This window comes from Triticum aestivum, chromosome 6B (assembly GCF_018294505.1).
Source record: "Triticum aestivum cultivar Chinese Spring chromosome 6B, IWGSC CS RefSeq v2.1, whole genome shotgun sequence".
Lineage (NCBI taxonomy): Eukaryota > Viridiplantae > Streptophyta > Magnoliopsida > Poales > Poaceae > Triticum > Triticum aestivum.
Genome location: NC_057810.1, coordinates 643318199 through 643390287, shown reverse-complemented (window position 1 = coordinate 643390287; position 72089 = coordinate 643318199). Strand labels below are relative to the sequence as shown.

The 72089-nt window shown below is 46.1% G+C and overlaps 2 protein-coding genes across 3 annotated transcripts; one reads left to right on the top strand and one right to left on the bottom strand.

Moving 5' to 3' along the window:
• Positions 1-53671: 53671 nt before the first annotated feature.
• Positions 53672-55026, top strand: LOC123138455 (uncharacterized). Its single transcript, XM_044558434.1, has 2 exons — positions 53672-54310; positions 54489-55026. Exons 1-2 carry the CDS (start codon positions 53854-53856, stop codon positions 54566-54568), a joined length of 537 nt encoding a protein of 178 aa, XP_044414369.1. The 5' UTR covers positions 53672-53853; the 3' UTR covers positions 54569-55026.
• Positions 55027-57432: 2406 nt separating this feature from the next.
• LOC123138454 (bZIP transcription factor 23) lies at positions 57433-62508 on the bottom strand. 2 transcript variants are annotated; one of them, XM_044558433.1, is made up of 5 exons: positions 61042-62508; positions 60524-60595; positions 59847-59876; positions 58125-58201; positions 57433-57685 (listed from the first exon to the last, which is right to left on the bottom strand). In XM_044558433.1, coding segments are annotated over exons 1-5 (1056 nt in total). In that variant the 5' UTR covers positions 61918-62508; the 3' UTR covers positions 57433-57684. The 2 variants fall into 2 exon arrangements, with proteins under 2 accessions (XP_044414368.1, XP_044414367.1); XM_044558432.1 differs by lacking the exon at positions 57433-57685 and having other exon boundaries at positions 57714-58201; positions 61042-62493.
• Positions 62509-72089: the final 9581 nt, after the last annotated feature.

Here is a 72089-nt window from a genome sequence, read left to right as displayed (position 1 = left end):
TCTTCTTCCTCCTCATCATCTTCTTCCTCCTCACTCCCGCTGGAGTCGCTGGAGGACACATTCACCATGGCAACGGCGTCAGATCCCGGGGAGCCACTGCGGGCACCAGCCCCTCACCGTTAAAGGTGGGCATGGCGTTCACCACCTACTCCCAGTCGCCGCGAAGAAACAGGGGGACAGGAGCACCGTCCGGCCTCGCCACGTCTCCCCCGACCAAGGAGTGGAGGGCCGCGACCAGATCTTCGTCGGGCAGGGCTACAGAGCTCAAGCAAAGGGCAGCGTCCGCTTCCCCAAGCTTCCACAATGGGAGCGAGTGCTCCCGGAGTGGAGCCACCCGGTTCTCCAGGAACTCCCTTAGGAGCGTGGCCCGGTCAGCTTTGCCGCCCCAGGTTGCCTGGCCTCAGGTCCGCATCCATCCTCTCTAGCACCGCCCTCGCGCAGGGTCGACAAGCTCCGCGTGAGACCACACATCGATGGCCTTGGGCTGCCCGTGGGTAGCACCAGTCGGGGGTGGAGGCGCCCTGCATCCACCACGACCCACTTGCTCCGGAAGCCTTCGATCCTCTTCCTGGGCTTCGAGATGGCGTTGGAGCCAGAGTATGCGATAAAACTCGCGCATGCGGAGATGGGGCCACAAGAAACCCGGAGGTAAAAGTAATGGCGCGGCAAGGCCACTGAGGGCTTTATCCCAACGTGAGCCTCACAATAGTAGGCGAAAATCGCCAAGAGAAGAACAGAGTTGGGGTGGAGGTGCAGAGCTTGCAAGTTGTATAGGCGAAGGACAGCAAGGAAGAACTCGGAAAGAGGAGGCACCAGACCGGCGATGATGGCGCTCACAAAGAGCAGGTAGAAGGTGCTCCCCTTGCCTTCAGGCTGGTCGGAGCCAGCCTTGAACACGGTCGCTCCCACTTTGCCCTGCGCCACCGTCCTCAGGCGCATGAGGGCGAGATTCCTCTCCGACATATTCGGGGGATCCAGAGCCGGCGAGTACCAGGCCTCTGTCGGGGTCTTGCGGGGCGCCATGGCTTGCCGGATGGGAAGGATTGAGGCAAATCTAGAGTCAGAAGCAGGAAGGAGAAGGGCGAGAAAGGGGATCTGGAGCAAGGCAAGCGAGAACAAAGCAGGTAAGTCTGGCTCGAGCACCTCTTTTTGTCAGATGGGCGGTTGCTGAGGCATCATGGGGAAGCGGAGACGCCCGCGTCCAATCAATCGCCACGCGGCGCCCAAGGCCGCAGGCTGTTGGGGCCCGCGGCGCTTCGCACTTGCCCCTTCGCTTCTCTACTAAGCCAAGTCCGGGCGCGCCTTGGGCCCGGGGGCTACTGTTGGCGTTCTGGGAACGGGGGTCCCCAGACTTTCCTGCCTGCGGCCTGCGGCGTGGCTCAAGCGGGGGCCCAACGCAACCCAGCTTCACCAGCTCAAGCTCAAGATCCTCGCGAGGGGCCAAGCCTCGCGGGGCGGACGACAGGAAGCTTGCTCAGGAGCAGCCTCCTCAGGCAGGCTCGCGAGAAGGCAGAGAGATCAAGGCAGGGTACCTCCCGAGGAGCCCCTGATGCAAGCCATGACGATCGAAGACCATGCGGGCGCCAGGCGGGCGCCGGCCTGCGCAGTGTCCTTGTTTCCCCTTCGGTGCAAAGGGGGCAAGCACATGCCGAGGCATCAGGCAAAGGTTGCCGTTTCGGTGCAACAAGACCAAGACCAGCAGAACGGCAGGATGGAGGTCATCGTGGAGCCCAGGACGACGTCATCGTCAGAGCCTTTGGCAGCCGAAGACCAACTTTAGTCAGGATAAGTGTACTAGATGTTCCCCTTCAAAATGGCCAATTGTTGGCGCCCTTCCCGCTCATTATTTGGGAAGAGGCCCAGGGCCTCCCTCTATAAATAGGACTAGCCACCACAGAGTAGAGGCATGAAGCATCTATCTCAAGGAGACGCATATACTAGAGAAAGGCGACTGAACTCACCCTAGCAGTTCATCGCACCAGCTCAAGAACAGCCCCTCGCGAGGTTGTTCTCCCCTTTGTGTTGTTCATCACCAGCCCCTGAGGCAATCCAACACACCACACAGTAGAGTAGGGTATTACACCACAATGGTGGTCTGAACCAGTATAAATCTCATGTCCCTTGTGTGTTCATCTTTCTTGCTTAGATCCTTGCGAGACTTTGAAGCATGAGCTGGTAGGGGAAAGATCTTCGTGTGCACCCCAGTGTTCGAACCTCAAGGGTCTGCCAGAACCCGAAATCCGACATTCACTATTCTACTGGCGTATCCTCTACCATGCAAGAATTTTTGTCTTGGACAAGATAGGTTTCAGTCCTAACAAAACTATGGAGGTAAAGAGAGTTTACTTGAAGACCGAGCATGGTTATACCTTCAATGTCAAATTATACAATCAACAAACCTACACCCATTTTGAATGCAAAACTTGGCAAGCACTATGCAAGGCTTATGCCTTTGAGCCTGATATGTTTATCACCTTTTATATTCGTCCTGAAGATGATATTGAAGGTAATAGAGACATTTGGGTCGATGTGCAGACGCCTCCAGTTCTACCATTATGTGAGTTTCTCAACCATATTTATGTTCGATATTGTTTTTTCAAAAATATGACAACTTATTTCCATTCAAGCAAACATGTCCAGCGCTTGGTAGACAGGACCGTCCACTGTCCCGGGGCTGAACTAAACTGCGAGGAGATAAGTCAATATGTTTCATGGCTTGAGGATCTTAATGCTGTCAAGAGAAATTATTTTCCTAGACTTGCAAATCTTAGTACTCAAAACGTGCGACCAATAGTGTTCGTATTGAACTACGGTCACATGTATTTAGGAAAGATGGTAAGATTTTTACTATTTATCCTCAGTGCATCTTTTGCATACATTATTTTTTAAGCTAAACTTCATTGCTAAGTATGATACTATACGATGTTCTCTTCAACAGGGACTCTCGATGATAGTTGTGCCTCAGTGGATCTCGACTAACGGTCGCATGTCAATTGTTAGCTTACGGACAAGACATCCTACATTGCACACAAGTGCATTCAGGATTTCTAGAACCGAGGAATGCTTAATAGTGAAAGACTGGAGCAAAATTGTGAATGATCGCAGAGAAGTACTAGGAGGCAACAATCAGAAGCGCAACCCACGATTAGGAGATAGGTTCATCTGCATGCTCCAATATGATGAATCAGGAGAGCTACACATGTTCTATGCCATTTTACCTGAGAGAGAGCAGCAGGAGTGATTAGCATGCTCTTAGTACGTGTCCTCTCATGTCCATGTTCGTCCTGAACTTAATCTCAAAGAGTGATCATGTTGAACTCAATGATATCTTTCCTTCTGGTACAAGTGAATGTTTCTTCTTTAAGCTGGTATTGGTTGTGATTAGATAGCGATAATGACTATGATGATTAAATAGTGGTAATGATGACTATAATGATTTTTAGCTAGCTAGTATACTGTTAACTTGTTGGTGATGATATATATGATGCAATAGTTTTTATAGTAATATGATGATGATGATGAGTTATTATATCATCTATGAAAGAAACCGCAGATTAGTTTCAACTAGATGGATCCTAGCTAGCTAAGTGATCAAGTATATATATGTTGGAAATATGCCCTAGAGGCAATAATAAAAGGATTATTATTATATTTCCTTATTCATGATAATTGTCTTTTATTCATGCTATAACTGTATTGTCCGGAAATCGTAATACACGTGTGAATACATAGACCATAACATGTCCCTAGTGAGCCTCTAGTTGACTAGCTCGTTGGTCAACAGATAGTCATGGTTTCCTGTCTATGGACATTAGATGTCATTGACAACGGGATCACATCATTAGGAGAATGATGTGATGGACAAGACCCAATCCTAAGCATAGCACAAGATCGTGTAGGTCGTTTTGCTAGAGCTTTTTCAATGTCAAGTATCTCTTCCTTAGACCATGAGATCGTGTAACTCCCGGATACCGTAAGAGTGCTTTGGGTGTACCAAACGTCACAACGTAACTGGGTGACTATAAAGGTGCACTACAGGTATCTCCGAAAGTGTCTGTTGGGTTGACACAGATCGAGACTGGGATTTGTCACTCTGTATGACGGAGAGGTATCTCTGGGCCCACTCGGTAATGCATCATCATAATGAGCTCAAAGTGACCAAGTGTTTGGTCACGGGATCATGCATTACGGTACGAGTAAAGTGACTTGCCGGTAACGGGACTGAACGAGGTATTGGGATACCGATGATCGAGTCTCGGGCAAGTAACGTACCGATTGACAAAGGGAATTGTATACGGGGTTGTTCGAATCCTCGAGATCGTGGTTCATCCGATGAGATCATTGAGGAGCATGTGGGAACCAACATGGGTATCCAGATCCCGCTGTTGGTTATTGCTCGAGAGCCGTCTCGGTCATGTCTACGTGTCTTCCGAACCCGTAGGGTCTACATACTTAAGGTTCGGTGACGCTAGGGTTGTATGAATATAAGTATGCAGCATATAGAATGTTGTTCGGAGTCCCGGATGAGATCCCGGACGTCACGAGGAGTTCCGGAATGGTCCGGAGGTAAAGAAAACTATATAGGAAGTGGTATTTCGGCCATCGGGAAAGTTTCGGGGTCACCCGGTATTGTACCGGGACCACCGGAAGGGTCCCGGGGGTCCACCGGGTGGGGCCACCCATCTCGGAGGGCCCTAAAGGCCGAAGTGGGGAGGGGAACCAGCCCTTAGTGGGCTGGTGCGCCCCCCTAGGCCCACCCCCTATGCCTAGGGTTGAAACCCTAGGGTAGGGGGGCGCCCCACTTGCCTTGGGGGGTACTCCACCCCCCTTGGCTGCCGCCCCCTTGGGAGATTAGATCTCCCAGGGCCGGCGCCCCTCTGGGGGCCTATATAAAGGGAGGGGGGAAGGGGGCAGCGGCACCCTGAAGTCCTGGCGCCCCCTCCCCCTGCTACACCTCTTCCTCCTCCGTCACGTGCTTGGTGAAGCCCTGCCGGAGTGCTGCTGTTCCACCACCACCACGCCGTCGTGCTGCTGCTGGAGCCATCATCATCAACCTCTCCTTTCCCCTTGCTGGATCAAGACGGAGGAGACGTTACGCTGACCGTACGTGTGTTGAACGCGGAGGTGCCGTCCGTTCGGCGCTAGGATCTCCGGTGATAGGATCACGACGAGAACGACTACTTCAACCCCGTTCTTTTGAACGCTTCCGCGCGATCTACAAAGTGGTATGTAGATGCAATCTCTCTCCCATGACTCATTGCTTAGATGAACTCATAGATGGATCTTGGTGAAACCATAGGAAATTTTTTAATTTTCTGCAACGTTCCCCAACAGTGGCATCATGAGCTAGGTCTATGCGTAGTTCTCTATTGCACGAGTAGAACACAATTTTGTTGTGGGCGTAGATCTTATCAACTTGCTTGCCGCTACTAGTCTTATCTTGCTTCAGCGGTATTGTGGGATGAAGCGGCCCGGACCAACCTTACACGTACGCTTACGTGAGACCGGTTCCACCGACTGACATGCACTAGTTGCATAAGGTGGCTGGCGGGTGTCTGTCTCTCCCACTTTAGTTGGAGCGGATTCGATGAAAAGGGTCCTTATGAAGGGTAAATAGAAGTTGACAAGATCATGTTGTGGTTATTCGTAGGTAAGAAAACGTTCTTGCTAGAACCCAATTGCAGCCACGTAAAAGATGCAACAACAATTAGAGGACGTCTAACTTGTTTTTGCAGCAATTGTCATGTGATGTGATATGGCCAGAAGTTGTGATGAATGATGAATGATATATTGTGATGTATGAGATCATGTTCTTGTAATAGGAATCACAACTTACATGTCAATGAGTATGACAACCAGCAGGAGCCATAGGAGTTGTCTTTATTTTTGTATGACCTGCGTGTCATTGAAGAACGCCATGTAAATTACTTTACTTTATTGCTAAACGCGTTAGCCATAGAAGTAGGAGTAGTCGTTGGCGTGACAACTTCATGAAGACAAAATGATGGAGATCATGATGATGGAGATCATGGTGTCATGCCGGTGACGAACATGATCATGGAGCCCCGAAGATGGAGATCGAAGGAGCTATATGATATTGGCCATATCATGTCACTACTATATAATTGCATGTGATGTTTATTATGTTTTATGCATCTTGTTTACTTAGAACGACGGTAGTAAATAAGATGATCCATTATAATAATTTCAAGAATGTGTTCCCCCTAACTGTGCACCGTTGCTAAAGTTCGTCGTTTCGAAGCACCACGTGATGATCGGGTGTGATAGATCCTTACGTTCACATACAACGGGTGTAAGACAGATTTACACATGCAGAACACTTAGGGTTAACTTGACGAGCCTAGCATGTACAGACATGGCCTCGGAACACAAGAGACCAAAAGGTCGAACATGAGTCGTATAGAAGATACAATCAACATGGAGATGTTCACCGATGATGACTAGTCCGTCTCACGTGATGATCGGACACGGCCTAGTCGACTCGGATCGTGTAACACTTAGATGACTAGAGGGATGTCTGATCTGAGTGGGAGTTCATTAAATAATTTGATTAGATGAACTTAATTATCATGAACTTAGTCTAAAACTTTTGCAAAATATGTCTTGTAGATCAAATGGCCAACGCTCATGTCAACATGAACTTCAACGCATTCCTAGAGAAAACCAAGCTGAAAGATGATGGCAGCAACTATTCAGACTGGGTCCGGAACCTGAGGATCATCCTCATAGCAGCCAGGAAACAATATGTCCTAGAAGGACCGCTAGGTGATGCACCCGTCCCAGAGAACCAAGACATTATGAATGCTTGGCAGTCTCGCGCTGATGATTACTCCCTCGTTTAGTGCGGCATGCTTTACAGCTTAGAACCGGAGCTCCAAAAGCGTTTTGAGCAACACGGAGCATATGAGATGTTTGAGGAGCTGAAACTAGTTTTCCAAGCTCATGCCCGGGTCGAGATATATGAAGTCTCCGACAAGTTCTATAGTTGTAAGATGGAGGAAAATAGTTCTGTCAGTGAGCACATACTCAAAATGTCTGGGTTGCACAACCGCCTGTCCCAGCTGGACATTAACCTCCCGGATGAGGCGGTCATTGACAGAATCCTTCAGTCGCTCCCACCAAGCTACAAGAGCTTTGTGATGAACTACAATATGCAGGGGATGGTAAAGACCATTCCTGAAGTATTTTCAATGCTGAAGTCAGCAGAGGTTGAAATCAAGAAAGAACATCAAGTGTTGATGGTCAATAAGACCACTAAGTTCAAGAAGGGCAAGGGTAAGAAGAACTTCAAGAAGGACGGCAAAGATGTTGCCGCGCCCGGTAAGCCAGTTACCGGGAAGAAGTCAAAGAATGGACCCAAGCCTGAAACTGAGTGCTTTTATTGCAAGGGGAAGGGTCACTGGAAGCGGAACTGCCCCAAATACTTAGCGGATAAGAAGGCCGGCAACACTAAAGGTATATTTGATATACATGTAATTGATGTGTACCTCACCAGTACTCGTAGTAACTCCTGGGTATTTGATACCGGTGCCGTTGCTCACATTTGTAACTCACAACAGGAGCTGCGGAATAAGCAGAGACTGGCGAAGGACGAGGTGACGATGCGCGTCGGGAATGGTTCCAAGGTCGATGTGATCGCCGTCGGCACGCTACCTCTACATTTACCTACGGGATTAGTTTTAAACCTCAATAATTGTTATTTAGTGCCAAGTTTGAGCATGAACATTGTATCTGGATCTCGTTTAATACGAGATGGCTACTCATTTAAATCCGAGAATAATGGTTGTTCTATTTATATGAGAGATATGTTTTATGGTCATGCCCCAATGGTCAATGGTTTATTCTTAATGAATCTCAAACGTAATGTTGCACATATTCATAGCGTGAATACCAAAAGATGTAAAGTTGATAACGATAGTCCCACATACTTGTGGCACTGCCGCCTTGGTCACATTGGTGTCAAGCGCATGAAGAAGCTCCATGCTGATGGACTTTTAGAGTCCCTCGATTATGAATCATTTGACACATGCGAACCATGCCCCATGGGCAAAATGACCAAGACCCCGTTCTCCAGAACAATGGAGCGAGCAACCAACTTGTTGGAAATCATACATACCAATGTGTGCGGTCCAATGAGCGTTGAGGCTCGCGGAGGATATCGTTATGTTCTCACTCTCACTGATGACTTGAGTAGATATGGGTATGTCTACTTGATGAAACACAAGTCTGAGACCTTTGAAAAGTTCAAGGAATTTCAGAATGAAGTAGAGAATCAACGTGACCGAAAGATAAAATTCTTATGATCGGATCGTGGAGGAGAATATTTAAGTCACGAATTTGGTACACACTTAAGAAAATGTGGAATCGTTTCACAACTCACGCCGCCTGGAACACCTCAGCGTAACGGTGTGTCCGAACGTCGTAATCGCACTCTATTGGATATGGTGCGATCTATGATGTCTCTTACCGATTTACCGCTATCATTTTGGGGATACGCTCTAGAGACAGCTACATTCACTTTAAATAGGGCACCGTCTAAATCCGTTGAGACGACACCGTATGAATTATGGTTTGGGAAGAAACCTAAGCTGTCGTTTCTAAAAGTTTGGGGATGCGATGCTTATGTCAAGAAACTTCAACCTAAAAAGCTCGAACCCAAGTCGGAAAAATGCGTCTTCATAGGATACCCTAAAGAAACCATTGGGTATACCTTCTACTTAAGATCCGAAGGAAAGATCTTTGTTGCCAAGAACGAATCCTTTCTGGAAAAAGAGTTTCTCTCGAAAGAAGTAAGTGGGAGGAAAGTAGAACTCGATGAAGTACTACCTCTTGAACGGGATAGTAGTGCAGCTCAGGAAAATGTTCCTGTGATGCCTACACCAACTAAAGAGGAAAACAATGATGATGATCAAGGTACTTCGGATCTAGTTGCTACTGAACTTCGTAGGTCCACAAGGAGACGTTACGCACCAGAGTGGTACGGTAACCCTGTCCTGGAAATCATGTTGTTGGACAACGGTGAACCTTTGAACTATGAAGAAGCAATGGCGGGCCCAGATTCCAACAAATGGCTAGAATCCATGAAGTCCGAGATAGAATCCATGTACGAAAAGAAAGTATGGACTTTGACTGACTTGCCCGATGATCGGCGAGCGATAGAAAACAAATGGATCTTTAAGAAGAAGATGGACGCGGATGGTAATGTCACCATCTATAAAGCTCGACTTGTCGCTAAGGGTTATCGGCAAGTTCAAGGGATTGACTACGATGAGACTTTCTCTCCCGTAGAAAAGCTTAAGTCCGTCCGAATCATGTTAGCAATTGCCGCATACTATGATTATGAGATATGGCAGATGGACGTCAAAACGGCATTCCTTAACGGGCATCTTAAGGAAGAACTATATATGATGCAGCCAGAGGGTTTTGTCGATCCTAAGAATGCTAACAAAGTATGCAAGCTCCAGAGATCCATTTATGGGCTGGTGCAAGCATCTCGGAGTTGGAACATTCGCTTTGATGAGATGATCAAAGCGTTTGGGTTTACGCAGACTTATGGAGAAGCCTGCGTTTACAAGAAAGTGAGTGGGAGCTCTGTAGCATTTCTCATATTATATGTAGATGACATACTTTTGATGGGAAATGATATAGAATTCTTGGACAGCATTAAGGCCTACTTGAATAAGTGTTTTTCAATGAAGGACCTTGGAGAAGTTGCTTATATATTAGGCATCAAGATCTATAGGGATAGATCGAGACGCCTCATAGGTCTTTCACAAAGCACATACCTTGATAAGATTTTGAAGAAGTTCAAAATGGATCAGTCCAAGAAAGGGTTCTTGCCTGTACTGCAAGGTGTGAGATTGAGCTCGGCTCAATGCCCAACCACGGCAAAAGATAAAGAAGAGATGAGCGTCATCCCCTATGCCTCAGCCATAGGATCTATTATGTATGCCATGCGATGTACCAGACCTGATGTAAACCTTGCCGTAAGTTTGGTAGGAAGGTACCAAAGTAATCCCGGCAAGGAACACTGGACAACAGTCAAGAATATCCTAAAGTACCTGAAAAGGACGAAGGACATGTTTCTCGTTTATGGAGGTGACGAAGAGCTCGTCGTAAAGGGTTACGTCAACGCTAGCTTCGACACAGATCTGGATGACTCTAAGTCACAAACCGGATACGTGTATATGTTGAATGGTGGAGTAGTAAGCTGGTGCAGCTGCAAGCAGAGCGTCGTGGCGGGATCTACATGTGAAGCGGAGTACATGGCGGCCTCGGAGGCAGCGCGTGAAGCAATATGGGTGAAGGAGTTCATCACCGACCTAGGAGTCATACCCAATGCGTTGAGGCCGATCAAACTCTTCTGTGACAACACTGGAGCTATTGCCCTTGCCAAGGAGCCCAGGTTTCACAAGAAGACCAGGCACATCAAGCGTCGCTTCAACTCCATCCGTGAAAATGTTCAAGATGGAGACATAGATATTTGCAAAGTACATACGGATCTGAATGTCGCAGATCCGTTGACTAAACCTCTCTCGCGAGCAAAACATGATCAACACCAGAATTCTATGGGTGTTCGATTCATCACAATGTAACTAGATTATTGACTCTAGTGCAAGTGGGAGACTGTTGGAAATATTCCCTAGAGGCAATAATAAAAGGATTATTATTATATTTCCTTATTCATGATAATTGTCTTTTATTCATGCTATAACTGTATTGTCCGGAAATTGTAATACACGTGTGAATACATAGACCATAACATGTCCCTAGTGAGCCTCTAGTTGACTAGCTCGTTGGTCAACAGATAGTCATGGTTTCCTGACTATGGACATTAGATGTCATTGACAACGGGATCACATCATTAGGAGAATGATGTGATGGACAAGACCCAATCCTAAGCATAGCACAAGATCGTGTAGTTCGTTTTGCTAAAGCTTTTTCAATGTCAAGTATCTCTTCCTTAGACCATGAGATCGTGTAACTCCCGGATACCGTAAGAGTGCTTTGGGTGTACCAAACGTCACAATGTAACTGGGTGACTATAAAGGTGCACTACAGGTATCTCCGAAAGTGTCTGTTGGGTTGACACGGATCGAGACTGGGATTTGTCACTCCGTATGACGGAGAGGTATCTCTGGGCCCACTCGGTAATGCATCATCATAATGAGCTCAAAGTGACCAAGTGTTTGGTCACGGGATCATGCATTACTGTCGGGGATATACCCCGCGGTGTACACCGCCGGATGTATGACCCGGCTAGAGTTTGGCGATTCACCGGCAACCCATTTGGACCTGGCGGTTTAAGATTTATTGGTAATCCGGCAGGCGGGTCAGAGGGGCGACAAGACCCGGTGGCCCAACGGGCGGTTTATGGAAGGCCGGATCACGCTATGGTGGGCCGGTTTATGAGGAAAGCATAAAGACTATTCTCCTACAAAGGAAGCAAGACTAGTACTCCACTTGTAATAGAGTAATCCTAATCCAACTAGGACTAGTCATGTAAACCGCCCCTTCAACATATATAAGGAGGGGCAGGGCTCCCCAGAGGGGGACAAGTTACAAGCAACAAGAAACAAACTCTAGGTCTAGACACAACTAGAGGAGAGCCGGTTTACGACGACTCCCTCGTGATGATAATGAGATCTAGCCTCAAACAGCATGTAGGGTTTTTACCGGATGATGTTTCCCGGGGCCCGAAGCTGTCTAAATCATCGTCTTGTGTGATGATTCGCCTTGTGTCTCTCGTCCCCCTCAATCCCTCTCAAGCTACCACATAGATGTGTTGGCCTTGTGACTAAGTCCTCACACCAAGGACATCTGACGTGTTAATTCCACGACAGTTGGCGCCCACCGTGGGGCCTGCGCACGGTGGTGTTGAGTTCTTGGAGGGATCTCGCCTAGGGATCGAAAGCTCGCGATGTGATCAGATATAGAAGAGCCGACATGGAACAATCTTACAGAGCAACCCGGCGTAATACAGTTTTTAGGCCAAAGCCGGCAAGTTCGACGTTCATCTACTACAAGCCACAAACAAGTAGAAATTTTTTATTCACAGAATTCAAGATCAAGAAGGATTGTGTGTGCTGCCGCGCGCGTGCCAGCGCCCGCTTCAAGTCCCAGGCCCGCAAGAGAAGGCCACGACCCGGAACCGGATTGGAACACGTGCTTGGTCTCTGCTATCAAACCGCCCACGCCTCCGCCTCATTGATGGATCGCTGCTGAGCTGCCGATTTCGCCTGGAAGTCTCCGCTGTCACGAATAACCGCCTCGATTGGCCTATCTTGCCGGACTCCCCTCGCGGCGATTCATCTCCGCGTGCTTGCGACGCCAGCTGGTTCCGTGGGATCGAGGGGTTCGTGATTTTTGGATCAAAAAGTGACGGTTCAGAAGGATCTAGGTCAATTCCGTGTGATCAGTCACAATTGAAAGTTTAAAATCAGAGTTAAAAGTATGCCGCTGGTCGCTGAAAAGATGTTGAGTTGACGAGACCGAGAGATAAACCAAGTTAGATCAATTTTGGAGCATTGGCAGTTTTCAATAGTGGAAATCGGATCAGGAAAAGGAAAGGATGACCACGACCAAGAAGTGGATACGGCCATGATTCGAAAGTGGATATGGTTACGACGCGTTTTCCCCTCGCTGGTGTGCCTCACCTCTGTATCTCGCGCCGCCTCCGGCTCCAAACTGCCGCCGTCTCCGTTCAAGGCCTACTTACCCCCGGTTGAGAAACACCTTCACCATGCCTCTCCAGCCTGCCGCCATCGCGGAGCGCCTTTATTCCTCTCCTACGGTTACAGCGGTGTTCAAACCTTCGTGTTAAATCGCCATCTCTGCATTGCTGAGTCGCCGGCGATACAATGATTTATTTTGACTCCAACCCGTCACCTCGCAGCAGCTGAGAGCCGCCGGGCCTCATCCCGAACGCTTCTCCGGTTCTCCGGCCTCGCCTGAAAGACGCTGTCGCCTGGAGTTGCCCCTGTCAAGCCAAGTCGCCTCTGCTTCGACGCTCGCGGCCCTGACCAGCACCATCCTGCGCCACGCTCCGTCGGGTTCAGCCCCGCCTCTAAGTTGCCTGGAGCCGGCCCTGCCGGGCTGCGTCAGGCCGGCTGCCCGCCTCTGCCGCTGCTGGTGGGTTACCTGCCGTCTACAACTGCTACAGCAAAAGGGGAGCCCCTGTTTCTGCCGCACCTCACTCCAAGCCGCCGGCCATCTCTGCCTTGCTGCCTAGCCTGTTGCTCCTCCACGCACTGCCTGGTCTTTGCTTCCAGCAGTGGCGTGAGCCGCCTGACGCGCCAAGCCACCGCTCGAGCGCCGCCTCCCGTATAGGCTCACCCTCCGTGAGACCGTTTTTGTTGAGCTGTGAGCTGCCACCTCCTTCATGTTGAGTCGTCCTTGTTGCCACCCCGGCGTACTTCTGTTATGCTCCATGCGCGCGCAATAGCGACCCGCCTGTCTTCCGTGGAGCCGTCGCCATGCTATGTCTAAAATTGGTACACACGTGAGAAGGAGTCAAGCGAAGGAGGGATGCTGGTTCCCATGTCCTTTTTTATGGCTTTTGTTGTGACCACTGTTGCTTCCATGTTGATCAAGACAAGTCACGTCAGCTACTGGCACAACTTAATCCGTGAAGATTATACTTTATCCCTTGGTTACTAGTGCAGCTACTGTTGCTACAGAAACACTAGCACTAGTTGACTGATCGGGTTCTAGTTGCTGTGAACTCTCACGTCTACTGCATGATGTTACTAGGTGATATCCGTCCAAGTCTATTTTAATAAACACATATAAATTTTTGTAAAAAAGTTACTTTGGATTGCGATATTTTTTGATGCAGGGCAATTATAAATGAGGCATCATACTGCACCGACATTTCGTCTGTGCCATACTATCCAGTGAATGAACATGCGCAAGTCGCCGTCACTGTGATCCAAGTTACATCAAAGTGCCGGCTTACTCGCCCGACCACGCCGTCTTACAACGCCACAGATGACTCGGCCATCCGTCTGCGCGGCCGGTTCACGCATTGCCGCTGGTTTACAGCATGTTGGATAACTTGCTCGTCCGCACCGGTTTACAACACCGCGGCCGGTTCAACTGTCTGCTCGCATGGCCGACTTGCTCATGAGCGATTTCAACTTCATCTAGCGATCATCAATTTCATGGCGGATTATTTCCGGCCTGGCACATCAGGTGATATCCATCTAAAATATATTTTATTGGTACATATTATTTTTTGTGAAAGAGCAGTTTATCTTTGTCTTGGTCTGCAATACTGTTGATGCAGGACAATTGTTCACTACATCAAAACGACGTGGTTAACTCGCCCGTCCGCGCCGGTTTACAACACCACGGTCGGTTCATCTGTTTGAGTCACCTCTGATGCTGAGGTCATCTTTTCCGTCCGCCTCTCGTGGCCTGGTCTACATTAACACACCGGGCCGCACCTATCTGCATAAGGTGTTTATTGAGTATAAAGCAAGTCACAGCTTGGGTAGCCCGGTTTTATTTCAAATTGGTGGCAAATTTTCATCAACCGCCGTATACGCTGGGTGGCTCAATGGGCAGGCGCACAAGTCGCCGCCACTACAGTTTGATTAACTTCAAATCGCCAGTTGGAAGGAACCATTGGCCGAGTTGCTGACACGGCTCATACGGGATCATTTATAACCCGCCGCAGTCACCTCAACCTTTTGTGGATTCACATCGTGCTATCAACACCAATGATATACAAGTTATGCCGGTTTATATCACGGTCAAATATGGAAGAGTCTCAAGCCAACTCCTTGAGTCACCTTTGAGACTCGGGGGCTACGATGATATGACTCAGCAAATCTTGCCAGTTTCAGCAAATTCAAATGCCCCAGGATGTTGAAGGGAAAGATAACCCGGTCCCGTAGGCTACTGTTATATTGATGAAAATTTACAGGCCGTCAGAGAATTTCCGGTTCAAAAAGTATATGACAAAATCCCGGCTCAATAAAGAAGTTCCGGGTCAGCAGAAAGGATTCCGGTTCAACATCCAGTTCGAGAGACATCTTTCTCTCAAAGCGTTGAAGCTCTCCAAATATCCGGTTTAGAATCTGGTTCAAGGGAAATTTGTGTATCATGAAGATTTGAAGCTCTCAAATCCGGTTCAAAATCCCGGTTCAAGAAGAATTTATCTCTTGCAAAAAGTTAAAGAATGCCGAAGAGAACCTGTTGCCATGATGCACGGTTCAAACATGGGTATCTCGCCTTATTGGCTTATCATATTATTGGTTACATGGGGGCTTCAGCTGACAAAGCGGAGTTCTATCCATTAATCCGGCTATCACGCCACAACAAAGCTTGGGAGCTTCACACCCAAAGGGCCAAAGAGAGTTTCGATGCTATACACAACTCAAACATAGGCACCTAATGAGCACCGCTCATCACGTTACTTGGGGGCTCCTTGGTCCAATACCAAGAAGTCTGAATGGACCCTTGTAGCTGGGTATCGACCCACGGCTTGGAAGCCTAGTACATTTACCTAAAACCCCGGGTTAACCTGCCTTCATCAAGTAACACACTCCTATTCAGGTCATCCTGGCACGGCCCTCCGAACGTTTGACAGTTACTCTCCTTGAGACCCTGAACTTGTCAAAGTTAAAACGGTGATTGGCTAGTTGGAGGTCTATCTTAAAAGGCTTTGTTAAATGGTTCAACTCAGTGGCCTGGCAGCCCACAAAAAGCCTCGCATTTGGGCCTGGCAGCCCCCAAAAAGCCTCGACTACACGGTTTCCATTTGAACTTTGGCTGAATTTTAAACCGATTTTTTGGCTTGTTCAACCGTCTTCTAAGACCGGCATCTCTTAAACCGGCTTGGTTTGCAACTTTACGTTGACAGACCTTAATTTTAAACCGGAGTTTCTTAACCCGGCTTGGTGTTGACTCCCTGTCAACCGCCCGGATCATCTGGCGTGAATCATCACCCAGTATGACTTAATCTACGACACGGTTTTATTACAAACCCGGCAAAATATGAGGGGAGTTATCATACTCAAGATTTCGGTTATCACCCTTACTACGAAAAGTTGGTAAACCAATGATGTGATTCAATGTCACGGTATGATGTATTTCATATTTGATTATTCTTAAGTGCAGCCTTGGTTATAAACCTGGGTTATAAGTTGGGCATTATGACCCGTCCAGTGGTAAACTACCAGGACACTTTAAACTTGTTGTATGGAGAAACAAGTTGTCAGTGCATATAATCCGGTGTTTAACCCGGCCTAGCTTTGGACTATAAGTCGCCAACATATATTTGGATTGCGCCATTGGAATTATGCGCTTATAAATCATTGGGTATATTATTCAAATAGCCAACATGGCTGGATTTTTATTATGGTTATCAATAACCAGTATTATGATCAAGGTTTTCAAAGTCGCTTTAGCGCAATGGCTATCATATTATCAATGGATATGATTTATTCTACAATTCAGGGAATAGTCCCGAGTCGCTGCAGGCTTACAACCCGACACTTGGGGGCTACATTACTCAAATTGAGATTACATCAAAAATGCAAGTCTCGTGTTGCTGCAAGCATGCACCATGACACTTGGGGGCTAATGCAAAGTCATTTTTTTTCTCATCTTATTGAAGACCCGACTCATCACATTATAATGAGCTGGCCCTTGGGGGCTACCAATTGCTCCTGTCAACAATTCAAGGTACAAAACTTTTTATCCATTATATTGAAGGGTACATTGCTCAGTTGGTAAAGCACAAGGCTCTTAACCTTGTGGATGTGGATTCAAGCCCCATGATGGGGGTTACATCATATGAGGTTATTTTTTATTGAAGTATATATCAAAGTCCCAGCTCAATATTATCTTACTGACCCGGCCCTTGGGGGCTACACCATTGCTATTCAAAGTTTACATGATTATATTTACAAAGTCCCTGCTCATTATTGCATAATGACCCGGCCCTTGAAGGCTACACTGGTTGAAGTTTTTATGAGCATCAGGAAAATACAAGTCCCAGGTTGCTGCAAGCATGACAACCCGGCACTTGGGGGCTACATATGCGGAATATTCAGTTTTTACTAAGTGACTGGGATGAACAACATGGATTTCTTCTTAAGTGGCAGTATTTATATTGAAGCAAGTCTTAAGCCATCACTTTGTTCTGCTCAAGACTTGGGGGCTACAAGTATTATATTATTATCGAAGAACTATTTTTCATATTCTGTTTTGAGCAAACCGGATTGACCCGGTGTCACCAATCAGTATGACCCTGTGTCTGCAACCCGGCGTCATCAATAATCATGAACCGGCGTTAGCAACAATCATGAACCGGCGTTGGCAACAATCATGACTCGGAAGTATCAGTTTTTTATAAACTGATAATGGTGGTAATCATAAACCGGCAAAATTCTACATTCTTAAGCCGGCTGAAGATCAGATGAGGATTTCAAGGACCAATATTTTTGTGAAGACATTGGGAGCTGAGTCAAAGGAATGACTCTTCGTAATGTTTTCCTGTGACAAACCAATATCAGCAAATTGATTATGAAGCTGGCCTATTAAACCGGATTTTCTAGAAGAAGGAGATGACAAGGATTTAAGGATGATCAAGTGCCGGGTTACAAGAATATTTAAACCGGAGCACAACCCGACAAATTTGTTCTTGTGTTTATGGTGCAGATCAGTTTAACATGGATGAATCCAAATTAAACTGGGGGCTAATGTCGGGGATATACCCCGCGGTGTAAACCGCCGGATGTATGACCCGGCTAGAGTTTGGCGATTCACCAGCAACCCATTTGGACCTGGCGGTTTAAGATTTATTGGTAATCCGGCAGGCGGGTCAGAGGGGCGACAAGACCTGGTGGCCCAACGGGCGGTTTATGGAAGGCCGGATCACGCTATGGTGGGCCGGTTTATGAGGAAAGCATAAAGACTATTCTCCTACAAAGGAAGCAAGACTAGGACTCCACTTGTAATAGAGTAATCCTAATCCAACTAGGACTAGTCATGTAAACCGCCCCTTCAACATATATAAGGAGGGGCAGGGCTCCCAGAGGGGGACAAGTTACAAGCAACAAGAAACAAACTCTAGGGCTAGACACAACTAGAGGAGAGCCGGTTTACGACGACTCCCTCGTGATGATAATGAGATCTAGCCTCAAACAGCATGTAGGGTTTTTACCGGATGATGTTTCCCGGGGCCCGAAGCTGTCTAAATCATCGTCTTGTGTGATGATTCGCCCTGTGTCTCTCGTCCCACTCAACCCCTCTCAAGCTACCACATAGATGTGTTGGCCTCGCGACTAAGTCCTCACACCAAGGACATCTGACATGTTAATTCCACGACAATTACGGTACGAGTAAAGTGACTTTCCGGTAACGGGACTGAACGAGGTATTGGGATACCGACGATCGAGTCTCGGGCAAGTAACGTATCGATTGACAAAGGGAATTGTATACGGAGTTGTTCGAATCCTCGACATCATGGTTCATCCGATGAGATCATCGAGGAGCATGTGGGAACCAACATGGGTATCCAGATCCCGCTGTTGGTTATTGCCTGAGAGCCGTCTCGGTCATGTCTACGTGTCTCCCGAACCCGTAGGGTCTACACACTTAAGGTTTGGTGACACTAGGGTTGTATGAATATGAGTATGCAGCATACTGAATGTTGTTCGGAGTCCCGGATGAGATCCCGGACGTCACGAGGAGTTCCGGAATGGTCCGGAGGTAAAGAAAACTATACAGGAAGTGGTATTTCGGCCATCGGGAAAGTTTCGGGGTCACCCGGTATTGTACCGGGACCACCGGAAGGGTCCCGGGGGTCCACCGGATGGGGCCACCCATCCCGGAGGGCCCTAAAGGCCGAAGTGGGGAGGGGAACCAGCCCTTAGTGGGCTGGTGCGCCCCCCTAGGCCCACCCCCTGCGCCTAGGGTTGAAACCCTAGGGTGGGGGGGGCGCCCCACTTGCCTTGGGGGGTACTCTACCCCCCTTGGTCGCCGCCCCCTTGGGAGATTAGATCTCCCAGGGCCGGCGCCCCCCTAGGGGCCTATATAAAGGGGGGGGGAGGGGGCAGCGGCACCCTGAAGTCCTGGCGCCCCCTCCCCCTGCTACACCTCTTCCTCCTCCGTCACGTGCTTGGCGAAGCCCTGCCGGAGTGCTGCTGTTCCACCACCACCACGCCGTCGTGCTGCTGCTGGAGCCATCATCATCAACCTCTCCTTTCCCCTTGCTGGATCAAGACGGAGGAGACGTTACGCTTACCGTACGTGTGTTGAACGCGGAGGTGCCGTCCGTTCGGCGCTAGGATCTTCGGTGATAGGATCACGACGAGAACGACTACTTCAACCCCGTTCTTTTGAACGCTTCCGCGCGATCTACAAAGTGGTATGTAGATGCAATCTCTCTCCCATGACTCGTTTCTTAGATGAACTCATAGATGGATCTTGGTGAAACCGTAGGAAAAAATTTAATTTTCTGGAACGTTCCCCAACAATATATGCCATATCCATATTACTTGCTCACCTAATATAAGTGATCAAGTAATATATATGGATATGGCATACATACTTTGATCACTTAGCTAGGATCCATGCATGCATCCAGTTGAAACTAATCTGCGGTACTTTACCTAATGATTTAACAACTCATTATGATGTAAAAACAATCTCTAATTTAAATTGAAAACACAAAACTAAAGGAAAAATAAAAAATAAAACCAAAACCCCCCGAACAATAAGTACATGTTAGTGTTAGCAACCGGTACTATAGGTCTCCCCGCACCCGGCCTTGGCTCGTGCCACATGGTGGCACTTTAGTGGCGGTTCGTGCCGAACCGGTACTAAAGGGGGGACCTTTAGTCCCCACCCTTTAGTGTAGGTTACAGAACCGGCACTAAAGGCCCTTACGAACCGGTGCTATAGCCCGGTTCAGCACTAGTGATGGGGTGCTCTTTTAATTGTCTTCCTTATGTGTGGAGGTCGCGATTGCGTGATGGTTAAGTCCTACCAATCCTTCCCCTAGGAGCATGCGTAGTAGTACTTTGCTTCGAGGGCAAGTAGACTTTTGCAATAAGTATATGAGTTCTTTATGACTAATGTGAGTTCATGGATTATACGCACTCTCACCCTTCCACCATTGCTAGCCTTTATTATGCCACGCAACTTTCGCTGGTATCATGCACCCATTATTTACCTTCCTCAAAACAGCCACCATACCTACCTATTATGGCATTTCCATAGCCATTCCGAGATATATTTCCATGCAACTTTCCACCATTCTGTTTATTATGACACGCCCCACCATTGTCATATTGCTCTTTGCATGATCATGTAGTTGGCATCGTATTTGTGGCAAGGCCACCTTAAAAAAATTTCATACATGTCACTCTTGATTCATTGCATATCCCGGTACACCGCCGGAGGCATTCACATAGAGTCATATTTTGTTCTAAGTATTGAGTTGTAATTCTTGAGTTGTAAATCAATAAAAGCGTGATGATCTTCATTATTAGAGCATTGTTCCAAGTGAGGAAGGGATGATGAAGACTATGATTCCCCCACAAGTCGGGATGAGACTTCGGACTTTATAAAAATAAAAGAGGCCAAAGAAGCCCATATAAAAAAAGAGGACAAAGAAGCCTACCAAATAAAAAAAGAAAAGAAAAGAAAAAAAAGAAAAGAAAAAAATGAGGGAAAAGAGAGAAGGGACAATGCACTATCTCTTTTCCACACTCGTGCTTCAAAGTAGCACCATGATCTTCATGATAGAGAGTCTCCTATGTTGTCACTTTCATATACTAATGGAAATTTTTCATTATAGAACTTGCCTTGTATATTCCAGTGATGGGCTTCCTCAAAATGTCCTAGGTCTTCGTGAGCAAGCAAGTTGGATGCACACCCACTTAGTTTCTTTTGTTGAGCTTTCATATATTTATAGCTCTAGTGCATCTGTTGCATGACAATCCCTACTCACACACATTGATATCTATTAATGGGCATCTCCATAGCCCGTTGATATGCCTAGTTGATGTGAGACTATCTTCTCCCTATTTGTCTTCAAAACCACCACCCTATTCCACATATATTGCTATGTCCATGGCTTGCGCTCACGTATTGCGTAATAGTTGAAAAAGCTGAAGCGCGTTAAAAAGTATTAACCAATTGCTTGGCTGAAACCGGGGTTGTGCATGATGGGAGTATTTTGTGTGATGAAAATGAAGCATGGCCTAACTATATGATTTTTTATGGATGAGCGTTCTTTGGCCATGCTATTTTGATAAGACATGATTACTTGCTAGTATGCTTGAAGTATTACTATTTTTATGTTTTATAAGCTTTTATCTTGAATCACTTGGATCTGAACAATCATGCCACAATAAAAAAATTACATTGAAAATTATGCTAGGTAGCATTCCACATCAAAAATTCTATTTTTATCATTTACCTACTCGAGGACGAGCAGGAATTAAGCTTGGGAATGCTTGATACGTCTCCAACGTATCTATAATTTTTTATTGTTCCATGCTATTATATTACCCGTTTTGGATGTTTATGGGCTTTACTCTACACTTTTATATCATTTTTGGGACTAACCTACTAACCGGAGGCCCAGCCCAAATTGCTGTTTTTTTTCTTATTTCAGTGTTTCGAAGAAAAGGAATATCAAACGGAGTCCAAATGAAATGAAACCTTCGGGGGCGATCTTTTTTGGAAAAAACGCAATCCAAAAGACTTGGAGTGGACGTCAAGAAGTAAACGAGGCAGCCATGAGGGTGCCCGGCGCGCCCTAGGGGGGCAGGTGCGCCCCCACCCTCGTGGGCCCCTCGTGGCTCCCCTGACCTACCTCCTTCGCCTATATATATCTACGTACCCCGAAAACATCCATGAGCACCACGAAAAACTATTTCCACCGCCGCAACCTTCTGTATCCACGAGATCCCATCTTGTAGCCTTCGTCGGCGCTCCGCCGGGGGGGGGGGGGAATCGACCACGGAGGGCCTCTACATCATCTCCAAGGCCTCTCCGATGAGTTGTGAGTAGTTTACCACAGACCTTCGGGTCCATAGCTATTAGCTAGATGGCTTCTTCTCTCTCTTTGAATCTCAATACAAAGTTCTCCTCGATCTTCTTGGAGATCTATTTGATGTATCTCTTTTGGCGGTGTGTTTGTCGAGATCCGATGAATTGTGGGTTTATGATCAAGTTTACTTATGAGAAGTATTTGTATCTCCTCTGAATTCTTTTATGTATGATTGGTTATATTTGCAAGTCTCTTCGAATTATCAGTTTGGTTAGGCCTACTAGATTGAACTTTCTTGCAATGGCAGAAGTGCTTAGCTTTGGGTTCAATCTTGCGGTGTCCTTTCCCAATGACAGCAGGGGATAAAAAGATGGGGTGATATTGCATGAGTTTATCCCTCTACATCATGTCATCTTTCTTAATGCGTTACTCTGTTCTTCATGAACTTAATACACTAGATGCATGCAGGAGTCGGTCGATGTGTTGAGTAATAGTAGTAGATGCAGAATCGTTTCGATCTACTTGTTGCGGACGTGATGCCTATATACATGATCATGCCTAGATAATCTCATAACTATGCACTTTTCTATCAATTGCTCGATAGTAATTTGTTCGCCCACCGTAATACTTATGCTATCTTGAGAGAAGCCACTAGTGAAACCTATGGCCCCCGGGTCTATCTTTTATCATATAAATTTCCCATCTACTTTTATTTGCATCTTTTACTTTCCAATCTATATCATAAAAATACCAGAAATATTTATCTTATCTTATTATCTCTATCAGATCTCACTTTTGCAAGTTACCGCGAAGAGATTGACAACCCCTTTATCGCGTTCGTTGCGAGGTTCTTGTTTGTTTGTGTAGGTGCATGGGACTTTTGAGGAGCCTCCTACTGGATTGATACCTTGGTTCTGAAAAACTGAGGGAAATACTTACGCTACTTTGCTACATCACCCTTTCCTCTTTAAGGGAAAACCAATGCAATGCTCAAGAGGTAGCACCAAGCAGCTCTGGCTCGCCATTGAGCAATCCGAGCGGGAGGCGCGGAGGCAGGGAGGAGGCGGCGAGGGTGGCCAAGCTCAAGCGCCAGCAAGACCGCGCCGTACGGCGCTTGGAAGGCTACATCGTCGTCTCCGATTCCTCCTCCTCCGACGGGTCCAACGGCTTTGACGTGGACCCACCTCTTGCCGCGGACTCCTACAGCTGCATCGGCGACCGGAAGGGCAAAGGGCCTGCAAGAAAGTGGTGAAGATCTGTCTTTATTTCAACGTTTTAGTTGTAGTTTGAACTTGTGTGTCGTATTATGTGTATTATGTACAGTGACGGAGCCATAAACTGGATATAGGGGGGTCAAAACATGTCATATAATGTTAGAGGGGACCAAATCACCTAAACCTAGCTAATTTTGTGTGACAAATGGAGGATTAGGAGTACATATAGGTGTATTTGTGAGTGCATGGGGGGTGGCAAGGCCCCTGCTAGCACCCCTTGCCTCCGCCACTGATTATGTGAACTTTGGCTATCTTTCGATGATCCAGCTATGATATTTTGATAAACCGATTGTGCATTTGTATGTCCGCTCATGATCTACGTAGTTTTTATCACGTTGCATGATTTTTAGTATAAAAATAGGGGACGAAATATGAGATATGTGGGTGTGGAGATGCGGGTATAGAGAGTGTCCAGCCAGTGCATGCGGACGTTTGAGGGGCGGGATTTGCTGAGTCCGGCTATAGATGCTCTATGAGTCGTTGGGCGACCCGACGCTAAAATCGGCTTGGGGCCAATCGGGTTCCCAGCCGACGGACCCAGAGTTGCCACAAGAAGGCTTTAAAAAAATTGAACAGAAAATCGACTATAATTCAGCTAACGGGGCATAATCTTCGGCGACTCAAACAGTTTTTTTACATAGCCAATTTAAAATCTACTTAAAAATTAAAGTCCGCGATTACAGGAAAAACTCACTGAACTCGGCGAAGTTGCCGCCGTCGCCGCCGCCCTTCTCCTTCTTCACATGGACACCCCTGCTGGACCCCTGTCCAGAGTCGCCCGTCGGACCGGTGGCAGCGCGTCGTCGTCGCTGTCGTCGAGAACGGCGACGCCTGCCTCGTCACGGCCACGGCGCCGAGTGGCGATCTCCTCTAGAGCGGCGCTGGCGCTCCAACTCCAGTCGTGCCCAGTCCTCTTGCGCCCACTTCATGGCCACTGCGTCATCGAGCTCTTCCGTCTTCGCGACGGCGAGCCCTGGCTCCGTCTTCACGGCGGCGCGCCCTAGCTCTGATAACCCACAAGTGTAGGGGATCGCAACGGCTTTCAAGGGTAGAGTATTCAACCCAAATTTATTGATTTGACACAAGGGGAGCCAAAGAATATTCTTGAGTATTAGCAGTTGAGTTGTCAATTCAACCACACCTGGATAACTTAGTATCTGCAGCAAAGTATTTAGTAGCAAAGTAGTATGATAATAAAGGTAACAGTAACAAAAGTAATATTGTTGGGTTTTGTAGTGATTGTAACAGTAGCAACGGAAAAATAAATAAGCGAAGAACAATATGTGAAAAGCTCATAGGCAATGGATCAGTGATGGATAATTATGCCGGATGCGATTCCTCATGTAATAGCTATAACATAGGATGACACAGAACTAGCTCCAGTTCATCAATGTAATGTAGGCATGTATTCCGTAAATAGTCATACGTGCTTATGGAAAAGAACTTGCATGACATCTTTTGTCCTACCCTCCCGTGGCAGCGGGGTCCTAGTGGAAACTAAGGGATATTAAGGCATCCTTTAATAGAGAATCGGAACAAAGCATTAGCACATAGTGAATACATGAACTCCTCAAACTACGGTCATCACCGAGAAGTATCCCGATTATTGTCACTTCGGAGTTGTCGGATCATAACACATAATAGGTGACTATAGACTTGCAAGATAGGATCAAGAACACACATATATTCATGAAAACATAATAGGTTCAGATCTGAAATCATGGCACTCGGGCCCTAGTGACAAGCATTAAGCATAAGAAAGTCATAGCAACATCAATCTCAGAACATAGTGGATACTAGGGATCAAACCCTAACAAAACTAACTTGTTTACATGATAAATCTCATCCAACCCATCACCGTCCAGCAAGCCTACGATGGAATTACTCACGCACGGCGGTGAGCATCATGAAATTGGTGATGGAGGATGGTTGATGATCATGATGGCGACGAATCCCCCTCTCTGGAGCCCCGAATGGACTCCAGACCAGCCCTGCCAAGAGAGATTAGGGCTTGGCGGTGGCTCCGTATCGTAAAACGTGATGAAACTTTCTCTCTGATTTTTTTCTCCCCGAACGTGAATATATGGAGTTGGAGTTGAGGTCGGTGCAGGTCCAGGGGGCCCACGAGATAGGGGGCGCACCCAGGGGGAGGGGGCGCACACCCCACCCTCGTGGACAGGGTGTGGGCCCCCTGGTCTTGATTCTTTTGCCAGTATTTTTTATATTTTCCAAAAAGTGCCTCCGTGGATTTTCAGGACATTCCGAGAACTTTTGCTTTCTACACACAAAACAACATCATGGCAGTTCTTCTGAAAACAGCGTCAGTTCGGGTTAGTTTCATTCAAATCATGCAAGTTAGAGTCCAAAACAAGGGCAAAAGTGTTTGGAAAAGTAGATACGTTAGAGACGTATCAACTCCCCCAAGCTTAAACCTTTGCTTGTCCTCAAGCAATTCAGTTGATAAACTGAAAGTGATAAAGAAAAACTTTTACAAACTCTGTTTGCTCTTGTTGTAAACATGCAAAGCCAGCATTCAGGTTTCAGCAAATATTATGAACTAACCATACTCACAATAACACCCAAGTCTCACAATTACTCATATCAATAGCATAATCAGCTAGCGAGCCATAATAATAAAACTCGGATGACAACACTTTCTCAAAACAATCATAACATGATATAACAAAATGGTATCTCGCTAGCCCTTTCTGAGACCACAAAACATAAATGCAGAGCACCTTTAAAGATCAAGGACTGACTAAACATTGTAATTCATGGTAAAAGAGATCCAGTCAAGTCATACCCAATATAAACCAATAATAATGAATGCAAATGACAGTGTGCTCTCCAGCGGGTGCTTTTTAATAAGAAGGGTGATGACTCAACATAAAAGTAAATAGACAGGCCCTTCGCAGAGGTAAGCAGGGATTTGTAGAGGTGCCAGAGCTCGATTTTAAAATAGAGATTGAATAAAATTTTGAGCGGCATACATTTGATGTCAATGCAACAACTATGAGATGGCTGTATCTTCCATACTACATGCATTATAGGCAGTTCCCAAACAGAATGGTAATTGTTTATACTTCCCCAACCACCAACAAGCATCAATCCATGGCTTGCTCGAAACAATGAGTGCCTCCAACTAACAATAGCCCTGGGGGAGTTTTGTTTAATTATTTTGATTTGCTTTGATCTTTTTGGATCATGGGACTGGGCATCCCGTTTACCGGCCCTTTCTCGTGAATGAGGAGCGGAGTCCACTCCTCTTGAGAATAACCCACCTAGCATGGAAGATATAGGCAGCCCTAGTTGAAACATGAGTGCCTCGAGCATACAAAACAGAATTTCATTTGAAGGTTTAGAGTTTGGCACATACAAATTTACTTGGAACGGCAGGTAAATACCGCATATAGGAAGGTATGGTGGACTCATATGGAATAACTTTGGGGTTTAAGGGGTTTGGATGCACAAGCTGTATTCCCTCTTAGTACAGGTGAAGGCTAGCAAAAGACTGGGAAGCCACCAACTGAGAGAGTGATAACGGTCATAAACATGCATTAAAATTAATTTACACCGAGTACAAGCATGAGTAGGATATAATCTACCATGAACATAAATATCATGAAGGCTATGTTGATTTGTTTCAACTACATGCATGAACATGTGCCAAGTCGAGTCACTCAATTTATTCAAAGGAGGATACCATCCCATCATACCACATCATAATCATTCTAATAGCATGTTGGCACGCAAGGTAAACCATTATAACTCATAGCTAATCAAGCATGGCACAAGCAACTATAATCTCTAAATGTCATTGCAAATATGTTTACTTCATAATAAGCTGAATCAGAAACGATGAACTCATCATATTTACAAAAACAAGAGAGGTCGAGTTCATACCAGCTTTTCTCATCTCAATCAGTCCATCATATATCGTCATTATTGCCTTTCACTTGCACGACCGAACGATGTGTATAATAATAATAGTGCAAGTGCATTGAACTAAGCTGGAATCTGCAAGCATTCAAGACAAGAGAGAAGACAGGGTAATATGGGCTCTAAGTTAAATAAACAATCATGCATATGAGAGCCACTAAACATTTTCAATATGGTCTTCTACTCTCGACCGCCCAAAGAAAAGGAAAGAAAAGAAAACTATTTACACGGGAAAGCTCCCAACAAGTAAGAAGAAGAACGGGAAATCTTTTTGGGTTTTCATTTTAATTTCTAATACAAGCATGGAAATTAAACTAACTATTTTTTTTGGTTTTTCTTAAGGTTTATCAAACACATAAGAAGAAAATGAGAAAGAAAATTAAACTAACATGGATAATACAATGAAAGAGTATGAGGACCGATGACTAGTGTGTGAACATGAATGTAAAGTCGATGAGAAATACGTACTCCCCCAAGCTTAGGCTTTTGGCCTAAGTTGGTCTAGTACCAAGGACCGCCTGGCTGATATCCGTAGTTGTAGCTGGGGTCGTACTGAGATGCAGCAGCAACCGCCTCCTGAGCTGCGGCATGTTGGCGAGCTGCCTCCGCTCTCCCCTCGTGTTCAGTTGCTTCCTCCCTGGTAACAACATATCTTCCTTTTGCCTGATAATCAAAAAGGAGAGGAGCAGGAAGAGTAACATTGACGATGTTGCGTCTGTCATAGATTAGTCGATAATGGAGGAATTGTTCATTCCTCCTAAGAAATTGATGATTGACCATAGCGTCATAATCTAGATAAGCAGGAGGTATCATCGTATCCCCTTCTCGTGGGGCTATACCAAGATAATTAGCCACATGGGTTGCATAAATTCCTCCAAATAAATCTCCAGTTCTACTATTATTCTGCAACCTACGTGCAACTATTGTCCCCAAGTTATAACCTTTATAACCCAACACAGCACTCTTGAGGACACAGAGATCAGGGACACACATATGACATGCTTCATCTTTACCGTTAATGCATCTACCAATAAAGTGAGCAAAATAATGCATAGCAGGAAAATGAATGCTCCCTATGGTAGCTTGTGCTATGTCCCTGGATTCTCCCATAGTAATACTAGCAAGGAAATCTCTAAATTCAGATTTGTGAGGATCATTAATATTACCGCACTGCGAAAGTTTGCAAGCAGTTGTAAAATCCTCTAAGTCCATGGTATAAGATGTATCATAAATGTCAAATAGGACACTAGGAGAATTACACGTACAGTTATATTTAAACCTCCGCACAAAGGAATCAGTCAATTGATAGTACTGAGGACACTCATCTTGTAAGAAGTCCTCCAGCTCATCATTACGCACATATGCGTCAAATTCCTCCTTAAAACCTGCTTCAACCATAAAATCATCGGATGGCCACTCACAAGCTTGTACATCCGCATCCCTCGGTAATTCAATATCTTGGTCACGTATAGCAATCCTGGGCCCTTTCTTCACCGAGGAACCACCTTGGTACATTTTCCTAGACATAATTCTTTTTCAAAAAAAATTCTGAAATTTTAGTAACTTCAAAACAAAAGTGAATAAAACTAAACAAGATTGATAGCAACTACTCCTACAAGTGCCTAGAGCCTATATCATGCATTAGAATTGCTTGGGACCTCATAAATTCAACATGCAAGCTCAAGAACATGGTCACCTATGCAGCAAAAATTTGCAATGAATAAAGCACTAGAACAAAAACTAATTGGACCAATGGAGGAGTCACATACCAAGCAACAATCTCCCGAAGAAGTTTTGTGAATGGAGCTTTGAGCAAGGAGATTGAAAATTGCAGCAAAATGAGCTAGAACTCGTGCTTGAGCTAGATGGGGATTTTTTTGGGTAGAAGATGAAGTGTGTGTTGGGGAACGTAGTAATTTCAAAAACATTCCTACGCACACGCAAGATCATGGTGATGCATAGCAACGAGAGGGGAGAGTAATGTCCATGTACCCTCGTAGACCGTAAGCGGAAGTGTTATGACAACGCGGTTGATGTAGTCGTACGTCTTCACGATCCGACCGATCCAAGTACCGAACGTACGGCACCTCCGAGTTCAGCACACGTTCAGCTCGATGACGATCCCCGTACTCCGATCCAGCAAAGTGTCGGGGATGAGTTCCGTCAGCACGACGGCGTGGTGACGATGATGATGTTCTACCGGTGCAGGGCTTCGCCTAAGCTTCGCGACGATATGACCGAGGTGGAATATGGTGGAGGGGGGCACCGCACACGGCTAAGGAACGATCACGTAGATCAACTTGTGTGTTCTAGGGTGCCCCCTGCCCCCGTATATAAAGGAGGGAGGGGAGGTGTGGCCGGCCCCCAAGGGGTGCGCCTGGAGGAGTCCTACTCCCACCGGGAGTAGGACTCCCCCCTCTTGCCTTGGTGGAGAAGGAAAGGGGGGAGGGGAAAGAGGAAAGGGGGGCGCCGCCCCCCCCCCCCCTCCTTGTCCTATTCGGACAAGGGGGAGAGGAGGCGCGCGGCCTGCCCTGGCCGGCCCTCCTCTTCTCCCTCATGGCCCATCTAGGCCCAATAACCCCCGGGGGGGTTCCGGTAACCCCCGGTACTCCGGAAAAATCCCGGTTTCTCCCGGAATGTTTCCGATATCCAAATATAGGCTTCCAATATATCAATCTTTATGTCTCAACGATTTCGAGACTCCTCGTCATGTCCTGGATCACATCCGGGACTCCGAACAACCTTCGGTACATCAAAATATATAAACTCATAATAAAACTATCATCGTAACGTTAAGCGTGCGGACCCTACGGGTTCAAGAACTATGTAGACATGACCTAGAACTATTCTCGGTCAATAACCAATAGCGGAACCTGGATGCTCATATTGGCTCCTACATATTCTACGAAGATCTTTATCGGTCAAACCACATAACAGCATACGTTGTTCCCTTTGTCATCGGTATGTTACTTGCCCGAGATTCGATCGTTGGTATCTAATACCTAGTTCAATCTCGTTACCGGCAAGTCTCTTTACTCGTTACGTAATGCATCATTCTGTAACTAACTCATTAGCTACATTGCTTGCAAGGCTTATAGTGATGTGCATTACCGAGAGGGCCCAGAGATACCTCTCCGACAATCAGAGTGACAAAACCTAATCTCGAAATACGCCAACCCAACATGTACCTTTGGAGACACCTGTAGTACTCCTTTATAATCACCCAGTTACGTTGTGAAGTTTGGTAGCACCCAAAGTGTTCCTCCGGTAAATGGGAGTTGCATAATCTCATAGTTACAGGAACATGTATAAGTCATGAAGAAAGCAATAGCAATATACTAAACGATCAAGTGCTAGGCTAACGGAATGGGTCATGTCAATCACATCATTCTCCTAATGATGTGATCCCATTAATCAAATGACAACACATGTCTATGGTTAGGAAACATAACCATCTTTGATTAATGAGCTAGTCAAGTAGAGGCATACTAGTGACTATATGTTTGTCTATGTATTCACACATGTATCATGTTTCCGGTTAATACAATTCTAGCATGAATAATAAACATTTATCATGATATAAGGAAATAAATAATAACTTTATTATTGCCTCTAGGGCATATTTTCTTCAGTCTCCCACTTGCACTAGAGTCAATAATCTAGATTACACAGTAATGATTCTAACACCCATGGATTCTTGGTGCTGATCATGTTTTGCTCGTGGAAGAGGCTTAGTCAATGGGTCTGCAACATTCAGATCCGTATGTATCTTGCAAATCTCTATGTCTCCCACCTAGACTTGATCCCGGATGGAATTGAAGCGTCTCTTGATGTGCTTGGTCCTCTTGTGAAATCTGGATTCCTTTGCCAAGGCAATTGCACCAGTATTATCACAGAAGATCTTCATTGGTCCTGATGCACTAGGTATGACACCTAGATCGGAAATGAACTCCTTGATCCAGACTCCTTCATTTGCTGCTTCTAAAGCAGCTATGTACTCCGCTTCACATGTAGATCCCGCCACGACGCTTTGTTTAGAACTGCACCAACTTATAGCTCCATCGTTTAATAAAAACACGTATCCGGTTTGCGATTTAGAATCGTCCGGATCAGTGTCAAAGCTTGCATCGACGTAACCATTTACGACTAGCTCTTTGTCACCTCCATATACGAGAAACATATCCTTAGTCCTTTTCAGGTATTTTAGGATGTTCTTGACCGCTGTCCAGTGATCCACTCCTGGATTACTTTGGTACCTTCCTGCTAAGCTTATTGCTAAGCACACGTCAGGTCTGGTACACAGCATTGCATACATGATAGAGCCTATGGCTGAAGCATAGGGAACATCTTTCATTTTCTCTCTATCTTCTGCTGTGGTCGGGCATTGAGTTTGACTCAACTTCACACCTTGTAGTACGGGCAAGAACCCTTTCTTTGCCTGATCCATTTGAACTTTTTCAAAACTTTATCAAGGTATGTGCTTTGTGAAAGTCCAATTAAGCGTCTTGATCTATCTCTATAAATCTTGATGCCCAATATATAAGCAGCTTCACCGAGGTCTTTCATAGAAAAACTTTTATTCAAGTATCCCTTTATGCTATCCAGAAATTCTATATCATTTCCAATTAATAATATGTCATCTACATATAATATCAGAAATGCTACAGAGCTCCCACTCACTTTCTTGTAAATACAGGCTTCTCCAAAAGTCTGTATAAAACCATATGCTTTGATCACACTATCAAAGCGTTTATTCCAACTCCGAGATGCTTGCACCAGTCCATAAATGGATCGCTGGAGCTTGCACACTTTGTTAGCACCTTTTGGATCAACAAAACCTTCTGGCTGAATCATATACAACTCTTCTTCCAGAAATCCATTCAAGAATGCAGTTTTGACATCCATTTGCCAAATTTCATAATCATAAAATGCAGCAATTGCTAACATGATTCGGACAGACTTAAGCATCGCTACGGGTGAGAAAGTCTCATTGTAGTCAACCCCTTGAACTTGTCGAAAACCTTTTGCAACAAGTCGAGCTTTATAGACAATTATATTACCATCAGCGTCAGTCTTCTTCTTAAAATCCATTTATTCTCAATGGCTTGCCGATCATCGGGCAAGTCAACCAAAGTCCATACTTTGTTCTCATACATGGATCCCATCTCAGATTTCATGGCCTCTAGCCATTTTGCGGAATCTGGGCTCATCATCGCTTCCTCATAGTTCGTAGGTTCATCATGGTCAAGTAACATGACTTCCAGAATAGGATTGCCATACCACTCTGGTGCGGATCTTACTCTGGTAGACCTACGAGGTTTAGTAGAAACTTGATCTGAAGTTTCATGATCAATATCATTAGCTTCCTCACTGACTGGTGTAGTTGTCACAGGAACCGGTTCCTGTGATGAACTACTTTCCAATAAGGGAGTAGGTACAGTTACCTCATCAAGTTCTACTTTCCTTCCACTCACTTCTTTCGAAAGAAACTCCTTCTCTAGAAAGGATCCGAATTTTGCAACGAAAATCTTGCCTTCAGATATGTGATAGAAGGTGTACCCAACAGTCTCTTTTGGGTATCCTATGAAGACACATTTCTCCGATTTGGGTTCGAGCTTATCTGGTTGAAGTTTCTTCACATAAGCATCGCAGCCCCAAACTTTAAGAAACGACAACTTTGGTTTCTTGCCAAACCACAGTTCATGAGGCGTCGTCTCAACGGATTTTGATGGTGCCCTATTTAACGTGAATGCGACCGTCTCTAAAGCATAACCCCAAAACGATAGCGGTAAATCAGTAAGAGACATCATAGATCACACCATATCTAGTAAAGTACGATTACGACGTTCGGACACACCATTTCGTTGTGGTGTTCCGGGTGGCGTGAGTTGCGAAACTATTCCGCATTGTTTCAAATGTAAACCAAACTCGTAACTCAAATATTCTCCTCCACGATCAGATCGTAGAAATTTTATTTTCTTGTTACGATGATTTTCCACTTCACTCTGAAATTCTTTGAACTTTTCAAATGTTTCAGACTTGTGTTTCATTAAGTAGATATACCCATATCTGCTCAAATCATCTGTGAATGTGAGAAAATAACGATACCCGCCGCGAGCCTCAACATTCATTGGACCACAAACATCAGTATGTATGATTTACAACAAATCAGTTGCTCGCTCCATAGTTCCGGAGAATGGCGTTTTAGTCATCTTGGCCATGAGGCACGGTTCGCAAGTACCAAGTGATTCATAATCAAGTGATTCCAAAAGCCCATCGGTATGGAGTTTCTTCATGCGCTTTACACCGATATGACCTAAACGGCAGTGCCACAAATAAGTTGCACTATCATTATCAACTCTATATCTTTTGGTTTCAACACTATGAATATGTGTATCACTACTATCGAGATTCAATAAAAATAGACCACTCTTCAAGGGTGCATGACCATAAAAGATATTACTCATATAAATAGAACAACCATTATTCTCTGACTTAAATGAATAACCGTCTCGCATCAAACAAGATCCAGATATAATGTTCATGCTCAACGTTGGCACTAAATACAATTACTTAGGTCTAAAACTAATCCCGATGGTAGATGTAGAGGTAGTGTGCCGACCGCGATCACATCGACTTTGGAACCATTTCCCACGCGCATCGTCACCTCGTCCTTAGCCAACCTTCGCTTAATCCGTAGTCCCTGTTTCGAGTTGCAAATATTAGCAACAGAACCAGTATCAAATACCCAGGTACTACTGCGAGCATTAGTAAGGTACACATCAATAACATGTATATCACATATACCTTTGTTCACTTTGGCATCCTTCTTATCCGCCAAATACTTGGGGCAGTTCCGCTTCCAGTGTCCAGTCTGCTTGCAGTAGAAGCACTCAGTCTCAGGCTTAGGTTCAGACTTGGGTTTCTTCTCTTGAGCAGCAACTTGTTTGCTGTTCTTCTTGAAGTTCCCCTTCTTCTTCCCTTTGCCCTTTTTCTTGAAACTGGTGGTCTTGTTAACCATCAACACTTGATGCTCCTTCTTGATTTCTACCTCCGCAGCTTTTAGCATTGCGAAGAGCTCGGGAATAGTCTTGTCCATCCCTTGCATATTATAGTTCATCATGAAGCTCTTGTAGCTTGGTGGCAGTGATTGAATAATTCTGTCAATGACACTATCATCAGGAAGATTAACTCCCAGTTGAATCAAGTGTTTATTATACCCAGACATTTTGAGTATGTGTTCACTGACAGAACTATTCTCCTTCATCTTGCAGCTATAGAACTTATTGGAGACTTCATATCTCTAAATCCGGGCATTTGCTTGAAATATTAACTTCAACTCCTGGAACATCTCATATGCTCCATGACGTTCAAAACGTCGTTGAAGACCCGGTTCTAAGCCGTAAAGCATGGCACACTGAACTATCGAGTAGTCATCAGCTTTGCTCTGCCAGACGTCCTTAACGTCGTCAGTTGCATCAGCAGCAGGCCTGGCACCCAGCGGTGCTTCCAGGACGTAATTCTTCTGTGCAGCAATGAGGATAATCCTCAGGTTACGGACCCAGTCCGTGTAATTGCTACCATCATCTTTCAACTTTTCTTTCTCAAGAAACGCATTAAAATTCAACGGAACAACAGCATGAGCCATCTATCTACAACAAACATAGACAAGCAAAATACTATCAGGTACTAAGTTCATGATAAATTTAAGTTCAGTTAATCATATTACTTAAGAACTCCCACTTAGATAGACATCCCTCTAATCTTCTAAGTGATTACGTGATCCATATCATCTACACCATGTCCGATCGTCACGTGAGATGGAGTAGTTTCAACGGTGAACATCAATATGTTGATCATATCTACTATATGATTCACGCTCGACCTTTCGGTCTTTGTGTTCCGAGGCCATATCTGTTATATGCTAGGCTTGTCAAGTTTAACCTGAGTATTCCGCGTGTGCAACTGTTTTGCACCCGTTGTATTTGAACGTAGAGCCTATCACACCCGATCATCACGTGTTGTCTCAGCACGAAGAACTTTCGCAATGGTGCATACTCAGGGAGAACACTTCTTGATAATTTAGTGAGAGATCATCTTAAAATGCTACCGTCAATCAAAGCAAGATAAGATGCATAAAGGATAAACATCACATGCAATCAATATAAGTGATATGATATGGCCATCATCATCTTGTGCTTGTGATCTCCATCTTCGAAGCACCGTCGTGATCACCATCGTCACCGGCGCGACACCTTGATCTCCATCGTAGCATCGTTGTCGTTACGCCATCTTATTGCTTCTACGACTATCGCTACCACTTAGTGATAAAGTAAAGCAATTACAGGGCGTTTGCATTTCATACAATAAAGCGACAACCATATGGCTCCTGCCAGTTGCCGATAACTTCGGTTACAAAACATGATCTTCTCATACAATAAAATATAGCATCACGTCTTGACCATATCACATCACAACATGCCCTGCAAAAACAAGTTAGACGTCCTCTACTTTGTTGTTGCAAATTTTACGTGGCTGCTACAGGCTTAGCAAGAACCGTTCTTACCTACGCATCAAAACCACAATGATAGTTCGTCAAGTTAATGTTGTTTTAACCTTCGCAAGGACCGGGCGTAGCCACACTCGATTCAGCTAAAGTGAGAGAGACAGACACCCGCCAGTCACCTTTAAGCACGAGTGCTCGTAACGGTGAAACCAGTCTCGCGTAAGCGTACGCGTAATGTCGGTCCGGGCCGCTTCATCTCACAATACCGCTGAGCCAAAGTATGACATGCTGGTATGCAGTATGACTTGTATCGCCCACAACTCACTTGTGTTCTACTCGTGCATATGACATCTACGCATCAAACCAGGCTCGGATGCCACTGTTGGGGAACGTAGTAATTTCAAAAAAATTCCTACGCACACGCAAGATCATGGTGATGCATAGCAACGACAGGGGAGAGTAATGTCCACGTACCCTCGTAGACCGTAAGCGGAAGCATTATGACAACGTGGTTGATGTAGTCGTACGTCTTCACGATCCGACCGATCCAAGTACCAAACATACGACACTTCCGAGTTCAGCACACGCTCAGCTCGATGACGATCCCCGGACTCCGATCCAGCAAAGTGTCGAGGATGAGTTCTGTCAGCACGACGGCGTGGTGACGATGATGATGTTCTACATGCGCAGGGCTTCACCTAAGCTTCGCGACGATATGACCGAGGTGGAATATGGTGGAGGGGGGCACCGCACACGGCTAAGGAACGATCACGTAGATCAACTTGTGTGTTCTAGGGTGCCCCCCTGCCCCCGTATATAAAGGAGGGAGGGGAAGGTGCCGCCGGCCCCCAAGGGGTGCGCCTGGAGGAGTCCTACTCCCACCGGGAGTAGGACTCCCCCCTCTTGCCTTGGTGGAGAAGGAAAGGGGGGAGGGGAAAGAGGAAAGGGGGGCGCCCCCCCCCCCCCTCCTTGTCCTATTCGGACTAGGGGGAGAGGGGGCGCGCGGCCTGCCCTAGCCGGCCCTCCTCTTCTCCCTCATGGCCCATGTAGGCCCAATAACCCCCGGGGGGTTCCGGTAACCCCCGATACTTCGGAAAAATCCCGGTTTCTCCTGGAATGTTTCTGATATCCAAATATAGGCTTCCAATATATCAATATTTATGTCTCGACCATTTCGAGACTCCTCGTCATGTCCTGGATCACATCCGGGACTCCGAACAACCTTCGGTACATCAAAATATATAAACTCATAATAAAACTGTCATCGTAACGTTAAGCGTGCGGACCCTACGGGTTCGAGAACTATGTAGACATGACCTAGAACTATTCTCGGTCAATAACCAATAGCGGAACCTGGATGCTCATATTGGCTCCTACATATTCTACGAAGATCTTTATCGGTCAAACCGCATAACAGCATACGTTGTTCCCTTTGTCATCGGTATGTTACTTGGGTTTTCTTTTTGTTCTACGGGAAAGCTCCCAACAAGTAAGAAGAAGAACAGGAAATCTTTTTGGGTTTTCATTTTAATTTCTAATACAAGCATGGAAATTAAACTAACTAATTTTTTTGGTTTTTATTAAGGTTTATCAAACACGTAAGAAGAAAACGAGAAAGAAAATTAAACTAACATGGATAATACAATGAAAGAGTATGAGCACCGACGACTAGTGTGTGAACATGAATGTAAAGTCGATGAGAAATACGTACTCCCCCAAGCTTAGGCTTTTGGCCTAAGTTGGTCTAGTACCAAGGACCGCCTGGCTGATATCCGTAGTTGTAGCTGGGGTCGTACTGAGATGCAGCAGCAACCGCCTCCTGAGCTGTGGCATGTTGGCGAGCTGCCTCCGCTCTCCCCTCGTGTTCAGTTGCTTCCTCCCTGGTAACAACATATATTCCTTTTGCCTGATAATCAAAAAGGAGAGGAGCAGGAAGAGTAACATGGACGACGTTGCGTCTGTCATAGATTAGTCGATAATGGAGGAATTGTTCATTCCTCCTAAGAAATTGATGATTGACCATAGCATCATAATCTAGATAAGCAGGAGGTATCATCGTATACCCTTCTCGTGGGGCTATACCAAGATAATTAGCCACACGGGTTGCATAAATTCCTCCAAATAAATCTCCAGTTCTACTATTATTCTGCAACCTACGTGCAACTATTGCCCCCAAGTTATAACCTTTATAACCCAACACAGCACTCTTAAGGACACAGAGATCAGGGACACACATATGACATGCTTCATCTTTACCGTTAATGCGTCTACCAATAAAGTGAGCAAAATAATGCATAGCAGGAAAATGAATGCTCCCTATGGTAGCTTGTGATATGTCCCTGGATTCTCCCATAGTAATACTAGCAAGGAAATCTCTAAATTCAGATTTGTGAGGATCATTAATATTACCGCACTGCGAAAGTTTGCAAGCAGTTGTAAAATCCTCTAAGTCCATGGTATAAGATGTATCATAAATGTCAAATAGGACACTAGGAGAATTACACATACAGTTATATTTAAACCTCCGCACAAAGGAATCAGTCAATTGATAGTACTGAGGACACTCATCTTGTAAGAAGTCCTCCAGCTCAACATTACGCACATATGCGTCAAATTCCTCCTTAAAACCTGCTTCAACCATAAAATCATCGGATGGCCACTCACAAGCTTGTACATCCGCATCCCTCGGTAATTCAATATCTTGGTCATGTATAGCAATCATGGGCCCTTTCTTCACCGAGGAACCACCTTGGTACATTTTACTAGACATAATTCTTTTTCAAAAAAAATTCTGAAATTTTAGTAACTTCAAAACAAAAGTGAATAAAACTAAACAAGATTGATAGCAACTACTCCTACAAGTGCCTAGAGCCTATATCATGCATTAGAATTGCTTGGGACCTCATAAATTCAACATGCAAGCTCAAGAACATGGTCACCTATGCAGCAAAAATTTGCAATGAATAAAGCACTAGAACAAAAACTAATTGGACCAATGGAGGAGTCACATACCAAGCAACAATCTCCCGAAGAAGTTTTGTGAATGGAGCTTTGAGCAAGGAGATTGAAAATTGCAGCAAAATGAGCTAGAACTCGTGCTTGAGCTGGATGGGGATTTTTTTGGGTAGAAGATGAAGTGTGTGTTGGGGAACGTAGTAATTTCAAAAACATTCCTACGCACACGCAAGATCATGGTGATGCATAGCGACGAGAGGGGAGAGTAATGTCCACGTACCCTCGTAGACCGTAAGCGGAAGTGTTATGACAACGCGGTTGATGTAGTCGTACGTCTTCACGATCCGACCGATCCAAGTACCGAACGTACGGCACCTCCGAGTTCAGCACACGTTCAGCTCGATGACGATCCCCGGACTCCGATCCAGCAAAGTGTCGGGGATGAGTTCCGTCAGCACGACGGCATGGTGACGATGATGATGTTCTACCGGTGCAGGGCTTCGCCTAAGCTTCGCGACGATATGACCGAGGTGGAATATGGTGGAGGGGGGCACCGCACACGGCTAAGGAACGATCACGTAGATCAACTTGTGTGTTCTAGGGTGCCCCCTGCCCCCGTATATAAAGGAGGGAGGGGGAGGTGTGGCCGGCCCCCAAGGGGTGCGCCTGGAGGAGTCCTACTCCCACCGGGAGTAGGACTCCCCCCTCTTGCCTTGGTGGAGAAGGAAAGGGGGGAGGGGAAAGAGGAAAGCCCCCCCCCCTTCCTTGTCCTATTCGGACAAGGGGGAGAGAAGGCGCGCGGCCTGCCCTGGCCGGCCCTCCTCTTCTCCCTCATGGCCCATCTAGGCCCAATAACCCCCGGGGGGGTTCCGGTAACCCCCGGTACTCCGGAAAAATCCCGGTTTCTCCCGGAATGTTTCCGGTATCCAAATATAGGCTTCCAATATATCAATCTTTATGTCTCGACGATTTCGAGACTCCTCGTCATGTCCTGGATCACATCCGGGACTCCGAACAACCTTCGGTACATCAAAATATATAAACTCATAATAAAACTATCATCGTAACGTTAAGCGTGCGGACCCTACGGGTTCAAGAACTATGTAGACATGACCTAGAATTATTCTCGATCAATAACCAATAGCGGAACCTGGATGCTCATATTGGCTCCTACATATTCTACGAAGATCTTTATCGATCAAACCGCATAACAGCATACGTTGTTCCCTTTGTCATCAGTATGTTACTTGCCCGAGATTCGATCGTTGGTATCTAATACCTAGTTCAATCTCGTTATCGGCAAGTCTCTTTACTCGTTATGTAATGCATCATTCCGTAACTAACTCATTAGCTACATTGCTTGCAAGGCTTATAGTGATGTGCATTACCGAGAGGGCCCAGAGATACCTCTCCGACAATCAGAGTGACAAAACCTAATCTCGAAATACGCCAACCCAACATGTACCTTTGGAGACACCTGTAGTACTCCTTTATAATCACCCAGTTACGTTGTGAAGTTTGGTAGCACCCAAAGTGTTCCTCCGGTAAACGGGAGTTGCATAATCTCATAGTTACAGGAACATGTATAAGTCATGAAGAAAGCAATAGCAATATACTAAACGATCAAGTGCTAGGCTAACGGAATGGGTCATGTCAATCACATCATTCTCCTAATGATGTGATCCCATTAATCAAATGACAACACATGTCTATGGTTAGGAAACATGACCATCTTTGATTAATGAGCTAGTCAAGTAGAGGCATACTAGTGATTATATGTTTGTCTATGTATTCACACATGTATCATGTTTCCGGTTAATACAATTCTAGCATGAATAATAAACATTTATCATGATATAAGGAAATAAATAATAACTTTATTATTGCCTCTAGGGCATATTTACTTCAGTGTGTGAGTGCTGGCATAAGTGGAGGGGGCCCACCAGGGGCCCACGAGACAGGGGGCGCGCCCAGGTGGGGTGGGCGCGCCCTCCACTCTCGTGGCCTGGTGCTTGCCCCTCCTGCAGTGATTTCAGTGCCTAAAATCCTCAAATATTCCATAAAAAATCATACTAAATTTGTAGGCATTTGGAGCACTTTTATTTTCGGGATATTTTTTAATGCACAGATAATTTAGAAAACAGACGGATAATACTATTTTTGCTTTATTTATTATAAATAACAGAAAGTAAAAAAGAGGGTACAGAAGGTTGTGCCTTCTAGTTTCATCCATCTCATGACCATCAAAATGAATCCACTAACAAGGTTGATCAAGTCTTGTTAACAAACTCATTCTGAATAACACGGAACCAGAGAAATTTTGAATAACACTAAGTTACCTCAACGGGGATATGAAAATCCCCAACAATAAGAATATCATACTTTTTCTTGACAGTAGGGAGAGGAAATTCAAAACCTCCAATAATGATAGTTGGAACTTTTCCAATAGAATTGATGCTATGAACTTGAGATTGTTTCCTCGGAAAGTGTGTCGTATGCTCATTACCATTAACATGAAAAGTGACATTGCCTTTGTTGCAATCAATAACAGCCCTGCAGTATTCAGAAAAGGTCTACCAAGGATAATCGACATACTATCGTCCTCGGGAATATCAAGAATAACAAAGTCTGTTAAGATAGTGACATTTGCAACCACAACAGGCACACCCTCACAAATACCGACAGGTATAGCAGTTGATTTATCAGCCATTTGCAAAGATATTTCAGTAGGTGTCTACTTATTCAATTCAAGTCTGCGATATAAAGAGAGAGGCATAACACTAACACTGGCTCCAAGATCACATAAAGCAGTTCTAACATAATTACGTTTAATGGAGCATGGTATAGTTGGTACCCCCGGATCTCCAAGTTTCTTTGTTATTCCACCCTTAAAAGTGTAATTAGCGAGCATGGTGGAAATTTCAGCTTCCGGTATCTTTCTTTTATTTGTAATGATATCCTTCATATACTTAGCATAAGGATTTACTTTGAGCATATCAGTTAAGCGCATACGTAAGAAGATAGGTCTAATCATTTTAGCAAAGCGCTCAAAATCCTCATCATCCTTTGTCTTGGATGGTTTAGGAGGAAAGGGCATGGGTTTCTGAACCCATGGTTCTCTTTCTCTACTGTGCTTCCTAGCAACAAAATCTCTCTTATCATAACATTGATTCTTTGATTGTGGGTTATCAAGATCAACAGCAGGTTCAATCTCTACATCATTGTTTTTACTAGGTTGAGCATCAACATGAACATTATCATTAACATTATCACTAGGTTCATGTTCATCACCTGATTGTGTTTCAGCATCAGAGATAGAAATATCATTGGGATTCTCAGGTGTGTCTACAGTAGGTTCACTAGAAGCATGCAAAGTCCTATCGTTTTTCTTTTTCTTCTTTTTAGAAGAACTAGGTGCCTCTAAATTGTTTCTCTGAGGATCTTGCTCAATTCTCTTAGGGTGGCCTTTAGGATACAAAGGTTCCCGAGTCATTCTACAGTTCTAGTAGCCACTCTAACAGCAAAGTCATTTTTATTATTTAATTCATCAAGCAAATCATTTTGAGCTTTAAGTACTTGCTCAGCTTGAGTAGCGACCATAGAAGTATATTTGCTAATGAGTTTGAGTTCACCTTTAACTCTAGCCATATTATCGCTCACGCGTCCTATCTCGAAAGCATTATTCTTTAACTCTCTACCAACATAAGGATTAAAACTTTCTTGTCTAGCCATAAAGTCATCAAATTCATCTAAGCACGGGCTATGAAATTTAATAGATGGGATTTCAACTTTATCATATCTATAGAGAGAATTTACCTTTACTACCTGTGTCGGGTTATCAAGACAATGTGGTTCTTCAACATGCGGTATATTAAGACCATGTATTTCTTCAATAGGTGGTAAATTCTTAACATTTTCAGCTTTAATACCTTTTTCTTTCATTGATTTCTTTGCCTCTTGCATATCTTCGGGACTGAGAAATAAAACACCTCTCTTCTTCGGAGTGGGTTTAGAATAGGCTCAGGAGTTGGCTTAATTGGTTCAGGAATTGCCTCAGGAATTGGCTCGGGAAGAGTCCAATTATTTTCATTAGTCAACATATTATTCAATAGTAATTCAGCTTCGTCGACTATTCTTTCCCTGAAAACACAACCAGCACAACTATCCAGTAGTCCTTGGAAGCATCGGTTAGTCCATTATAAAAGATATCAAGTATTTCATTTTTCTTAAGAGGATGATCGGGCAAAGCATTAAGTAATCGGAGAAGCCTCCCCCAAGCTTGTGGGAGACTCTCTTATTCGATTTGCACAAAATTATATATTTCCCGCAAGGCAGCTTGTTTCTTATGAGCAGGGAAATATTTAGCAGAGAAGTAATAAATCATATCCTGGGGACTACGCACACAACCAGAAGCAAGAGAATTATACCAAGTCTTAGCATCACCCTTTAATGAGAACGGAAATATCTTAAGGATATAAAAATAGCGAGATTTATCATCATGAGTAAACAGGGTGGCTATATCATTCAACTTGGTAAGATGTGCCACAACAGTTTTAGATTCAAGGCCATAAAAAGGATCAGATTCAACTAAAGTAATAATCTCAGGATCAACAGAGAATTCATAATCCTTATCAGTAACACAGATAGGTGAAGTAGCAAAAGTAGGGTCAGGTTTCATTCTAGCATTAAAAGACTGCTGCTTCCATTTAGCTAATAATTTCTTAAGATCATATCTATCATTGCAAGCAAAGATGGCTCTAGCAGCTTCTTCATTCATAACATAACCCTCAGGAACAACAGGCAATTCATAATCATTGGGAGAATTTTCATCATCACTATCATCAATAATAGCATCTTCAATAATTTCATTCTCTCTAACCCTAGCAAGTTGTTCATCAAGAAATTCACCTAATGGCAAAGTAGTATCACACACAGAAGTAGTTTCATCATAAGTATCATGCATAGCAGAAGTGGCATCATCAATAACATACGACATATCAGAATTTATAGCAGTAGCAGGTTTAGGTGTCGCAAGCTTACTCAAAACAGAAGGAGAATCTAGTGCAGAGCTAGATGGCAGTTCCTTATCTCCCCTCGTAGTTGAGGGATAGATCGTAGTTTTCGCGTCTTTCAAGTTCTTCATAGTGATCAACGGATATAAATCCCAAGTGACTCAGAGAATAGAGCTATGCTCCCCGGCAGCGGCGCCAGAAATTAGTCTTGACAACCCACAAGTGTAGGGGACCGCAACAGCTTTCGAGGGTAGAGTATTCAACCCAAATTTATTGACTCGACACATGGGAAGCCAAAGAATATTCTTAATTATTAGTAGTTGAGTTGTCAATTAAACCACACCTGGATAACTTAGTATATGCAGCAAAGTATTTAGTAGCAAAGTAGTATGATAATAAAGGTAACGGTAGCAAAAGTAATATTTTTGGGTTTTGTAGTGATTGTAACAGTAGCAATGGAAAAGTAAATAAGCGAAGAACAATATGTGAAAAGCTCGTAGGCAATGGATCAGTGATGGATAATTATGCCGGATGCGATTCCTCATGTAATAGCTATAACATAGGGTGACACAGAACTAGCTCCAGTTCATCAATGTAATGTAGGCATGTATTCCATAAATAGCCATACGTGCTTATGGAAAAGAACTTGCATGACATCTTTTGTCCTACCCTCCCGTGGCAGCGGGGTCCTAGTGGAAACTAAGGGAAATTAAGGCCTCCTTTTAATAGAGAACCGGAACAAAGCATTAGCACATAGTGAATACATGAACTCCTCAAACTACGGTCATCACCGAGAAGTATCCCGATTATTGTCACTTCAGGGTTGTCGGATCATAACACATAATAGGTGACTATAGACATGCAAGATAGGATCAAGAACACACATATATTCATGAAAACATAATAGGTTCAGATCTGAAATCATGGCACTCGGGCCCTAGTGACAAGCATTAAGCATAGAAAAGTCATAGCAACATCAATCTCATAACATAGTGGATACTAGGGATCAAACCCTAACAAAACTAACTTGATTACATGATAAATCTCATCCAACCCATCACCGTCCAGCAAGCCTACGATGGAATTACTCACGCACGGCTGTGAGCATCATGAAATTGGTGATGGAGGATGGTTAATGATGACGACGGCGACGAATCCCCCTCTTCGGAGCCCCGAACGGACTCCAGATCAGCCCTCCCGAGAGAGATTAGGGCTTGGCGGTGGCTCCGTATCGTAAAACACGATGAAACTTTCTCTCTGTTTTTTTCTCCCCGAAAGTGAATATATGGAGTTGGAGTTGAGGTTGGTGGAGGTCTAGGGGGCCCACGAGACAGGGGGGCGCGCCCAGGGGGAGGGGGGGCGCCCCCCACCCTCGTGGACAGGGTGTGGGGCCCCTGGTCTTGATTCTTTTGCAGTATTTTTTATATTTTCCAAAAAGTGCCTCCATGGATTTTTAGGACATTCCGAGAACTTTTGCTTTCTACACATAAAACAACATCATGGCAGTTCTGCTGAAAACAGCGTCGGTTCGGGTTAGTTTCATTCAAATCATGCAAGTTAGAGTCCAAAACAAGGGCAAAAGTGTTTGGAAAAGTAGATGCGTTGGAGACGTATCAGGCTCCTTCTTCAACTTGACGAGGCGAGGAGGAGCCGAGGAGGAGGCGCGCCCGCCCTCGTTGATGACGATGTCGACGCTACGGGTGCGCCGGCCGAGCGGCGTCTCCGCGGGCTCGGGCTTGACGTTGTAGAGCGACGGCGACCCGGAAGAGTGGGAGGAGGAGTGGGAGGAGGAGGAAGAGGAGCCAGTCCTCCTCGACAGCCTTTGGCCGCCACTCCGACAGGGGCCGGGGCGGCAGGGTACGTGAACCGCGGCTCGTTGTCGCCCTCCAGGTGCTCGAGGACGGCGTGGAGCGTGTGGCCGGGAGCACCCCACCACAGGCGGCGGTCGTCGCTGTTCTTGGACCCCCGCACCACTGGTGTGTTGTTGGTGGAGGTCAGCCGCTCCGCCTGCCGACATTGAAAAAGTAGGCCGCCCACGCCTCGTGGTTGTCGGCGGCGTACTCCGGGCGGGCCCGCTACTCCTCCGTCAGTGACGCCCGCACGCTCGACTTCGGCGTCGAAGTAGTCGGGGCGCGTGTGGTCCGGCAGCGGGGGCACGGGGATGCCCCCGACGCTGAGCCTCCACCGCCCCGGCGCGCGCATGTCGGGAGGCGCCGGGATGTTTGCTTCATGCAGGAGGTGGGCTTCCCACTCGTGCAGCGAGCGGCCGCCAAAGCCATTGGCCGCCGCTCCGTCGCCGGGGAACCTCTCGCCCATCGTCTGTGGCGGCGGAAAGAGTTCGGTGGCGGCGGCGGTTGTGCACGAGGGGGGTTGCGGGTGGGTGCATCCTCCGCGAGGGAGTGCTGCTTTATATAGCGGTCGGGGGGTGACGTCGTGTGTACGCATGGCGGGAGGAGGCGCGTCGCCGAGCGCCGCCCGTGAGGAATCAATGGAAGGCTGACCGGCGGCAGCTTTAGCATTGATTCCCTGCGGGAAAACGAGGCGTTGTGAGGACGACGAGGCGGGGGTCGCTGACTCGGCGGGCCCGCCGTTCGTTCGCGCCAATACCGATTGCCCCGGCGCTCCCCACAACCCCCCCCCCCCCCCCCAGCGCTCCGGGTTCGGTCTGGGCTCGCCGGCACCAGTTTCGGACCAAACCGGTGAAAAATAGACTCTTCAAGTGCGACTGGGGCAGCTTTTGAACGCCGGCGCCAAAATAAAACCCTTGAGGGCGCGGCTGGAGATGCTCTAACGCACTAAGGCTACGAGACAGATGCCATTGGCTAGAAAAAGGCCATAAACTAGGGTACGGGCCGCTAACCCCGCGCGTGTTCCCTTGGTATGGCGGTACGTGCCGCCCCGCGCGTGGCCCGTAGGACAGGACAGGAGAGGTCCAACTCGCCGGCGCCGGAAACGCCGCGCAAACGCGACCTAAAAGTGCCACAGTGAGCGTACGGAAAAGCCGCACCAGCCGAGCAAACCACCGAGCCGCGGTGCTCTCTGCTCTGCGGTGGGGCCGGGCAGGTGCCGCGTGAGAGTGGCAAAAGTCTCCTGTCCCCAAGTCCCATCACTCGGACGTGCCAAAAGCTCGGGTCCGGGTCCGACCCAAGCCAAAAATTGTTGCAACTTTTCCAGATGACCAAAACGGAGCAGCCAGGACGAAAAGGCAACGGCCAGGGACGAACATTCTAGGCTGGTCTACCGCCTCCAGAAGGCACCGGTTTGCAGATGTGCACCGTGTTTCGTTGTGTAAAGTTTCGTGTCTGCATTGTGGTGGTGACCAAGCTCGTGTCACTCCAGTGCACACGCGCTTAGCTTTCGGTCGATCGCTTTATAAACCCATCGGTGTACGATAAATGGGGGTCGGTCGGGCGGCTCCGGTGATCGCACGTCGGCGGGAGTCGGTGTGGACGGACCCCAGTCGTGACGACCACTCCTCAGCTGCCCGGCACTGGGTTAGATAGAATAATCATCTGCTCAAGTCATGCTTCTCCATTGGTGCTAGTGTCTTGCAGCTGAAGGCAAAGAAGGTAGCTAGTACGTACCTCATCGATACCTTCCCACTGATTTCAGGTTATCCTTGTTTCAGAGACAAGAACAACTAAAATAATCTGTGCCGCGTTCGTAGCTGTTGAGACTTCTTTGAGTGCCGCTTCTCAGTTCTCATGGACATGCTCAATTGCACGTACGGATGCTCGACAGTTAGCCGTAAAGTTAGTACTCCCTCCATCCCATAGTATAAGGGCGTTTTTGACACGGACGGAGGGAGTACTCGAGAGTCGTATGTATGGATGCTCGACGGTCAGCCACACGTACTTGTAATTGTAAGGGAACTACGGCGTGTAGTGGCGGTGGTACGGCACTGGTCCTCGTGACTGGCCTACTTCGTATCAGAGACAAGGAGCTCTTGTCGGGGTGAGAACCCGATCTGACTGTGGTCAGGTCGGCGGCGGGGGCGCATTCTCGGTGTGCTTCGTGGGAAACCCTGATTCTTCGATCGAGCGTGGCGATGCTCCGGTGCCGTGCACTTCCTAAAGGCACCGCTTCGGAGCTTATTGCTCGTCGTGTTTGCATCACCCTTTGTATTTTGCCTCATGTGCTTGGGTTGTGGTGTCGAGTTGTACGGCTGGGTTGTATGTTGGATGTTGCTTTATATATAAAGCGGGACGAAAGCCTTTTTGGTAGAGAATTTCGCCCTGCATTCCTTCACAAGTAGGGCACCAGTCCGTGGACACGGATGCGGGAGCCGATCATCCAATGCTACCTGCATATATTTGATCTAATTTTTTTAAACCCTCACGTTAAAATAGCGGCATATGTAGTCTAAAATAGTTTAAATGTTCAAATGCAGCAGTACTTCTAATCTAAAAATGTTCATATTACACACCAACATTGTTGTCCCTCTTAATAGCTCATAGATACTCAATCAAATCTTCTTTCAGTTGCTCGTGAGTTGTTCGATTCCGAATTTGTTGATGCATTTGAACAAACTCTTCAAATGTGACTGGATTCTAGTCGGGAAGTTCGATAGGATCACCCATGTTCTCAAACGCAAGAGTTGCAGCAACATCCTCATCCTCATCCTCCACGATCATGTAGTGCATGATCACACAACAGGTTATCACCTCCCACAAGTTCTCCGGATCCCATTGTTTAGTAGGTCCGCAAACAACTGTCAAACGTGCCTGCATAATTCCAAATGCTCTCTCAACATTCTCTCTAGCTGCTTCTTGTCTTTGGGCAAAATGAGACTTTTTCTGGCCAATCGGGTTAGAAATGGTGTTGACAAAGGTAGCTCACAGAGCATAGATACAGTCAACCAGATAATAGCCTATATTGTATTTATGCCCATTGATAATATAGTGGAAGGAGGAGTTTTTCCTTCAGTCAGCCTAGCAAATAATGGTGATCGCTGCAGCACATTGATGTCACTGTAAGACCTCGAACATGCCAAAGAAAGCGTGCCAACTCCAAAGATCATGTGATGCAACTGCATCAAGAATGATGGTGGGCTTCTTCACATGATCCTGATATTGCGCATGTAAAGCTTTCAGGCAATTTTTCCATTTTCAATGCATGTAGTCACGAGGTCCGAGCAAACCTGACTGCCAACTTGCTTTCGAGATTGCCAAGATCCTCTCGGTATCTACCACAGTTGGTTCTCTCAGGTATTAAGGTCCAACCACCTCGACACGGCAGTTGCAAACCTGACCATGGCATCTCCGCATGTGCTCTGAGACAGCCGTAGGTAATCGGCACATGAACCAGCGGTCGTGCCATACACAAGCATCCGCGGTGCGGCTGTGCACTTCTGGTAACCAGAGAAGCCAATCCTTCCCACGGAGTCCTTCTTCAAGATGAAGTAGTCGTCAAAGGACCGGACACCATGGTAGAGACGATCGAAGACATTTTTGTGCATCCGAAAGCGCCGGCGAAAATTGTCAGGAAGAGGGCATCGGGGCAAAGTAGTCGTCCATCAGCGTCAAATGGTCGCACGCCCTGTTGTGGTCGAGCACTCGATGACCCTTGATTGCTCCATTGAAATTGAGAACATGCCCCCCCGCACGCTCCACGTCTGCAAGCATCGCCCGCATCATAGTCGTCCCATCTGGACTCCTCCTCATCGGACGACTCAACATAGAGCTCATTGAAGGAAATATTCCTAGAGGCAATAATAAAGTTGTTATTTTATATTTCCTTATATCATGATAAATGTTTATTATTCATGCTATAATTGTATTAACCGGAAACTTGATACATGTGTGAATATATAGACAAAATAATGTGTCCCTAGTATGCCTTTACTAGACTAGCTCGTTGATCAAAGATGATTATGTTTCCTGACCATAGACATGTGTTGTTATTTGATGATCTGGAGTCCTCCTCGTCGGACGACTCGACATAGAGCTCATATATGTACTCCATATCTGAATCCATTGCTTCAAAAAAGAAGGGACAAAACAATTTAGTTCGGTCAATTTACCGAATAGTTGCTGGGCATGGTGACCATCGTAGAAGCGGATGGTACCTGCGTGGCGGTCGGAGAAGAGGTGTGGAACTGCAACGGAGGAGAAGTGGTGTGGAGCCTTGGTGTACCGTTGGAGGTGACGGGCTCGTCTAGTTCCGGTAGGGATGTGGGGTGGCGGCCGGGGTGGTGGAGCGGTGGCGAAGGCAACATAGAAAAACTAAAAGAGAGAAAATGGGAGAATGGAGGCGCGGGTCTGGGAGAGATTTTGGGCTGGGCGGGGGGTGTCGGAGTCTTGTACATGCGGACCGTTCGGCGGATCGATGTCCGTGTTGAATTGTTAAATACGTCCGGACAGTTGTGGGCAGTTTAAGGGTCCGTTTTAGAGATGACCTAAGACTCTTAAACCCTGTTCTCTGTGTACGATGAGTAGTCAGTCACCCGATATTCCGTTTGCCTTTGCGAGTGCATTATCATTAGATCATTCAGAAACGGAAACATACAAGTATGGGTGTCTGTTTGCACGGCGATGAGTTTAAAATGTTGATACTTACTCCTGTTTTGGTTTTCTTTTCCACTCTCCAAGAAACCGTAAGGAAGCACTGGCTGCTCTACTGCGTAATGTGTCCACATTTTGATTTCGCAGATATCCCATGGTAGTTAGCGAGATTTTGGCGGGGTGTCGAGCTACGTACTCCTTGGCCTTTCACGGGAAACGGGCGCACTTTCCGGGTTAGTTCCAGCCTGGTCAAGTCTACCAGCAACTACAAACGACATGTGCCAAGGTGAGGTCATTGTTTGTTGTACTGTAGTACTCCCTCCGTTCGAAAATACTTGTCATCAAAATGAACAAAAAGGGATGTATGTAGAACTAAAATACATCTAGATACATCCCCTTTTATTCATTTTGATGACAAGTATTTCCGGACGGAGGGAGTACTTTGGGTAGGTTTGTCTTCTTCCACGGACATATCTTGTCATTTCAGTTTCAGGGCAGATTCAGTGAAGCCTACTACTCATAAAAATCTTACTAACTATGGGTAACTGAAGACATACTAGTGCTAAATTAGCTTTTAAACATGACATCTTTGAGGGAGTCGTTAGACTTTTGGCAAAAGCTGCCTCTCCAAGCGCCTTTTGCTTCTGTTCTTGTCTTCTGTGACCGCCGGCTTTCTGAAGCCAAGTACCATTGTAATAAGACATGTATACTTAAGGGGTTGGAGCCAACTTGTTAATTTTCAGTTCTTAGTATAGTAAAGTAATGTAAATAATTTACTGTGAAAACCAAATAAATTCTAGCTGCAAGAAAAAAAAATAGCATACCAGTAAACCAATAGGCAAAAGAAGTACTAGTAGACTAGTAGTAAAATAATTTGATAGTTGAGCTAGACGCAAGTGCTTCTCGTCGGCAAAAATATGATAAGAACATATGCGTATCTTGACCTGCCAACGCCGTGGGATATTCCCACAAATTCTAATACTCCTACAGCCATTATCAAAGGCGGTGTGACATTGCGACGTGAGGTCATCCATCGTTCTCAATGTGCAAAGGCCCGGCCAATGAGACGATCGACCGATGACCAAGAATCAAGTTGCATGCTCAATTATTGCACTAACTTAACCTTATACTTCCTTCGTTTTAAAATAGATAACTCAGCTTTGTATTAATTTTAGTATAAAGTTAGGTCATCTATTTTAAAACGGAGAAAGTACATACCGGTTGTTAGAAGACGTCCAGTGTGTCATGTACTATATTAGTCGGATCAGATGAATATATTTCCTCTGTAAAACCGAATCAAACGAAACCAGGAATCTTCTCGTGCAAAGTGTGGGGGAGCCCAACTAAAAACATGCCGGCCGGATGATCTTCAGTGTCACAGTTGACCACGCATCTTGCTTGAATCGTGGTGAAGTGCAAGTAAATTACAGTCATAAATAAAAATGATTTCCCCGAGCAGGCCCGTTTCAAACACGAAACTCTCTTCTTGATTTTCCACACACGGACGACAGAAAAATCGCAAGCTACGAATCAGCTCATACTAATTGTAAGGTGTCACGCATAGGATTAGTATATAGAAATCGAAGCTAAGACAGGCATCGCGTGCAATTTATGGCATGGCATCGTCCAGGCTCCAAGGCACGCCACGGATTTCGTTTTCCGGCCAATCTATTCTTGGGCAAGGTTGATCCGTCCGGACACTGCACCGCGACAGGCCAGTGCACCTTTTGCACGCTTTATTTCCGTTTCTGGCCATGGAAACTTGCGTGTACATCTTCTAATTTGGTAGAAGCCGGTACAAGCAGAGGCAGTGTCGGGCAAGCGATCGATCGTTCAAGTGCCAACACAAGTTGTTCTTCCAAATCGGACTAAAGTATACCTTGAGATTTTAGTGCTGTATAAAAAATAAAATCTAGCATTGTCTTTACGTTTGAGACGCATGCACGAGTGCGATCCATCGTCGATCGGTGCGAATCATTAACATAAAAATCGCAATCTCGTGCCCCTTGATTACCGCGATTTGCAAGCTGCGAATCCACAACAGATTGTGAGCGATCGGATGTAGAATTAGTTGGTTGGGAAATTATATTCAGTTTTAATTAAAAATAGCTGTAACAACGAAATCTTACCAGGAGAACTCAGCAGCGCGAGAATCTAGACTGAATCAAAAGTTGGGCCCGGAAGATTGTCCATGCATGTTCAGAAAAATTCTCTTTCACAGGCTGATTAAAAAGAGAAAGAAAAAAAAATCTTACTACAAGTTTGGTACGCACGCATTAGCGCAAAGCAAATCATGGACCGTATCTACGAATCGTAACGTCTGACAGACTACCCTAAATTAGCGCGATTTGCATCACTGCACGGCACGAATCCAGGAGAGAATGTAGCATGCGGCTAGACGCTCGGTTGGAAAAACATTCCGGTAAATTCCCTTGACCAAGTACTACTGTCAAATAAATTGAAAAGAAGAAGAAAAAAAGCTTAATTACTAGTACTCCTGAGTCTGAATTCAGCGGCGCACGGCAACTGAATCTGAATTAGAGTCGGATCTCACAATTTTTGTTCGGAAGATTCTCCATGCGTGTCAAGGATGCAGGAGTTCTCCGGAAGATTCGCCATGCATGTCGAAGATTGCAAATTTCAATACTAAAAGTCGACGATGGGCACATTACAAAATCTTTGAGCGCAAGCAAATCCCACCGGCCTGACATAATCACGCACGTCGGTTAGGTGGTAATCGAGTCGGTCGTCGCAAACAGGCGCCCTTCACCCTCTCCACTGTGATGCACCACTAGCACCCGGCCGGCCGGCCGGCGGTGGTTACATTCGTGTGATGCACTCGCCAACTAAATTATTCCCGAGGAATTAGCAACTAATTTGTCCATCCACCACATGTAATTTTCCCACACATTTTTGATTATTGCACCACACACGACGAAATTTTAGCCAACTAACTGGCGTGAAAACAAGACACAGAAGAATCGTTCCGTTTACTCCCCTCAAAAAAAAAAAAGAATCGTTCCGTTTACCCCTCAAAAAAAAAGTTCGTTCCGTTTTACGCGCCGCACGCGAGAATTCAGCGCGTCCGAATCCGACTGCGATTCAAACAGCCAGCTCAAATGCCGCACCGTAGTACAAAACACTTTTTTTTCGAGCAAAAGTTCAAAACACTTGTACTTTTATTTTTGAGGATACAAAACACTTTTTTTTTTGAGGATGGATACAAAACACTTGTACTGCAAGGGAAACAATGGAGTTAAATTTGCATACGGCCCTTCTCAGTCAGAATCCCCCCCGGCCCACGTTCCCCGTGACCCCGAATCAATGCCCAATAATAACCCCCGCCGTAGCAGTTGGAAGAAATCCAGCCGTTCGATCCGGCCCTGCCACGAGTACTATATAACAGCCCGAGCCCGTTACGTCGGCCGACGCCCGCCCGCCCGCCCGCACCCGATCCGCTAAGGAAAAGGAAAGAAGAAGAAGGCGGAAGGCAAGGCAAGGCAGGCCGAGGGAGATAAATTACTCCACCCCGGCCACTCGCCCCCGGCAGCAGCCAGCAGTCCTCCTCGGTCCTCGCCCCCATCCAAATCCCCCGCCGCCCCCCTCGCGGAGGAGGAGGCCGGCGGCCATGGAAGAGGAGAGGAAGGGGTTCCAGCCCCACCTGATGGGCCTGGGCGGCGGGAGGCTGAGGGGCGCGGCGGGGGCGATGGGCCTGCAGAAGCAGAACTCGTGGTCGCCCGACATCGAGCGGGACGAGGCGTGGGAGCGGCGGCGGCGCGGGATACTGGCCAGGGGCCGCCGCTCGCCGCTGCAGCGCGCGCAGAGCGTCACCGACGACCAGCTCGACGAGCTGCGCGGCTCCCTCGATCTGGGCTTCCGCTTCGACCCGCCCTCGCAGCGCTGCGCCGCCTGCGACGCCGGGAGGAGCCGCCTCGTCGAGACGCTCCCGGCGCTCGACCTCCTCTACGCCGTCGCCGCCAACGCTAACGCCGGGGGCTGCGCGGCCAGCCAGTGCTCCTGCGGCGCCTCCTCGGAGGCCTCCGAGCCGTCGCCGATCGGGAGCCCCCTCTCCATACTCTCCCCAGGTACGCACATTCAGTTCCGTTTTCGCTGATCTGTTGATTAGATGACCCGCCTCTGAATTACGAAATAATTGCTTGTTTCTCTTCAACCAAACGCGAGTCAATTCCGATTGCTGATTCGTCGCGGGTCAGCGCGATTGGAGTTTTGATCTGACTTTTCGGCGGCGGCGCTTCCCTGCAGATGACCCGCCGGAGACGGTGAAGATGAGGCTGAAGCAGTGGGCGCAGGTGGTGGCGCTGTCCATGCGCAGCCGTTCCTGAACCAACCAGCCATGAAACACCAACGTGAAAGCTATACCGAATTCAGAGGAGGGACAACCAGCGACGCAGAAGGAAAGAATCAACCATCCCTCCCTGCCTCGAGATCGAAGTACCAATGATGAGCAAGCAACCAACGAGAAGAGAATCTAGTGTCGTCGGACGATCGGCCAGCCGCCTTCCACATCTGCTCTCGCATCGCATCTTGGACTAGCTATAGCTTAGCCTGCTGCTACTAATCGACTTTCTGTCACATGTTTATCGTTGAGCAACTCGAAAATCATACTCCGTAATTCGCGTTACTTCTGTTAATTAGTTTCTCCTCCCCCCTAATATTCAGTCGCGGAGGCATTGCTTCCGTTAGTAGTCACCTCCCCTGATTTCGTAGTAATAATTTCGACATCCCTGTACATTGGCGCATCACCACCATCAATCATCAGCAGATAGTAGATTAATTTCAATTTGCGTCCCGGAATATTAGATAATATAAACTGTTGGCTGGTAGCAGTTGCTGTTGCTTCTTCCTCGTGCAAAATAATCGATGTGCGATTCATGCCGCCATCGGGTTTGCTCACCCAATCAATCCTCGCTCATGTCATTGGCCACCCGATCAAGCAACAGCAATCTGAAGCAGCTCACCGATCCTTTACCTCATCTGACGACCAAGCAGCAGTCAGATCTGCCGAGACCAAGCAACGGAGATACGGAATAGTATTTTTGTGTGTGTGTGTGTTTGTGTGTAATTCATGATCCAGGTTCATCGTCAGGCCGGCAGGGTTCTGCATCGAGATTTCGAGAAGGAGGATGACGACACCGATAGATGCTGTACCACCATCCTTTCTGCAGTGGTGAAGAGAATTATTTGTTCGGCGTCCACCCCTCTGCAGAGAAAATTCCCTTTGGCTGTCCCTCTCTGTCGTCGTCTCGGCACGGCGAGCTGTCCACCGTAGCTGTCAGTGCCACCACCCATCTCTTCTCCCAATCAGTTCTGCGCCATTCTACCTAGTGGAATTCAGTAATCTACGAACAATCCGGATGGGCAAATCTGACCTCTTATGTTCGCGCACACGCACGGACGCGTCCACGTTTAGTCCGTGCAACCGTTCTTCTCGTATCCGAATCATCAAATTCATACACAAGCATGCAACATGGTCAACACACATACTTTCATAGTTCATACAAGGCATAGGATGTAAGTTCATACATGCCATAACAAATTAGGACATGGCATAGGGAACTTCATTCATCGGACTACCAAAATTTGTCAAGTTCTGCTTCAATAGGAATATAGATGAAGTTCAACCACGCCCCGCCTTTTCCTTTACCCTAGCCCTTACCCACCGGCAGAGCTACATTTAACCTTGCAGGGGACATGATTCTTTTTTATAGTAACTCATGGATCCCCCTCAAAAATTAATATTTTCTCTTTTGCGCGCCCCCTCCCCCCCAAAACAAACTTGTGTAGCTCCGCCACTGCCCTTACCATTGTCCATGTGGTCACGGAAGTAGCGTTCAAAGGCACAATAGAGGTCAAGGCAGATCTGTTCGTTGCGAGAGTTCAATGTGTCATATGCGACGCCGGACATGCTCAAATCCTCTTTGGGGGAGGTCTGGCGAGGGCACACGAACGACTCAGGCATGCTCCATCATGAGGGCGATCCGGGCTTGCAACTTTGCAAGATCTTGGCATGGGCATCCTCGTCGCCAGCTGCCGATGTGTGCCACACCCTCTCCCTTTCACGGCGAGCACGCCGTCCCTCGACCTCGGGTGTGCCTCCATAGTTACAACACACAACGCATTTGTGGCCTTTGGCATTGCGGCCATTGACCTAGGACTCAGAGTCTGACGTCACGGGACAAGGATCCAACGCTGCAGATACACTAACTCGGGGTGTCGAACCCTTCTGCCGTGACCCGTTCAAGCGCACTCATAGGCTACGGTGACGGTGCAGACACGCGGCGCGAGCTTCCGCTCGGCACGCCACCACCGTTGGATTCCAACCATAGTGTCGGTGGATTTGTGACAGAACGGCTCCCATGCCGGAGGTCCGGTATCCAATATCCTCCAGGGGACGACGGGCCGCGATTAGGAGGGTTCTCTCCTCCTCACCCGAGAAGGCGGCAAGCTCCCACCTCCCAGTGGACGGATCCGGATCGGCCGAACTCTGTTGACGTGAAACTTCAGGGCGTCTGGGCTGTTCGCCTAGGGGAAGAAGAAGGGAGGAAGGAAGGGAGATGGGGTCCGGTTTGTAGACGCTCACTGTGCGCAAATGTCCGGCGGGGGTAGAACCGTTGAGCTCCTGAGCTGCAGTGCAACGGCAGAGGTTGGGATATTGGTGTCAGGAGGGTACAGCCAGGCGCACTGCACGGCAGCGCGGTGACACGGCCATCATGGTTTCCCCGGCGGTACCACGAGCCTGCCAATAACTGCGTCTCTTTTGATTTGAATCGCAACGGAACCAACCCATTACTGCCCGGTGAAATCCCCTGCAATTTGCTCCTGGTACGTACTGTACTGGCAGCCCGCTGTCCGCATCAGGTAGCTCAACCCTGCCATCGATGATGGGCCGATGATTTCCGAGCTAACGCACCTGCGTCTGCTGGTCCGATCTGACGGGAGGGAAGAACATGGGATGCCGCACTGGGGCACGTGTCCGGACAGCGAGTTTCCGGTTTGTATATTCTCGTGATTAGGATGGCCACGAGGGCAGGCAGGCTAGCGCGGCACGCCTCCGTGTCACGTCCCCGGCCAACCACCGGCCCGTCGGTGCATCTGCTTTGCCCGGACCGGAAGCAGGTGGAATATGCTCCCAACGATTCTGGCTCCGGCCTACCCACGTTCAGCCCATATGAAGCTCCAGCAAAGATATCAGTAGTAATTTACATGCCGGAAGTTCTCGTAATATACATACAGACGTTTTGGTTCTGGTTCCACATGACCAAGCGCCATGGTTTATGTATACAGTACAAAGCTTACATACATGGCTCCATTGACATGGTACTGGCAATGGAGCCAGAAACACAGCCTACAGAGAATCAAACTAGTTCGGTTTGTGCTTACCAGATACAAGAAGCTTTGCTATGTCTGATTAGCCCATCAGACAACACATCTTCTTTACTCTGCAAAGTAGTTCAGTTCAGTTCACTCTCACAAAAAGGGAAATCATCTACGGATGCACAAATAGTTCCGCTTTACAAGCCGACTGGGCATCGTTTTATGAAGAATACAAACTCATTTCTAACATGGTTGTAATGAGCCTCTCGAAACAGAAAAATATATAGAAATGTGGTTCTAGTGCAGTATCTCACCAACACATGGTTAAATAGATTTTTACATACAAATGCTCTCTACTCACACAGAACGGCACGCGGACGGCTAAAACCTATCGAGTGAAGATCGCCGGCAGTCTGTCGGCCTAGGAGCCTCAACTCTCAAGCATCGGATCAGTGGCTGCTCTACAAGCGCAACTCCTGGCGATTCTGAAATTCATCTGCTGTATGTATATAAACCGCGCAGCGTCGAAAGTAGCGTGCTCTAGTTTACAGGCCTTCGGCTTACCAAGGGCCCGTCAGCGTCCTCCGCAGGCAGATCCTCTTCGACGTGGGTCCAGCTTGCCGGGTAACCTTCTCGAATACCTGCAGACACCGTTCAGAAATTACGTTAGGGCAAAAATTATCCCCTGAAGTGTAACGAGGCAATCTCAGAAACGTCATATGACAATGCCTACAAAACAGTGGACTCTTTTAACTAGGAACAGCAAAACAAAATGTAATTATGTACTCTAGGAGTACCACCAAATTACGGCAGAAGTTTCACCATTTTCCCTATGAATGAAACACGATTGTATAGAGTGGAACTGTTACATGGGTCAACATGCACAAAAGAAAACTACGCCCCAAGGAACTTGAAGATAACGAGAAATAGGTGGGAGACCATAACCTTTATTTTGGCAGAGTTTACAAAAAATTCGATGAAAAAAAATACAGAAGGTCCCTGTCCTAAATCAGACAGCCCACACATTTCTCATAATATCATGAAGATAAGATCTCATGTGTGAACTTCCAAATGGAGTTCAGTGAAAAATGTGCAGGTAACTATTTTTCTTTTTTCTTTTCAAGAACGAGCAGCAGGAACACTGCGCATTCTATTAGAAGAAAAGAGAGTTACAAACACATATGTACAAGAAGTTAAAGAACAGCACAGTACCAGCCCCTAACCAAGGTCATCATCGACCACCCTATGGAACGCTAAAGCTCTCACAATCTGGACCAGCCCCAAACTAAAATTTTAATTGATGAAAACTTGGACAATCTGGCAACGAAAGCTGGAAAACGATGGAGTTGTTAACCAGTCCTACAGGGTATCATGATGAAAGTGGCTGAAATTTTCCCACAAAAAGAAAAAAAAAAGAAGTAACTGATATTGTTGTTGTTACACATAAGAAGTACCATTTCTCATGGGAAATGTTAATAAAGAATGATGACTTTAGATGCGATGATGGGGGAAATACAATTGAGCGGCTCTTTCAACCTGATAGAAACATATATAGTTGACGACACACATAATCTCTGGCCTAAAGCCTGCACTTGTATAATTTGTTTACTCCAACAATTTATCTTGTTAAGTTGGTAATACAGATGAACAAAGTAACATCAAATAGTAGTAATAATGAAATAAAAAAGTGAATAAACACAGCTAACCTTAGAATACAATACTTGGGTCAATAGATGAAATATTAGAGCGAAAATCATTGCAGTTGGCCAATCAATTCAAAGTTTTCTTATATCATTTTAAGTCACTTAAACGTTACCACCTAACCCCTGTTGTAGGAAAATATTATCAATCAAATCCACATCAATCCTCGCCTTATCATTTCTCCAGTTCCCACAGCTTTACTTCATCGATACGGCATTGTCAAGTCAAGTATACGTTAAGAAAACCTAACTCTACATCAGTAGCTGTCAATCAGACTATAACATTTCCTATTCAAACTAGTGTATCAATACCACAAGTTTCGAGAGCTTGTATTTTCATAATAATACAGTTGATGAATCAAACCATGCATCATAGAGCTAAACTACATTCATGATGTTGACAGGTCGCTTGCAATATTTCCTGAATGGGTATCCATGATCATAGGTCAAGACACGTTTTCCTTTATACTAACGAAATAAAAGAGCACACATAGGCTGGTCAGTTCTGTTTTCTCTTGAATGGTTAAATAAGCAAAAATAGTATCAGTCGATCAAAAACAGTTTCTTCAAAATGGTAGGCAATTACCTCGTTCTTTTGCCTCTCTAGGATCTCCGCCTGCACATTAGAAGAAATAACCAACTAGTTCAGATAACATGCGTCAAAAATGGTAACAGAACAGTGACAGACTGAACAAGGCAAGAACAGAGAATAAGAGGAAACAGTCTAATACGCAGAGTAAAGTTTAGAAGTACTACTAGTTTAGTAATGGAACAATCCATTCCAGGCAAGCCATAGTTAATCTAGGTCTTATATTCATCAGAAGAAACAAAAGATCATCTTGTACCATTAGATGAGCAAAATACTTAGCACTGAAGTATTTCGACAGCTGCCACTGGAACCTATTTTTGTTAACTGCTGCCATGGTGTTTTAGTTTTGTGGAAATTCACAACAGAACGTTGAGAGTAAATCATGCAATAAATAAAACACTTGCTGTATTTAGACTTGTAGTTGAAAATATCCTGTGATTTGTTCTCTCTTTGATTGACTTTGGCTTTGTTAAATGCTGCAGGGTGACTAAGACCTATCACTAGAAACTCAATATCCAGATAGTGATCATCCTGATTTTTCTCTGATTTATTGAGGTGATCAACCAGAAGGCAACTACTCAGAAATAGAAAGGACTGCTAGAATGCGCAGTGCCGAAGTACTGTACAATACAAGTACAATTAAACAAGAAAAGTGGCCAGGAGATGTATCATACCTGTTTTCTCTGCAACTCCTCATTCCGCTCTTTAAGTTTTGCCACCTCAGTCTCCAATTCCATCATATAACTCTGTTGCATATAAGAAGGCACATATTTAGCCAATATCGATTATCCAAGGGCTACAGAAGCTCGACGGCAAGGAGAAACTATTGGTGTTAGAAATTGTTCTCACCAAGATTCAACATTTTCGGGGACGACGGCTGCAAACATGATCATTCATGTTTGTATCCTTTGTAATTTAGCATGCCAACATCAATTTAACATAAATTATATATGCACACAAAGGAGGCTCTAATCCTTTGTTCTATTCTATAGTACTTCCATCTGTAAAGCGTCTTACGTTTGTTTACAGAGGGAGTAGCTTTTTTAGCGCCGGTGTTGTGCCATTTATTGAAGTAAAATTTGGTTAAGAGAAACATACTGTATATGATTGCGCAACACGTGTCACTGCTAGTAAGCAAACACATCATGATTTGTTATTTACAGTAACAGCACGATAGCAACAGAATTTTCACCTGTTTCCTCTGGCGCGACCTCGCCGCAGACTCCCGGTTCTTGATCATCCGGCGCTGCCTCCTCTCGACCACCTTCTCCATGGCCGGTGGCTTCCTCCCCCTCAGCCCACCGTTAAAAACATATGGCATCGGTGGCGGCGACAGCGAGGACAAGTTGAGGCCTTCCATCTTGCCGTAGCCGTTGGACATAACCGGCCTCCCCGTCGGCGACGGCGAAACCATAGCGGCCGCACCACCACCTCCTCCCTGGCCGTATGCTCCGGTCATCAACCCATTGGCCAAGGACAGAGGATTCACCATGGGAGCAAACATGTTGCTCTGAGGGAACAGCATCTGCGGCTGCGGAGGCGGCGCCTGGGCCACGGGGGCCGGCGAGACGGGCGGCGGCGGCCCCGGCATGTCCTCGCGCACGACGCCGGCGCGCACGAGGAACTCCTCGAGCGTGACCTCCCCGAGCGTCTGCTGCCTCTGGGCCGGCGGGGGAGCCTCGGCGGCTGCGGAGGCGGAGGGCCCTCCGAAGAACATCATGTCGCGCCAGACCTCGTCGACGGTCTTCTGGCTGAGCGTCCTGGGCAGCGTGAGCGAGCCCTGGCGCTGGATGCCGCCGTGATCCGGCCCCGCCGCGGCGGAGGAGGAGGCGGCGTTGGGGCCGGCGCCGATGGCCTGCGACTCCTCGGCGGTCCAGATGTTGCGGAGGAGCTCGTCCATGTTCATGGACCCGAAGTCCTTGCCCGGCCCGCCGATCGCGCTCTGGAACTCGTCGAACGTGAGCGAGTAGACCGAGGAGCCCTGGCGCGTGAGCGGCAGCGGCGTCATCGGCGGCAGCAGCTGGTGCTGCTGCGGCGGCGGCGTCCCGTTCCCTCCCGGAAAATCCATGCCCGATCCCGCCAATCAGCCGAACCGAATCAGAAAGCGCCTCGAGTGAGAGCCTCACAGGTGTGCGAGCTCCAGCCAGACACAGCAGCCGTGGTACTCGTGATGGGGAGCAGCGGGCGGGCGAGGGGGAGCGAGCGAGCTCGCTCGAGCTGCTTTAAACCAGCTGGTCGGACGGCGCGGCCGGGCTGGATTAAGTATGGGTGGCAGTGCCAAATTTAGCAAGAGCAGATCCACTGCTGCTGCTGCTGCTACAAGGAGCGATTGGCGCGCGCGCATAGAGAGACAGAGGGATAGAGATCGGAGGTGGGCGAGGTGGAAGGCGGTCGTTGGCCGCGGGCGCGACCACGACGGCGAGAGGGGTGGTAGCGGAGGACAGGTGTTGGCCTCTGCGGCCGGTGCGTTTTAAAACGTCGCCCCACAGCGACGAAACCTACACACCCACGGCCCCAAATCTGGATTAGTGCGCGCCGGGTAATAAAGTAGGCCTGCGCTCCCACTGACCTTTGCCTCGCGCACACGGCCAGATCCCACGCCTCGTGCCTCCTGTCGCTGCTCGGGATCTCTCGGCCGCCGCGCCCGCCGATTGGCCTCGTGGGAATCGGGTGCGGGCGAGGGTGTGGGGCGTGGCGTGTCAGTGGGGGTGCGGGATACGGGGGTGGGTGGCGTGGTGCGGGGTAGGGATTTTGTTCCGGCTGACCACTGAGCGGAACGTGGTGGGCTCCGGCGGCGTGCGGGCGCGCGACGTGTCCGCGTAGGGAGTACGGGGATGGGTGGCGATGGGACGGGCTGCCCAATCATGGCGCGCGAGGTGGGTGCATCTGGGCGTATGCGGATAAGCGCGGTGGACGGTCGGATCGGGGCGCTCACCCACCGGCCGTTGACGCGGTGTCAAGGGACGTGGCGCGGGCCGCGGGGAAACGGGTAGTGTGCGATGGGCTGACTGCGTCGTCGTACCGGTTGGCTCTTTCGAGGGGGGCCTGGGACAGTTTGAACGAATCCTCGTGGCCCAGGAAAAAGATGGAGAACTGATGTGGGAGTATTGAAGACCGGGGCTTGCCTATGTCTTCCTTCAAATTGCCTAGAGGATTGTGTGATCACTTAACTTCTATGACTAGAATTTTCTAGTGGGGGAGTAAGAATGGACAACGGAATTCGTACTAGGCGTGGAGGATTCTTGACAATCCAGAGTCTTTAAGCGCCAGGATCCTGAAGGCCACATACTTTCCTAACTTGAAGTTTCTGGAGGACGAAATTGGAACACACCCACCTCAAATCTGGCGGTCTTTGGTGGATGGCCGAGACATGTTGAAGCAAGGTCTCATCAGAAGAATAGGCAACAAAACCGAAATCTGGAAGATGAACTGGATCCCGAGGCCAGAAAATATGCGTACCACTTGTGTTACTAGTTGTAGATTCTACTCTGCTGGTGAGTGAGCTCATCAACGGACCCGAAGCAAGGTGGAAAAGGGACTTGATCGATCAGGTCTTCTTGCCTTACGACGCAACAGCAATCATGCCAATCCCAATCTGCACATGCAACATAGAAGACTTTTGGTCGTGAAACTCTGAAAAGTCGGGGAAACGGGTAGCTTGAGATGGGCCGGCTGCGTCGTCGTATTGATTGGCTCTTTTGTGGGAGCCCGCACGCACGGGAGCTATATCACGTCTTAGGCGAGATGGAAGATGCTTTTGCTGAAGGGAAACGATGCTATCCATTGAGTACAATCAGATTTGTGTTAAAAACTTTCCAATATACCTACTTAGCGTAAAGAACCGTTTTTTCATTCTATTTTCAGGTCTTTTAGTTTTTAGTTTTTGTTTTTTTCTCTCTTTTCCCCCTTTTTTTTGTGTTTTCCCTGTTTTTCATTGATTTTCTTTGTTTTCTCTTGGATTTCACTGGTTTTCTATTTGAATTTGGTATATATTTAACACATTTGTTAAATATTTCTGTAACATTTTTCATATACCAAATTCACAATTTTGCATATATGCTCAAAACAATTCTATACACGTTAAACATTTTTCCAAATGCTTGACTCACTTTTTCAGATACAAATTTATAGTTTTTTTAATACATGGTCAACATTTTTATATACACATTTAACATTTTCCAAATAAAAAATTAACAATTTTTCACTACGTGGACAACATTTTTTTCTCTATATATATATATATTTTTTATTTTTCAAATACTTGATTAAGATTTTTCAAGTATAGGATTAAATTTTTTTCTATACATATTTAACATTTTAAAATGATTCATTAACATTTTTAAATACAAGATTAACATTTTTAATAAATTTCAACATTTTTCCTATATATATTTAACATTTTTTCGAATGGTTGATTAACATTTTTTCAAGTACAAGATTAACATTTTTTAATACATGGCTAGAATTTTTTCCATTAAAATTTTCAAATTCTTTATGAACATTTTTTAAATGCAAAATTAACATTTTGTGAATGCATTGTCAAATTTTTTCTATACACATTTAACATTTTAAGATGCTTGATTAACATTTTCAAATACTTTTTAAGCTTTTTTTTCATATGCTTGATTAAGATTTTTTTATATATACATGATCAATGTTTGTCACACACATTTTATAACTTCTTTATACATTTTTTGTGTACATGGTCAACATTTTTATGTACACATTTAATATTTTTTAAATGTATGATTAAAATTTCTCAAAACATTATGTAAGTTATACATTCTTATACTATATATGTTTCGAATTTTTGGAAGTGTAAAAGAAGTAAAAAATAAAGCAAAGAAACAAAAGCAAAGAAACAAAACAAAACGAGATTGTGGCCTCCAGCGCACCAGAGTCGGCCCACGTCATGTTGCCCTTGTGCGAGGGTTCCCTTGGTCTGGCATTAAGCGAGATATAGGGGTACCGCGAAATTAGTAATTAAGGAGTACTCTTTGCGGAGATCACTCCAACTTCCCCAGATTGCGACAAGTGTGCGGCACTTGTCGCAACCTGGAAGTTTTTTTTTTGTAGATCTGTTTATTCAAAACATTTTATCTCTTAGACCGTGCGTCCAAATCTCGAATCGCTTTCGCCGTTGGATTCCTCGCGTCGAGATCTTCAAAACTAGATTCCATGTTGATAGATTTTGACGAACTTTATTTTCATGAAAAAAACCAGATGAAAAAACCGAACCAGGAGCACGGGTTTTTTCCTTTCCGAAAAAGGCACACCCGTGCCTCTTGTGGAAGCAAAACCGTGCCTCTCGCGAAAAAAATATGTAAAATGCGTTTTTTCGTTTCTAAGGAGGCACAGCCGTGACTCTCGCGAAAGCACAACCGTGCCTCTCGCGAAAGCAAAAACGTGCCTCTCGCGAAATAAAAAAACAAAAACGTGTTTTTTTTCGTTTCCAAGAGGCACGGCCGTGACTCTTGCGAAAGCACAACCGTGCCTCTCGCGGAAGCAAAACCGTGCTTCTTGCGAAAGGAAAAAAAAGAGAAAACATTTTTTTTCGTTTCCAAGAGGCACAGTCGTGCCTGTCAAGGAAGCACAACCGTGCCTCTCGCGAAAGCACAACCGTGCCTCTCGTGAAAACAAAACCGTGACTCTCGCGAAAAAATGCGGTTTTTTGCGCAAATTTTTTTTCGATTTTTTTGTTTTGCCGAAATGCTAGGGAAGACTGGTGGAAAACCAAAACGTCAAAAAAACCCAAAAAAACCGTTTAAAAAGCCAAAAATGCGTGAGAAAAAAAATCGGAGGAGCGCCCAGAGCGCGACACATGGCGAATGGCTGACAGCGCGCCAAGTGGCGCTGATCGTTACGAGGCTCCCGAAGGAGCGCTCGTTAATTAGTTGCTCCCGGGGTACCGGGCCGCGTGCCGCGGGATCCTTACTCGCCGCAGGTGCGCGTCCAACTTTCGCGGCTTGCTACATGGGCCGGGCCATGCACCGCGGGATCCTACTCGCCGCTGGTTTTGGGGACGGATGGTTAAGGTTCCGTGAACCGGGTTTTTTCTGTTTTATTTTCTTTTGCCGGGTTTTCCTTTTCCTTCATATGTTTTGTTTTTCTTTCATTTCATGTTCCTATCTATTTCTTGCTTTTCTTTTTCTTTTTATTTATTTTTTCATAAATTCAAAATTTTCAAAAATTATCTAATTCTAAAGATTTATTTTGGAATTCCGTTAATGATTTTAAAAACAAATCAAATTTCAAATTGCGTTAACTGTATTGTAAAAAAATGTTCATGGTTAGAAAAGAATTGTTCAGGAAAATTTTTCACCGTACATTAAATTCACTTTTTATAAAATTAGTCATAGTTCAAAGAATTGTTCAGAAATAACAAATTTCTCACAATTTCAGAAAAATCTCACATTATTCGAATTTTTTGTATTGATGTTTTCAGAAATTTCTGACATTTTCCAAAATTGCTTCACATTTTAAAGATTTGTTCATGCTTTTTCAAAATTTGTTCATGTTTTCAATTTTGTTCGTGCTTTTCAAAGTTTGTTCATTTCTTGAAAAATTGTTGACGTTTTAAAATTTTGTTTGAGTTTCAAAATTTGTTCACTATTTTAGATATTATTCGCATTATAGAATGAATTTATTTGATTAAATGTTTATCGGGTGTATGAAAAAATGTTAGTTTTCTATTAACTAATGTATATGAGAATTATACGACATGTAGGAAAAAAGTAGATATCAAAACATATATATGAAACAAATATTAATCATGTATTTACAAAATGTTAAACGTGTATAAAAAATATTCTGATGTACTAGGAAAATTTGCATACTAAAGAAGACCAAGCATACTTGTATTAAAATCATTTTTTCATAAAAAAAACAATTTTTCAAAAATTATGTTGACTAACTCGGGTATACTAGCCCTTGCTCCGTTTTCAGTTTCTATTGCAAATAACCTCTCAATCATGTTTCCTTCTTTTGTCTCTATCCCCCTCTTGTCATCCAATGTGGACCCGCATACATCTGCGGATCCGTGCATAAGTTTTTCCGTAACCCGGAATCAAATTAGGAGGCTTTGCTGGAGTCTGAACCACCGCCACTCCCAACCCACCCAAAATCACATCCTTCCATCCCTTGCTCTCCTTTGCATTTTGGGTGTCCCAACTGAGCATTTTAATGAGAAGTATCTTGGAATGACGGCTGATGCGGGAGTATTGAAGACTGGGGCTTGCCTATGTCTTGCTTCAAATTGCCTAGAGGATTGTGTGATCACTTAACTTCTATGATTAAAACTTTCTGGTGGGGGAGTAAGAATGGACAACGGAATTCGTACTGGGTATCGTCCATGTGCATGCCCAAATATACATGTTTGGGGGGGGGGGCTAGAGCTCAGAGACTTCAAAAAATTTAATCTGGCCCTCTTAGCTAAGAAAGGCGTGGAGGATTCTTGACAATCCAGAGTCTTTAAGCGCCAGGATCCTGAAGACCACATACTTTCCTAACTTGGAGTTTTTGGAGGACGAAATTGGAACACACCCACCTCAAATCTGGCGGTCTTTGGTGGATGGCCGAGACATGTTGAAGCAAGGTCTCATCAGAAGAATAGGCAACAAAACCAAAATCTGGAAGATGAACTGGATCCCGAGGCCGAAAAATATGCATACCATTTGTGTTACTAGTTGCAGATCCTACTCTGCTGGTGAGTGAGCTCATCAACGGACCCGAAGCAAGGTGGAAAAGGGACTTGATCGATCAGGTCTTCTTGCCTTACGACGCAACAGCAATCATGCCAATCCTGTAAGTGCATCTAGTGCCCCTTAGTGATTTTGGTGTATTGAATACTTATAGGTTAAGGGACTAATGTGTTTGTGAGTGTATTGTCACGCCCAATATGCGATACTATCCTAAAGAGACTCGAAGGTCCCACCAAGGATAGAACCGCATATTGAAACGCTTTTGCAATGTGGATATCATTACATCAACATTACATAATAGATGGGTATACATACAAGAGGCATACAATGCCACACGAATACAACATCATCATAGATAAGAGCAACATCCGACTACAGATGAAACACAAACAAAAACTCAAACGACATCCACCCTGCTAGCCCAGGCTGCCGACCTGGAACCTATCCCCTGATCGAAGAAGAAGCAGAAGAAGAACTCCAAAATAAGTAAACATTGCTCTCGCGTCAAGATCATCGCATAACATGTACCTGCAACTGTTGTTGTAGTAATCTGTGAGCCATGAGGACTCAGCAATCCCATTACCATGGGTATCAAGACTAGCAAAGCTTAAATGGGTAAGGAAGGGGTAAAGTGGTGAGGTTGCAGCAGCGACTAAGCATATATGGTGGCTAACATACGCAAATAAGAGCGAGAAGAGAGCAAGCGGAACGGTCGTGAAGCTAGCAATGATCAAGAAGTGATCCTGAACTCCTACTTACGTCAAACATAACCCAAAAACCGTGTTCACTTCCCGGACTCCTCCGAAAAGAGACCATCACGGCTACACACGCGGTTGATGCGTTTTAATTCAGATCTGGTGTCAAGTTATCTACAACCGTACATTAACAAATTCCCATCCGCCACATAACCGCGGGCACGGCTTTCGAAAGTTTATACCCTGCAGGGGTGTCCCAACTTAGCCCATGATAAGCTCTCGTGATCAACGAAGGATATACCTTCTCCCAGGAAGACCCGATCAGACTCGGAATGCCGGTTTACAAGACATTTCGACAATGGTAAAACAAGACCAGCAAAGCCGCCCGGATGTGCCGACAAATCCCGATAGGAGCTGCACATATCTCGTTCTCAGGGCACATCGGATAAGCGAAGTGTACATGAACCGACGTAATCCAAGTTGCCAAGGAATGGTCCCGCACGGTGCTCTAGTTTGGACCAACACTCAGAGGAGCACTGGCCCGGGGGGGGAGGGGGGTAAATAAAGATGACCCTCGGGCTCCAGAAACCCAAGGGAAAAAGGGCTAGGTGAGGCAAATGGTAAAACCAAGGTTGGGCCTTGCTGGAGGAGTTTTATTCAAAGCGAACTGTCAAGGGGGTCCCATAAATCACCCAACCGCGTAAGGAACGCAAAATCCTGGAACATAACACCTGTATGACGGAAACTAGGGCGACAAGAGTGGAACAAAACACCAGGCATAAGGCCGAGTCTTCCATCCTTTACCAAGTATATAGATGCATTAATTAAATAAAAGATATTGTGATATCCCAACATAATCCAGTCCACCATGGAGCAATCTTCAACTTCACCTACAACTAGTAACGCTATAAGAGGGCTGAGCAAAGCGGTAACATAGCCAAGCAACGGTTTGCTAGGAAGGGTAAAAAGGTTAGAGGCTGACATGGCAATTTGGGAGGCTTGAAGAGCAAGTGATAGGTAGCGCAACATAGCGATAGAATGAAGCAACTAGCATAGCAATGATAGTAGTGAGATCCAGGGTAGCGGTCATCTTGCTTGAAATCCCGCTAGGAAGAAGAACGAGTCCATGAAGAAGACAAGTGGACGTAGTCGAACGGATCCTCACAACTCCGGAACAAAACCGAAGCTAACGAGAGAAGCAAACCGGAAAGAAGCAAACAGTATGGTAAACACACAAGCATAATCATGCCATGATGCACAAACAAGTATGATGCATGTCCGGTTTAAAGAGGCATGGCATGGAAAAGTGCAACAAACAATACTACAAATTAAGTGGAGCTCAATATGCAACGAGTTGCATATTGACGAAACACCACATTCGAGTTATTTAGTTCGCTCTCGTTTAGGTACACAACAATATTAAATGTTTTTAAACATGGCAAGAGATGAAACATAAGTAAACTAACTATCTAGGCAAGTTTAAATGGGGCCGGAACAACAAACAACAATTCCGGAAAATCCCCATATGCATATTTTAGATTCGGTATTGTTCTGCCCTAAACCATATTTTAAGGTTGTTAAACAAGAAAATAAAGTGAACCATGTTAAACTAGGCATTTTTCCACCCCATTTACATATAAAGTTTATTAAAACTGGAGCTACGGTTATTTAGTTATGAAATAAATCATTTTAACATGGCATTTAGCAAATTAAATGCAAACAACATTTTAAACATATTTAACATGGATGAAAGTGGCAAATTATTAATCTACACAAAATTCTAAGCATTTTACATGTTTGAATCATTTTAATCCGATGCACGGTTTGTGAGTTATTAAATGATGATATATGAGGGGTTTTCTGCAAAACTGTAATACACTGAATAATGTTAAAATCGCAGCACGGGAAAAAACATTAGTCGGGCCGAATCTGAATCACGGGCCCAACAGGAAGGGGGGGCAGCTCACCCATGGGCCAAGGCCCGGTTGGTAGATGCGGCTGAGGTGCGCTGGGCCTGGCGCAGATCGAAGTGGGGCAGGGCATGGTCAACGCGGGGTCGAGCGCTGCTCGTCTCGCTCGGGCAAAACAAGGGCGCGACGGCGGACCTCCAGGAAGAGGATGGCAGCGGGCGAAGGCGAGATGGTGGGGGTCGGTAGGCGCGAGAAGCGGCGGGTCGGCGAGGCAACTGGCGACGGGGAGAGCTCGGCCACGAGGATCCATGGGGAGGTCTCTGTAGAACCACAAAGGAAGAAAGATGAACTGAGCCAAAGAGCAGAGAGAAGACAGCGGGATTCAGAGGAGGACGATGCCACCAAGTCTACTCCAAGGTGCGGCGGCGCTGGAGACAGGGAACTTGCGGCGCTCGATCCAGGCAACGGGACAGAGGGGACGCGAGCAGCCTTGACGGCGGGGCAATGGCGTGGTGCTCAGGACCGGATGGCGCTCTTGGTTGGGGACGAGGAGGTCCTTGAAGCAGAGGCGCGGGCGGCCTGGAGGTCGAGGTCGGGCACAGCCGGCGCTCGACGGCGGCGGAAGGGCGGCTGCGCTTCGGTGGTGGTTGGCACAAGGAGCAGCAGAGAGCTCGGGCGCGCTGGGATCCAGGAGACAGGGATGGGGGGCGAGGAGGTGGAGCTCGGGCTCCTGCGGGGTTTGAGCTTCGGCGGTCGTTGACTCGAGATGGGTCGATGGGATGGATGGATTGGATCTGGGTGTGGCTGATGGTTGGTGCACGGGGAATGAGAGGATCCCGAGGTGGGAAATGGGTGCGACGGCGGCGGCTGGGAGGATGGGACAGCTCCCCTGAGATTTAGGGTTGGACAATATATATACATTAGGTGGATTAGGTTAGGGGCTACCTCATCCCTACGATCGTAATCGGAAGGTCGCGAATAAAATAGTTAGGGAGCCCAATTAACAAAACGTAGATGTTTTATAGATGTTGGGGGATGAACTGAATCCAACGGTGATGACTGAGCAAGTCGGGTTCGGGCAAGTCTCGGACGCGCGTGAGGGGGTCAGTGCACTATGCAGAGAGGTTCAAATGGCCGGACAACAAACGAATGGTCGGTCTTGAGAAAGGTCAACAGAGACGAGGAAGAAGCGGCAACCATCCATGGGTGCAAGTTTTTTTTAAGAAAACATGCGATGCAATGCTCATGATGACATGATGAATGTGACAAACAAAAAATAAAACACACAGTGAACACGAAATGTATGGAAGTCTTCTGGAGCGTCGGTCCCGGGGCGTTACTACACTCCACCACTACGAGAGGATCTCGTCCAGAGATCTAGGATGGCACCGGAGTGAAAAGGAAGAGGAAGATAAGAGGTAAACTAAGTTGCTTCTTCGACCAATGAGTGAAACCACGAACCTTGAGAGGTTGAACAAATTGAAAGAAACAAAACAAAGGAGATGACCAAGATTGCAAACAGTCCGTTAGAAAAGAGGAACAAGGAACATTACGAGAACTTGAAGGTTGCAACGACATGAATGACGAGCACAATGGACAAGAAGGAATTGAAACCACTCTGGTTGAAACGAGATAAGAATGAATAAGAATGATATAATTTTGACAGCACTCCGACTGTAAATGGAAGAAATTTAGCATGAACTTGACAAGATGAGAGGATACTTGATGAAATCAACAACACACTGCCTCCGGAACTATTGAAAAAAATGGCACAAGGGGTAAGAAAGATTTCAGACAACACTCCGGTTGTGAAGGGGGGCAAAACTTGATAAGATGAAAAGAACTTGAAGAGATGACACAACACTCCGGTTAAATGGATAAGCACGAAAAGAACATGATCCTCAATTCGAGAAGATGAGAGAAAAGAGCAACATC

Coding starts and splice junctions, on each gene's coding strand:
- LOC123138454 (XM_044558432.1), bottom strand. CDS start 61,917: ATGGATTTTCCGGGAGGGAACGGGACGCCGCCGCCGCAGCAGCACCAG. Junction 60,596..61,041: donor GGTCGCGCCAGAGGAAACAG/GTGAAAATTCTG, acceptor TATATGCAACAG/AGTTATATGATGGAATTGGA. Junction 59,877..60,523: donor AGGAGTTGCAGAGAAAACAG/GTATGATACATC, acceptor TCTAATGTGCAG/GCGGAGATCCTAGAGAGGCA.
- LOC123138455 (XM_044558434.1), top strand. CDS start 53,854: ATGGAAGAGGAGAGGAAGGGGTTCCAGCCCCACCTGATGGGCCTGGGC. Junction 54,311..54,488: donor CCTCTCCATACTCTCCCCAG/GTACGCACATTC, acceptor GCTTCCCTGCAG/ATGACCCGCCGGAGACGGTG.